Genomic DNA, 72089 nt, shown 5'->3' with positions numbered 1-72089 from the left:
CATCTTAATCAGGCAGTTACGGGGGACCACTGGAGGGCCTCCATGAAGGACGTACATTACAGACTTGCCCCAATTAATACTGTACCCTGAGTTCTTCCCGAAATTAGTAAAGATGTCCATGGCTACCATGAGGGACCTACGAGGTCTCGTTAGATATAGAAGGATGTCGTCCGCGTAAAGTGATATCTTGTCCTCCCACCCATCGGTCCACAGGAGCCCCTTCAGGGAGAGGTCTTGTCTGATCCAAGCCGCGAGTGGTTCCAGGGATATGGCGAAAAGCAGGGGCAAGAGGGGACACCCCTGTCATGTCCCTCTCTCTAGGGCAAAGGCCTCGGAGAGTTTGTTGTTAACCGTTACCTGGGCCAAAGGCTCAGCGTAGAGGAGATGCACCCACCTGATGAACTCGGGCTGAAACCCAGTTTCTGGAGGACTGCCATCATATACGGCCATCCTAAAGTATCAAATGCCATAGCGGCATCAAGTGATATCACTACTGCATCCTCCCTGAGGGTTTGACAGCGCCCCAGTACCCCATGTAAACGGTGAAGATTAAGCGTCGTATTGCGATGGAGCATAAAGCCTGACTGGTACGGATGGACCAGTGTCGGCAGGACTGGCTTAAGACTATTGGCCAGCACCTTGGCTAGTATCTTGGGCTCCGCGTTCAGTAAAGAGATCAGCCTATAAGAGGCGCACGGGGCTCTTGGTTTGCCGTCCTTGGGGATGGCCACAATGGTGGCTATATGTTGGTCTCGTGGCAACACACCCCTCTCCCTGCTTTCCTCGAACATCCGCTTCAAGTAAGGGGTTAGGCCGTCGGGTTTAAGCTTAAAAAGCTCAATCAGCAGCCCATTTGGTCCCAGGGCTTTCCCTGAACGGAGATTACTCATGGCTCGGCCCAACTCTTCAGCTGTGAGCGGCACCTCCAGGGTCTCTCGTTCTGCCTCCGAGAGGGTAGGCAGACGAATGTCAGCCAGCAAGTCCACCGAGTCCTCCTCCGGCCGATCAGACCCCCTACTATAGACCTTCTGGTAGTGGTGCTCAAACTCCCGGACAATATCACATGGGTCCGTAATAACGGTCCCCGCTTCAGTTCTGAGCTCCGTCACCACTTTTTGCAACTGTTGTTTTTTATCCAGCCAAGCTATCAGTTTGCCCGCCTTGTCTCCCTGGTCATAGATTCTCCCCTCCCGATCTCTAAATACTTGTTTGGGGCATCAGTGGCCAATGCCTTATATTCTGCCCTTTTGAGTTGCATCTGGTGTGTTGCTCTGAGTTTCCCTGGGTAATTGCCGCATCTTCCAACTTCTGGAGATCTCTCTCCAGTTGGCACAGTGGTTTTTTGATGATGTTTGTAGTTAGTTGAGTGCCTTTTGGAGTTTCTGTAGAGAAGATATAATTTAAAAAAATATACATTAATTATTTCATTATTGTAAAAAGGGCTTTACAATTATTTTATACAGTTGTTACATTAAATAGTTATTTTACTTACTTTGTGAAGTTGCAATCAGAGTTTCAATAAGGAAGTCCAATTTTGCAGAAGCAATCCGTCAGAGATTCCCCTTATTCATCTTTTTGTTGTTGGAGCATAAAATAATGTTACATTTTCTTTAGTTTAAATAGTGTTTGTTTAATTGTGCTTTCAATCTTACTGGGTTATTCAAGTTGTAGGTATTTTAATTGTTTGTTTCTAATGTTTTCAACTAATTTTGCAGTCTCTGGATATCTGATTAATCAGTAAAAAACGGAAATCATGGAATGGCATACCCAGTGCTTAATTTGTAAAAAAAAAGGTACCGGTGCTCAAAACTCAGTTCAGATTCCCGAGGCTGGTGCAATTAAATGTCAGCGCGCCAAATTCCAAGGCTGGTGGTCTTTAATACACCTCATGTCTTTTTAATTCACTATCAGCCACTCCCTGCCCCTTTATGTCATTCTTGAAGTCCCCTGCTTTCTCTGTTTGTTAATGTTTTCCTGTCTTTCTCTTCCTCCGTCATCTTTCTCTTCCTTAGTCTTTCAAAGCTGTGGTTTTCCCCTCTTGTGGTCGGTAAATATCTGATAGGAAAAAATAAGCGCAGCTACCCACTAATAAGGGCTGGTAGTCCCCACCAGGAGCCACTGGCTCAAATTAAATACTGCCCTTGCACCCTCGGCCGTGGTAACGCACATGATTTACAGTTTTTATTCCTCAGTGAAGTAAGTGACGATAACTATCGTTGGCTAGTGTTTTATCCCTTAGATTGAGCACGGAAAGGCCACCAGTGGACAGAGTATCTTAAAAATGTCCAAGGGGTCCCAGCTACAAGTGACTGCTAAGTGTTGCATCTGCCTTTGTGTACTCTATGCAGTAGCCTAACAGGATCGCTTTCCTGCCCCCGCCACAGGTCCCGGTTAAGTGGTAAAAAGCAGCTATTTAATTGTGATCATGGGAGCCTCATACTCCCGGGTCCTGGTGCCAATACACCTGCTGCACCATTGGAAGTTACCACCCTGACTCTACTACATTTTGTGCTCATTCTTGTTGCCTACTGCTCCAGCTGCACCAGCACGCAGACCTCGAAACTAATTACTCTTTACTTACTGTGAGGCGCTAATAAATAGGAATGTGATTGCACTCTCGTGGCGGCTGATGAGATGCACTAACCAAGGGTTGCAGATATTACATGTCCAAAACCTGGAAACGCAATTGGGAAACATCTCCATACCAAACTTAACAATGGCAACACGTTTTTTACACTTTACAGCATTAATGCTGTAAAGTATTAGCTGCTACCTATTTTCACATACCTAATGCAGATGACCCGTCTCCCATGAGACAGTCAATCCGGTCAATGTCGACGTGCTGTCTGGGGCTGCAGCCTGGCTCCAATCCACAAAGACGCGCCTCAGCTCCAAAGGAGTGGGCTTTTGGCAGCACTGGTAGTAGTGCAATCTATCCTGTGGCTTGAGACAGCAGTGTTGATAGAGCAATGCACTATGCACACCATGCCAATATTCAAACAAAATGATCTGGACTGCCCCTCCTCCAGCCCGTTACTTCTCTCACGTGCAAGGCGCCAACTGCCAGCCTAACACTGTGGGCCCCTCCTCCGGCTCCAGCCTCTGCTCTTTGAAGCATTCCAGGCCAGCATGGGGTGGGGGAGGGATTAACATGTTTATTGCAAACTAACCAACCCTGCCTCTCGTCTCGTCTCCTCCCGGACTGAGGCCGAGGCTAATAAAGATCGTTTCCCTTCTGTGTTTTTTTACAGAAGGCATGCTCTTAAAACAGGAAGGCGGGATGGTGAGAAAAGGAAACCTTACCTACCTGGGCCCACACAACGCGATATTTACGAGGGGGCCTGGGGGCAATTCCGGCTTTACTGGTAGAATCAGAAAAAAATACAATTCAAACATGCCATGCTCCTCTGCCTCGGTACCAATGTTGAGGCACACCCTCAGGGCGAGGATGTGCCCTAAGGGCAAGAGATGCCGACGTTGGAGCTGGGAAAACATGTTCGCACCTCGGTGTCGGCTCAGCATCCTGTAACTCTGGGCAAATCATTCATCTTTATTGGTGGTAGGCACGGCCCCGGGAAAAATGAATGTGTCCGTGTGTACTGTGTAACTGGTGCTTGTGTAAAGCGCTTCAATACCTTCGGGTCGATTTCGCGCTATATAAATCTGCAACAACAAAAAAAAGTCGCTTCTCTCTTGCTTCATCAATTATTCAGTGCTTCGTTTTCAGTTTTATACAGCGCAAGCTCTCCTGCTTAGTTTCAGGTTACATACAGCCTTAGACAGCGCCTGGGTTTTTCTTTTGTTTGCTATTCTTTGGCCAGTCTCTTAACAGCAGTCTTCCAGTGTAGACCCGGCCCTGAAAAATAAGTGCCGGTGCTTAGCACCGGAAAGCACCTGCACAAATTAAGCACTGGGCATACCCATAGCAAAAACCAACTTGTAAAGGAGAAAATAAGATATCTAGATCTGGAATTGGTTAGAGATACAGATAAAATAGCCCAGATACATTTTAATAAAATTTGTGTTGAGATAAGGAAACTACTTAGTATGGGGGTTCTCCCATTGACCTTCATGGGAAGATCAAATATAATAAAAATGTCAATCTTACCTAGATTTACCTACATGTTTAGTTCGATTCGATTCGAGTTCAAGAGGGAATCAATAAATAAACTACATTAGGAACTAAACAGCTTCATATGGTCATCAAAAGGGACAAGAATAGCTTGGAAAAAGCTAAGTAGGAAAAAAGAACAAGGTGGGATAGTAAGTCCAGAAATACTAGAATACTATAGAGCTTTCCAGTTCAAATACATGTGAATCTTTTATATGAGTATGAGCAGTATCCCACCTATTTGAAAGCTATGACTGGTGCAGAAGGACATTTTTTATACAAATTTGGACATCCTAAGTATTTTAAAAAGGTTAAACTGAAGGTTCTTAGGGCAGCAGCAAAATTATGGTACACATTAGATATACATTGAAGGTACCATATCACATTGAACTACCTCCTATATGGGACTCTTCTGGGACTCCTGAATGCCTTATGGATAGACTTGCAATCCCGTTAAGGTCAGCAGGAATACTCAAATGGGGTCAATTGCTAATAGATAAGAACATTATTGACTGGGACCAACTTGTAAATATAACGAATGGGGAGAGAATGTGGCCAAACGGCTAGGGCGGTCAACCTCGGAGCTGGGGAACCAGGTTCAAGTCTCGGCAGGGACGCTCAATATTCTGTGATTCTTGGCAAATCAGTTGATCTCCCCATGCCTAACAAAAATGAATGTGTGTCCGTATGTAACGTAACTGGTGCTCATGTGAAGCGCTCTAGATAGCGCTATATAAAACTCCCCCCCCCCCCAAAGAAAAAAAAACCGAATGGTACTCTATCAAAATGTTTATTTTATCAACTATCAAGTTGGGCAAAGACTTGAGTAGACTGTTAAAAAGGAAATAGAACATTGGAGAAGGAAACGCAGGAGAGTGTGTCTTTTAAAACAGCAGTTTCACGATGGTACTGGGCCCTCATATCAGCCGGTGAGGAGGACTTCACAATTCCAGAGGCAACCTGGGGGAAAGATCTGCCAATGCTGGATGTACAAAAAATATGACGAGTATCTATGGAAAAATGTTGGTTTATTGTAAAATCTGCTGCTTTAAGGAGAAACCATTTATTTACCACTCATAGAGCCTACTCGTCCCCGAAGAGGCTATCCAAGTTTAGCGGCATGAAAATGAAAAACTGCCCCAAATGTGGAAAGGAGAAAGCAGACGACTTGCATATGTTTCGGCAGTGCCCCCAAATCGAAAGATTCTGGCATGAAGTGGGTAAGATACTAGAGACTCTACTCGAAAGACTAATCGATGTAAGTATTGACATTGTTATATTTGGGCTGGGCCAAATAGAATGCATAGATAAGTTTGTAAATTATATTGCATTGAGTGTATAATAAAAACTATTTATTTTACATATTGTGTTTGTAAGGAGTAATTAATTTAGTGATTTTAAATATGTTAAAGGTATTTTTTTAAATTATAATTTATTTAAGTTTAATTTTAATTATTTAATATATTATGTGTGTATTGCTTAATTATTTTTTATGTATATTGTGTTATTGAAAATATGTTTAAGGTGTTAATATTTTGCTTTCGCAATAAACATGTGGTCTATATTTTTGTTATTGATACTTGTATAATTTTGTATGTTTATTTAATGTTTTCGATATTAGTTATGATATTTTTCCATCGATCCTAGTGATATCGATGTTTGTGATTGACGATATTTTTGTGACAATATTTGTGTATTTTTTTAAATAAGTATAGTATATAGAAATTTATGTTATCCATATTTGTGTGTCGATAATTTTGTAGGTCGATATTATGGGTATCGATGTTATGTCAGTTACCTACTCCACTCTACAACACTCTACTCTTCACCACTGTATTCTACTCCACGACATTCCACAACACTCCAGTCAAGAGATTCTATGACATCCCATGAGACTCCAGGAAACTCCGGAACACTCTACAACACTCTACGACACTCCATGACACTCTACTCCCCTTTATGCCATTACACTCCGCTCTTCAACACTCCCTCCACTCTATGCCACTTCAAACACTCTATCCCGCCCCACTCTACGCTATTCTATGCCACTCCATGCCACTCTATTGCACTAACATTTAGCCGTGCTGAACAGCAGCTAAGCTGGTGTACAACATGGCTAAAACAAATAGGCAAAACCAATGTTCTTGCACAGGAAAGACCAATTGACTTTGTTATTGGTTGTTCTTACTTGCGTTTCAGTTTGTGGTGCAATCTATGTAGTAATAGGAGCGACCTTTGACCCTGTTCTCAGGCATGTCGCCCCCCAGCCGCCGCACGGTCCTCCTGTGATGCTGCTCCAGTGCCCCCTTGTCGCCTGCCCCTGCCGCTGTATAGTGCGGCGTGTGCCTCCTGGTTCCGCCTTGGTTTGTGTCCATCGTTCTTACCTGTAATGTGTCCTTGCCGTATTGTTCTCTGTGCTTGATTGTGTACTTTTTGCCTTTTTTCACTCTGTGCCTTGATTGTGTCCCTTCGCCTTCCATGCCCCCGGTGCCCCGTAGTGCCCCAGGCCTCTCCCCGCCCTCCCCCCGGCATCCCTCACCACCCTCCCTGCCGCTGTTGTCCCTGCGCCCCCGCCCCCCGCTGCTCCCATTCACCAACCGCTCCCGCCTCTCAGCTGCTCCGCCCTCCCTCTTCCCCTCATATGGAGGCCGCGCAGCCGAAGGTGCGCCAAAGGCAAGCCCGTCTGCGCCCGTCCGTGCCTGGACCGCGCCCAGCGCAGAACCCCTGGACCCCGCCCCCTGCAACACCAGACTGCACTACGACCCCAGCACCCTCCACGCACTCAACACCGGACAAGTCCACCCCTGCTACCGGGCCACCCCAAAGCCCACCCAAGGCCCTTTCACCTGCCGGAACTGCAGATTCACCAGCATCCAGCCAACCAAACCACCAACCAGAGAACCCAACCACCTCCGCTGCATCCTCCTCAACACCCGCTCCGCTCGCAAGCACGCCATTGAACTCTGGGACCTCCTAGACTCCACTGCTCCCAACATCGCCTTCCTAATGGAAACCTGGCTGAATGCCACCTCAGCAACAGACATCGCCATAGCCATCCCACAGGGCTACAAGATCTCCCGCAGAGACCGCACCAACGGAGTTGGAGGGGGAATCGCCATCATCCAAAAGGAAACCCTCAGAGTCTCGACCAACACCGACGACACTCTCACGACCGCCGAGCACATGCACTTCCAGATCCACACCGACCCCAACACCACCGACAGAGGAACACTCGTCTACAGACCACCCGGACCACGACCACAGTTCAGCGACACCATCGCCGATCTCGTCAGCACCCACGACCTCGCCTCCACGGACTACATCCTCCTCAGGGACCTGAACTTCCACCTCGAGAACAACAACGATGCAAACTCCACCACCCTGATCGCCAACCTCGCCAACCTCGGACTCAAACAGCTCGTGACGACACCCACCCACGACGCTGGACACACGCTGGACCCCATATTCTCCACAAGCACACATGTCTCCTTCAACCACACCACCGAACCCCACTGGACCGACCACAGATGCGTCCACTTCACCTTCAGGAAACCCACCACACACCACCGCACCCAACAGCTGCCACGCCATTGCTGGGGCAAGGTCACCAAGGACCAACTGACTACCACCCTCGCCCTGAAACCACCATCCGACCCCACCGACCCCGACACGTCCGCGACCAACCTCAAACAGTGGATCAACGACAGCGCCAACACCCTCGCCCCTCTCAAGACCTCCACAACCAACCACACCAACAAGAAAGCTGCCTGGTTCACCGAAGACCTCCGGATCTCCATGAGCACCTGTCGGAAGCTAGAAAAGAAATGGCTCTACGACCGAACACCAGACAGCCACACAGCCCACAAGAGCGCCACTCGCAGACACCACCAACTCATCAGGATCGCCAAAAGGACCCCCCTAAAGGACGGCCTAGACAACAACGCACACAACACCAAAGAGCTCTTCAGCATCGTGAAAGAACTCTCCAACCCCAGCTCCAACACCAATGACATCCCACCATCACAGGACCTGTGCGACTCCCTGGCCACCTTCTTTCACCGCAAGATCACCGACATCCACGACAGCTTCAACTCCGACAACCCCGCACCCACCACCGAGTCCACCACCCCTGCGACCACCACCCGCACCAGTCGCCTGACCGCCTGGTCCAACATCACCGACGGAGACACCATCAAAACCATGAACTCCATCCAATCTGGATCCCCATCCGACCCCTGCCCTCACCACGTCTTCAATAAAGCCAGCACAACCATCGCGCCCCACCTCCGTAAAATAATCAACAGTTCCTTCGAGACAGCTACCTTCCCGGAAATCTGGAAACACGCCGAGATCAATGCCCATCTGAAGAAGCCCAAGGCGGACCCCAAGGAACTCAAGAACTTCCGGCCCATCTCCCTGCTCCCGTTCCCGGCAAAAGTGACAGAGAAGATCGTCAACAAACAGCTAACCCGTTACCTCGAAGACAACAACATCCTGGACTCCTCCCAATCCGGTTTCCGCAGCAACCACAGCACTGAGACCGCCCTCATCGTCGCCACTGACGACATCAGGATCCTGATGGACAAAGGAGAAACAGCCGCCCTCATCCTCCTAGACCTATCAGCAGACTTTGACATAGGTTGCCACCGCACCCTATCAGCACGCCTCCATGACGCCGGAATCCAAGAGAAGGCCCTGGCCTGGACCACTTCCTTCCTCTCCTGCAGAACCCAGAGCGTCCGCCTCCCACCCTTCTGCTCGAAAACCACAGAGATCATCTGTGGTGTCCCACAGGGATCCTCACTCAGCTCAACGCTGTTCAACATCTACATGGCACCGCTCGCCCACGTCGCACGACAACACAACCTCAACATCATCTCCTACGCCGACGACACCCAGCTGATCATATCCCTCAGCGAAGACCCCCACACCACCAAAGCCAACCTCCAAAGACGAATGAAGGCCGTAGCCGACTGGATGAAGGACAGCATACTGAAGCTGAATTCAGACAAGACAGAGGTCCTCATCCTCGGAACCACCCCATCAGCCTGGGACAACACCTGGTGGCCCACATCACTAGGCACAGCCCCGGAACCCACAGACCATGCCCGCAACCTGGGGGTCATCCTCAACTCCACCCTCTCCATGACCAGGCAAGTCAACGTAGTCTCCGCATCCTGCTTCAACACCCTCCGAATGCTCCGCAGAATCTTCAAATTGATCCCTCCCGACACGAGAAAAACCATCACCCAGGCCCTCGTCACCAGCAGACTCGACTACTGGAACGCCCTCTACTCGGGAACAACAACCAAGCTCCTGAGATGACTACAACGAATCCAGAATACCTCGGCACGACTGATCCTCGACATCCCCCGACGCAGCCACATCACACCCCACCTGAGAAGCCTGCACTGGCTCCCCGTCAACAAGAGGATCACCTTCAAGCTCCTCATCCACACGCACAAATCACTACACAACACCGGACCTACATACCTCAACAAACGGCTCAGCTTCCACACCCCCACCCGAAACCTCTGCTCAGCCAACCTCGCCCTCGCCACAGTCCCCCGTATCCGGAAGACCACCGCCGGCGGCAGATCATTCTCCTACCTTGCCGCCAAGACCTGGAACGCCCTCCATACTAGCCTACAACAGACTCAGGACCTGCTGGCCTTCAGAAGACTCCTCAAGACCTGGCTCTTCGACCAGTAGTGGCCCCCTCTCCCCCTCAGCGCCTTGAGACCCTCACGGGTATGTAGCGCGCTTTAGAAATTCAATGATTGATTGATAGGTTTTATTGCAAAATCCACTAGTAGGAGTCTCAGAAAGACCTGTCTAATGAGCACTATTTAGACAGATCGTCATTTACGCTCCTCTGACTAGTTTCAAATGCAAGGTGGTGGCCTGGAAGGAACAGCATACTGCATTCATTTTTCCCAACGGAACTATGGGGTATATTATCCAGAATGGCGTTAAAAATTATCGGCGGATTAGCGGCAGAAAACTGCCGCTAAAGCAGCGATAATGGGCTTGATAATATGCCCTTTAGAATTCCAGTAGAAGTCCATGTTCTGGTGTGAACATGGGCTTCTATTGGAATTCTCTAAGGCATATTATCAAGCCCTTTATCGCCGCTTTAGCTGCAGTTTTAATTTTAATGTCGTTCTTGATAATATGCCCTCATGTTTTTATACTAGCCGTGTTTCTTAAAGACACAGGTGTAGCTTAGAAAATAACATTTTCTCTTTTTAAGGAGAAATCAGGGTACAAGGGAGCCATACAATTGTCCCCATATACCACAGCCTGCTCCCATGACGTCCCCTGACACGATTCCCACACAGGAAGCTATCCGTATTGGGCCGTTTACCCTTTATTAATCAGTTACCACTTTCTTTGAGGATTCAGAAGTTTTAATCTGGTTTTTGACCCCATTTTTAGAAACAAACCATTGATACACTCTCACTGCAAACTACAAAAATGAGTGGATATCTCTTTCATGCCTCCTCCTAACTGCAATTTGGAATGAATCACGAAACCCATTTTGAGATTTGAAAACGCGTTCCGGACTGCAGAAGGTATTATGTACAGCAAGAAACATTATTCTGCAGTCACAAACACCGGTATTCCGTGAATCTCAGAGTTTGCTACTTCAAAATTCTGTCGTACATCTTGCTCCTATTTTCCCAGCGTGGACCACTTTGAATTGTAATGGTTTGTTACTACTTCTGCTACACAACGGTATCAGGAAGAAGGCCCAGTTTCAGTTCACTGGGCCGCTGTTTCTGGCATATAGAATAAGAGCCTATTTAAACCTAGTGTACACACAAATGCGTGTATAATCTCAGTTAAAAATAGTTACATTTGAAATGAACTGATTTTTTTTTCCACATCTGCTCTGTGCAATCTAATTTCCCTAATGGTTTAGCTTTCCCTCTCCTAACAAAACGCTTGGTGTTAGGGCCTATTATTTGGTCTAATAATTATCAGCGTTTGCCGGCAGCGGCTCAGATGTTTCAGCTCCCAGCACTGCACCTCGCCGGGATTTCATTCACATTTTTAACTGAGATTAATTCTGTGCTTGCCTTCTCAGCCAGTTTGCAGGTCTATTGCTTCAATCAATACCAATCATTTAAATTAATCCCTTGCTTTTTTTTCAACTCGGGGCTGGCGGTATGGGATTTGGTTCATGTTGAAGAGACTTCTCTCTGTATGCCCACTGCTGTTCTTTTAGATTTCATATTTATCAAATGTGGCCTGTAGAAACGAACAGACATGTTCTGGCACGAATGAAAACTGCTTTTGCAGAGGCAGTAGAAGTACCACGGACCCTGTATATTGACATTGAGTGATGCACTTGCAAAATAATATGTAGCGATTCAATTTGCTTGTTTCCTTGCTTGGAGATAATCACTCAAACATCTGCCTAAACTAGGTGTATGTGATGTTACCACTACACGAGTGAGCTCTTGGGTAGATCCGGATTACTGGCCGGTCTGTCATAGTTTTTCTCTACTGGCTGGTAATATTTCATCTCAAGGCCTAAAAGACGCTAAAAATGGATGTGCTGTGTTCTTGAGATCCAACTTCAAGCTGGTTCACGACTTTGAAGCTGGAGGTTGCCAATGCGGATGCAGCCACTGCTATTTTTCTCGAAACAAGGTAATATCTGTGTGAAAGTCAATATTGTAATGTGAAAACCCATTTGCAAAAACCCTTGCGAACTGCAGAAGGCAATTTTAGTATTTCTGACAATTACGGAAATGTTTCAGTCCAAAAACTTAGCAATTCCACATACTCCTACATAATATTTATGTCAAATGACCTGTGCCTCTGTAGTCACTCTGCAGCTTGGTTTAGGAGAAAAGAAGCATACAAATTAGGTCAGTCGTGGCTTGTGAATTTTTTAAGTGGTAGAGCGAAAACATCCATCATGAATTACACTGAAGGAGGAAACAACACGCGCCAGTCTATCTCTCCCAGGTGGGATTAGAGGATTCTGGTATGTATCAGCACAGTAGCACTAGCAGCAAAATGTGCTACACTCCTAATTTTAAGTCATTTTCAAATGTATCTATTTTCTCCTGTGCAGCTTCTGATACCTGTGGGGCCTCGTTTGCACTGGGCTTTGTGACAGTGTGAGGCCCAGAGATGCCAGACTCTAGAGCCTGAGTGATACGAGAGACAAGAAAACATTATTTCACAGAACGCGTCTTATCTGATCTGGCCGAAAAAAGCAACCAGAGAGGGCACAGGGCGATTGAAGAGACTGAAGAGCCATGACACAAGGGACAATTTAAAGAGCTTTTAAGGGCACCAATAACATTAGAGAGCACGTGCTCTGTCTGCTTCTGCATAGGGAAGAGAATGTGTTAGGTTTTCGCCAGGATAAGCACAGTGGTAGTAGTAAATCCTTTATTACTCACTTTATTGCACATTGCATTAAATGACGGCGCCACCCGCTCCTAGGGGCGTGGCGCCCTTAGAGGGCATCTGGGGCGGGAGGCCAGCAGGAATGTCCTCGTCCTCGAGGCAGCAGCAGGACAGGGGAGGGGTAGCCAGCAAAGCAGGTCCAAGTGAGCCTATCACGGGAGACCAGAGTCGCCAGGAAGGCAGGGTCGACCTTCCCTCCCCCGAGGGAATAAAACCTCGGGGGAGGCAGAATTAACCCTCTTTGTCTTCTCCCTGCAGCTCCGGCAGCAGACCAGCAAAAGAATTACAGCTGGGTCTCTGCACATGGAGGAACGGGGAGGGCCTCACAGCGTAGTCGCTAGGTGAGTCTTAGTGCCTACTGGTGTCACTGATTACCACAAGGCTCATCGAGTACAAGCGGCGCTACAAATGTAGTAGCACAAGATACGTAATCTAACCGTCTCTTCTTTTCTTTTCTTTACTCCGAGGTAATGCTTCGTGGAAATGGATGCAGTCGGGGAGAGTTCCAAACGGAAGCAGGAGCTTGTCCGGTAATATACAATCCTAAAAGTAATTACAACCGGGGCGAGGAGTTGGCTTAGCGGCCAGGGCAACATCGGACCTGGGGATCAGGGTTCGAGCCTCGGTAGCGATGCCTAACCTCCTCTGATTCTAGGCAAATCACTGGTCTCCCTGTGCCTAACAAACAAAAATGTACGTGTCCTCATGTAATGGAAATTGTGCTATACACGCAGCACACAATGATTTAATACTGTTAGAAAATATTGGCATGCAGCCTGCAGGGCTGGCACCTTTCCTCAAGCGATCTTCCCCTTCTAACAACAGATCTGCCTTTTTCCAAAATAGCCCAACAGGTCAATGAGTGTCGCAGCTATTATCAAGGGCAGTTCGTATCATAGAGGCATAGCGTTCCGGGCAATACATGCGTAATAGACGTCCCTTGTAGCGCTAGGAGTTTCCGCCGCGATATGCGGGCGACGTGCTCGGGGTGGAGTAGTGAATAAAATATACCGGAACACCGCTTTTACTCGCGTGCGTACAGCCTGGTCTTAAGGGATGCAGTCGTAGGGGTCAGGGCCAGGTGCGGCCATTTTGGGGGCTCGTTAGTCCACTTCAAGTGGGTCGGTGTCCCTACGCGGCCATCTTCTAGGATCCGAGCCCAAGAGGTCAGGCCTATTGAGAACGTTAATTTCCTAAAGTAATTTCGTTCGCGTGGGGTGTTTGTTCGGAAATGGTTCGGGACGGCCGGTTACTTTACAGCCCCTCCGATACTGGCGCATCCAGATGGTATGTTCCCTGGCAAGTCTTATGAACAGATGCGACTGTACTGCACCCACGGTAATTGTGTGGGGTGTGAGCCGTTGATTGAGCGGGTGCCCCGCAGAGCAGGGAGAAATGGTCCCAAGAACACGAATACCGCCGAGAAATGGCAATGTAAAAGACGCTACAAAGCACCATTGGTGGTCCGCTTGTGGTTGAAATGCAAATTATCGGGTACTTGCGCACACGATCACAGTCTGTGAGTCTAATAGACCTTAGAGAGGGCTGGTGGCATGGCAGGCGCCGAGTCGTTGTTTATTTAGTGGTGCTATGTATGTGATATGGAGCTGTCTTTACCCGAAGGTATCAGAGCACAAGAACAGGGTTGGCTTAACGGCTAGGGCGTTCGACCTCGGACCTGGGGATCTGGGTTCGAGCCTCGGTAACGCGCAAAATATCTAAAGTGTTCGGGGCAAATTTCTTATTCCCTCCGCTCCAAGAATGAATAATGTGTCCTCAGGTAGCGTAAGTAGTGCTATGTAAAACGCTCCGATACCTCTTTTTAAAGCAAACGTTACATTAAACAAAGGCGGATGACGCGCAAAAATGTTTTATGGTCATTCCAGTCACCCGAGACCAGCGGTAAACACCGCCCGGGGGTCTACCAGAGCACCTAACATTTTTAATAAACGTTTTGCGTGGCTGAGAGAATAACAATTATGGCAGCTAAGAATATCTTCCATGAAGCCTGTCTGGAGAAATACTTGCACTACCAAACCAGTGGATATGATTTGTTAACGGGCCTTCACCTCCTATTATATTGGCCTCATATGAAGAAACGGCACTCTGGGGTCACAATACAGATTACTTGTAGACTTATAAACATCAGAATGCGTTAACTTCGAGAATCACAGGAAAGATATGAGATAACGGCACTTTCAAAAGGCACCAGCCGTCACTGGTCTGGTCCAGCTTGTGGCTCTTTGCCGTCGGTAAACGTATTTCAATACCCCTTAAAGACACGGCTCGTCAAAACTGGATTATTTATTTATTAGTGACGATGACTTCTGAGAATGGAACACTAGAAGAAATAAAATCGAACGTGTAAAAGGTCCGTTACCGTAACGTTAAATTTCTTTTCCATATTTAGCAAATAAGGAGTCTCACACCTAATATAAACAGCACCGTCGCGTGCTGATGAATAAAATGTGAGGACAAGGGAAGCTGAACGTGCCCTGTAGAAAGAAGCCTTTATCCTAGACGGATGAATGGTCTGTTAATCTGGTTTGACAAATTAGCTCAATAACGAGGGCAAAAATAACTCGGGTATTGTGTGTTCCTACTGCCCTCTTGTGGTCACGGTGGTAATAGATTTTCATCCTTGCTTTCTGATTACGCTACATGCTTACATGCTACGTGCATTAATTGCCTGGAGAACATGCCACTTACATCGCATCTATATTACGCTCACTGCCCCATGACGAGGCATTAGCAGTTTATGAATGCATAGTAATAGCTGCATCGAACCTGTTCCAAAACATGCCCACTTGAAATATTGGTGAAATTTATACAAAAACATCTCGGTGATATTGGTACACATTTATCTTATGTAAATACATTATCAATCATAAAACTTAAGGTATCTAAGCATGACCCCGATGTGGTACTTTTATTAGCTACATATCTAATAACCATATAATGCTTATAAAACATTACAATGGATCTTGACGGACAGGGATGGACCGCGCTGCGGTGCCCTGGAAGTTAATAATAAATGTATACACTTGATTGATGGCGAGGGTGATGGCTAAGGTAAGGGGCCTGCTGGCACTTGCCATTAACCTTTTGTGATCTGGTGGATATTATGAACGGTTTTTTCTCATGACGATGTATGCGTTACTTTGACGAAGGTTGTCACTTATCACATAGCTCATATTACAATAATTACAGCTTTTAAAAGTACATCAATAAATAAAGTATTCTCGAAGCACAAGTGCCTTTCGTTAGGTTAAATTCATCTTGTACTGATAGCTTGTATAATGATATCAGTCCCTTCCTTCAGCAGAAAGATCGTCCCAGATATTGGGTATTATATATTTGGCTTAAAGACTTAAGGCTAGTGTTACAATGAATGCGCCAAAAATGCAAGGCCGGCTTCAGGGCGGTGCGACCGGTGCAGCCGCACTGGGCGCTGACCTGTGGAGGGGGCGACACATCTAAGGGGTGGCACTGTGTTTAGTAATAACTTACGACTGGAGTGATGAGGAGCACTTTGGCCCGGTGGTAATGAGAGAATCCGACAAGGCGGGCATGGGTTGTGGGGCGCCTGTAGGCAAAGTGTAATGTTAAGGCAACGTGATGTGATCTTCCTTAAAGAAGAGCATCTTCAACACTTACCTACATTACCTACATTGGAGCTGCACCGGGTGCCAACAATACAACACGGCCCTGTATGTATATGTTATTTTCAGAGGATAAATCTGTCCGAAAGGCAGGTACACGGTAGAGTGACAGCAAGGATCGTAAACTAGAGTTAAGAGAGGTGTCTGATCCGGTAAGCAAAAGTGTAATGTTAAAGCAACGTGATGTGATATTCGTTAAAGAAGAGCATCTTCAGCCCTTACCTGCATTGGAGCAGAGTTAGGGTGATCAGTATGGATACAGGGATAGGGTTCTAGATCCTGTGTGCATAGGTGGTTCAACACGAACCCAGGGCCTGTTAATTAAATGCTACAAGTGGGCTGCAGCCCTTATGGTAACAGTCCCCGAAATAGCATATTAAAACACACCTCAAGCCTGCACTGCAACTTGTTGTGCAGTCTTAACATGATAGTATCCCAGCGAATAAACCCTTTGTCAGTAGACATATTCCCTAGCAAATAGACCTTTGGTCGGCAGACCTATCCCTTTAACGCTGTTTGCGTCACCCTTAAGGCAGCCCCTAATCGCTAATGGGGCAGGGGCACTGGTATTTCAAACATGGGACATATCTGAATATGTTTATATGTCCTGACAGTGAAAAGCTCATATTCATTTTATCATTGTGTCATGGCTAGTTTCCAATATTAGTTTTAGGTTACTTTAGTCTACTTAATAACTGATAAGGGTATTGAACTGTATTGGTAAACTGCACCACTAATAGTATTGATGCAAATCCTACATTATGAAGATCAACATTGCCAGACAATATTGGTTGCTTCTAGCATATATCTGGACGCGTAAATTCTCCTTCTAAATCTATCTCATAACCGTCGAACTTGGCACACAAAAGAGAATAGGTGGGAACCTGGCATAGCTATGTCGTTCTCATGATATTGGGTGTTAATTAGCCATTTCATCAGAGCAGTCCGTGAATGTGTGCAGATATTGCCTGTAAGTCTATGTTCCAGATTGTAAAGTTTCATGCTTAATACGTTCGCTTTTCCCAATGTGGGGTTATGAAGTGTGAAAGCATTTTAAATATGAAGACGTCTTTAACGGAACCGCCTGCAGTGAAGGTGAGGGTAAAGTGCACATATTACGGCAAATACTTCACTAGCAAAAAAAATTGGGCCCCTTCAGCAGCGGTGAAATCTTCGCATAATTCATTCCATGCATAATATCCTCGAGCTTGGTGGGCCATGCATTATATTAGACAATGGGTGAAGTAGCCTCCAAGAACATTGATCTTGAGCCGCTTCACAGGCCCGCTATCTTGAACGTATAATTATTCTGAAGATAATACATGCCAGGTATTTTGTCAAGGATTGCAAGTCTCGACAGGTATTTGCAATCCGTCTAGAAGTTAAGTTAACTGTCTACCTCTTACAATGGGATTGGCAGTCACAGGTCGGCTGGATAAAGAGGGTGAAAAGCGGCAAGTGAGGAAAGCCACTAAGGTGCCTGATATGGGGTTTCTTGGCTTTACGCCAGTCAGCTCACTACAGTGCAGTTGTCCTGATCAGGCCTCCACATAAGCATTATGATAGATGGTGAGTTACCGTTGGGGGGCCCAGCGTGCCATCAGCTGTGAATTAGCTGGCAGTGGTAAGAGCGGAGGCTGATTCCCGGGCATACATGAACAGGGGACTGGTGCAGAGGTGGCTTCCGGCAGTGAAGTTTGTTCGGTCGGGGGGGGGGGGCGAGCGCGCCAGTAAGCTACTCGCCCTGTGGCGGGGTCCCAGGTAAGAAAAGGCGGTGGACTTCCTTTTTTGGTATGGACTGGATGACCCTTGGAAAGGGCAAGCAGTCATTGTGGGGCTCTGGGCTGGCGGGAGAGGGGGGACTGACCTGCTGGTGGTCCTTGACCTCTCCTACCCTACCCAAGATGCCTTGGTATATGTTTATAACATTGAAGGGGGTATGCCCCAGTATGGGTGTCTCATGGAGGCACATTATTTACCTGCGGCTCCGTTGACCGGAGGGCAATCAACTTAAGGAGAGCAGGCTATCTTGGTTGTGGCCTGCTGGCACAGCCCGAAGGGTAAGAAAAAGGCCCCTTGGAGAGTGGGTTGAAAATACAATGACAATGTACTACTTTGAGATTTATTTATATGCTGTGGCATTGATAAAGCAAAGTATTTGAAAGATTTACCTTAAGCAAGATGAATAAAGGATTAATAATCCAAGATGAATAAAGTATTAATGACACTGCTTAAAGATTCAATAAAAGACTATGCGGTGAACGACAACAACTTGTTTCGTGTCTTTTATGGGAGGGCGACTCGCACCCGGTATGCACACTATGACGGCGCCACCCGCTCCTAGGGGCGTGGCGCCCTTAGAGGGCATCTGGGGCGGAAGGCCAGCAGGAATGTCCTCGTCCTCGAGGCAGCAGCAGGACAGGGGAGGGGCAGCCAGCAAAGCAGGTCCAAGTGAGCCTATCACGGGAGACCAGAGTCGCCAGGAAGGCAGGGTCGACCTTCCCTCCCCGAGGGAATAAAACCTCGGGGGAGGCAGAATTAACCCTCTTTGTCTTCTCCCTGCAGCTCCGGCAGCAGACCAGCAAAAGAATTACCCACCCACCCATCCCTGCAACAAGGAAGAGCATGGCGGGGTCCCAGGCAAGAAAAGGCGGTGGACTTCCTTTTTTGGTATGGACTGGATGACCCTTGGAAAGGGCAAGCAGTCATTGTGGGGCTCTGGGCTGGCGGGAGAGGGGGGACTGACCTGCTGGTGGTCCTTGACCTCTCCTACCCTACCCAAGATGCCTTGGTATATGTTTATAACATTGAAGGGGGTATGCCCCAGTATGGGTGTCTCATGGAGGCACATTATTTACCTGCGGCTCCGTTGACCGGAGGGCGGTCAACTTAAGGAGAGCAGGCTATCTTGGTTGTGGACTGCTGGCACAGCCCGAAGGTTAAGAAAAAGGCCCCTTGGAGAGTGGGTTGAAAATACAATGACAATGTACTACTTTGAGATTTATTTATATGCTGTGGCATTGATAAAGCAAAGTATTTGAAAGATTTACCTTAAGCAAGATGAATAAAGGATTAATAATCCAAGATGAATAAAGGATTAATGACACTGCTTAAAGATTCAATAAAAGACTACGCGGTGAACGACAACAACTTGTTTCGTGTCTTTTATGGGAGGCCGACTCGCACCCGGTATGCACACTATAACGGTACGCCTTTAAATCAGCTCTGCAAATACAAGTCAATTCAAGTCACTAGGCAGTCAGCATGTCTTGAAATTAGAATTGAAGACGGACTGCTGCAAAAAGGAGTTTTAACTCTAACATGTACATGACAGAAGATGTATATTACAAGCCGCCCATACCCAGCTCTCTTTGAGAACAAATTCACTCAGTGCCTGTCTCGTCTCTGCTGCAGACCCTCTGCTATGATAACTAAGGGTTGTAAAAAGATAAACCCGTACTTGCCAAGTGGGCTACCTTTCAGACCCTGCCTGCACGATCATGCTAAGAACGAGGGTGTGGCAGCAAGTAACTGTTGACAGTTCTTGTAAGACCAAGGCAATATATTTGAACTTTGAACAAACTGGAGGGACAGGACCCCAATGCCCTAAAGTAGAAGCCACTCCTCAGTTAGGTGCAACTAGGCTCCACGTACAAAAGCACAACAATTTGGATCCCACAATGCTTAATAGCCCATATTTTGGTGTTTCACTTTGTCCAGGCACACTTCTATTATACCTGGTTCTCAACCTTTCCGTTTTACCAGACTTAATTATGGCTCTTGATTAAGGTTTGGAAAATCTCTTTGTCCCACAAATGCTCAGTTTGCTCCAAAATTGAAACTTACAGGTCATAGTCTTAAGCAATTTGTGCTCTCTAATGATTTAATAAACTTCTATTTTAACAATTAGTTATAACAAAATATTCAAGTCATGATGAATACGAAAGGAATGTATAGAACAGAGTGATTTTTTTAGGTCTGTCAAAGAAGTGCATTTAACTGTTTCCAGCTGAGACTTCTGTCCATGCAGATTCTTGGACAGAATATGCACACAAAACAATTCTGTTCCTTCAGATGCGGACAGAGAATGGGTCCACAATTCCCTCTTACCTCCGCAGATACTAGGACAGACTGTGACTATAGTACTCTTCTGTCCCTCTTGAGACATTGACAAATTGAGTTCCCACACTTCTGCTCCTTCAGATGCTGGTTCAACAGGTGCTGGGGCAGATTTGGCCCACGATGCACTTCTGTCCCACCAGATGCAGGGAAAGAGAAGGCCCGCAATTCATCTCTATTCCCCACACATGCTGGGAAAGATTAGGCCTATTGTTCACCAGAGATACTTGGAAAGATTTGATCTGCAGCAGACTTCTATCTCTGCAAACACTGGGATAGGCTGTGGCCACAAAACACTTCTGTCCCTTCAGATGCAGGGATAGATTGTGGTCTCAGCACACTACTGTACACGCACATGTTGGGGTGGATGGTAGCAGGTGGCAGAAAATACTTCTCCCACTGCAGATGCTGTTATAGACTTTGTCATTTGTACACGGAAAAAAGATAAAGATAAAGATATAGCAAGAACGAAAGAAAGAGAGGGACATGGAAAGACAGGAAAAGACCAGAAGCAAGATTAAGGGTATTTGGAAAAAAAATATCAAGTCGTTAATATCGGAATACAGAAATATCAGACCAAAAAATGTGAAACAAAAAAATTTGTGATGCAGAAATGTCAGAGTTAAAATATTTTTATTTTAAAATTCTTATAATCTGTTTTCGTTCATATATTAATTTTATGTTATTATTGTTTGTAACACTGTTAATAATACTTTTAAATATAGTTTGTAATTTTAAGTGATATAAAATGTTTAATTTAATTGCTAATATTATTTATAGTGTCATAGTAGGTTGCTAGATATGTAGGGGTATTGGATGGGAAGGGAAATAAGCATTAATTAATTGACAAATAATTATTTTATTGTTTTGTAAATATATAAATTGTGTACTAATTATAGCTTTTTAGTTACATTTTAGGTGTGGGATGCTAGGTTTGTAGGGGTCTGGGTGCAACGTTAACTAAGCAATAATATATTAACAATTATTTATTAGTTTATAATTCATTATTTAATGGATTAATAACTATGCAAATTGTGTAATAATTATATTTTTTAGTTATATGTTAGATGTGGGCTGCTGGGTTTTATAGAGGTGTAAGGTGGGAATTCATTTAGCAATAATGAATTAACCATTAATTATTAATTTATTTTTAATTGTTCAATTGAATATTAACACTATGGGTTGGGGTGCCCCTGTGATTGGCATAAACTCCCCTGTAAAGCCCTAGTACATAATAGGACAGGGGGGTTAAAACTATCTCTAAGTCAGAGGTGCAGAAAGAGGCAAGAGAAGTGCAGAAAGAAGCAACAGAGGTGCCGAAAGAGGAAAGAGATGTGCAGAAACAGAAAAGAAAGGTGCAGAAAGAGGGAACAGGGGAGCAGAAAGACGTAAGAGGGATAAATACATTTGCAAGAGGGGTACAGAAAGAAGCAATAGAAGTGCAAAAAGAGGCAAGAAAGGTAGAGAAATAGGGATGAGGGGTGCAGAAGGAGGAAAGAGGGATACATACATTTGCAAAAGAGGTGCAGAAAGAACCAAGAGCAGTGCAGCACAAACTAACAGAGATGCAAAAAGAGACAAGATGGGTGCAGAAAGAGGTAGGAGAGGTGCACAAAGAGGCAAGAGTGGAACAGAAAGAGGCTGCTGCAGGAGTTCAGAATGAAGGAAGAGAAATGCAGAAAGGAGCAATAAAGGTGTTGAAAGAGGATTGAGGTATGTAAAAAGAGGCAAGAGAGTTACAAAAACAGGCAGGAAAGGTGCAAAAAGAGGGAACAGGGGTGTAAAAAGAGGCAAGAGGGGTACAGAAAGAGGCAAGAGGCGTGCAGAAAGAAGCAAGTGAGGTGCAGAAAGAGGCAACAGAGGTGCAGAAAGATGTAAGAGAGGTGCAGAAGCAAGCAAGAGAAGTGCAGAATGAGGCAAGAGAATTGCTTAAAGAAGCAACAGAGGTGTAGAAAGAAGCAAGAGAAGTGCATAAAGAGGCAAGTGAGGTGCAGAAGGAAGCAAGAGCATTGCCGAAAGAACCAACAGAGGTGCAAAAAGAGGCCAGAGGGGTGCAGAAAAGGATAGGAGAGGTGCACAAAGAGGCAAGAAAGGTACAGAAAGAGGCAGGAGTGGTGCAGAAAGAAGACAGAGAAGTGCAGAAATAAGCAACAGAGGTGGTGAAAGAGGCACAAAGGGTGCAGAAAGAGCAAGAGAAGTGCAGACAGAAGCAACAGAGCTACAGAAAGAGGCAAGTGAGGTAAGGAAACAGACAGAAAAGGTGCAGAAAAAGGGAACAGGGGTGCAGAAAGAGGCAAGAGAGGTGCACAAAGAGAAAAGAGGGATGCAGAAAGAGGCCTGAGGGGAGCAGAAAGACACAAGAGAGGTGCAGAAACAAGCAAGAGAAGTTCGGAAAGAGGCCGGATTTGCAGAAAGAAGCAACAGAGGCGTGGAAAGAAGCAAGAGAAGTGCAGAAGGAGGCCAATGAGATGCAGAAAGAGGAAAGAGAGATACAGAAAGAGGCAAGAGAAGTACAGAAAGAAGCAACAGAGGTACAGAAAGATGCAAGAGTAGTGCAAAAACAGGGAAGAAAGGTGTAGAAAGAGGCAAAAAAGTTGCACAAAGAGGGAAGAGGGGTGCAGAAAGAGGCAGGAGAGGAGCCGAAAGAAGCAAGCGAGGTGCAGAAAGAGGCAAGAGAGGTGCAGTAACAGGCAAGAGGAGTGCAGAAAGATTCTAGAGAATTGTTGAAGGAAGCAACAGAGGTGTAGAAAGAAGCAAGGGAAGTGAAGAAAGAGGCAAGTAAGATGCCAAAAGAGTCAAGAGGGTTGCAGAAAGAGGGGAGATGAGTACACAAGGAGACAACAGGGGTGCACATTTACGTGCCATCAAGAATCATGATCATAACTATCCTGTGGCACGTCCCTATACGGAATTCAACAACAGTAATAACAGCAGTTTACAGATTTTTGGTGTGGACAGAATACCTAAGCATATAAGAGGTGGGGACCGGGAGAAACTACTCAGAATCCTCAAATCCAGGTTTATACTGGATCTGGATTTCAAAATGCCTCCAGTTGGGAGGAGCAACACACATAGGCCTATAATGAACTGCAACACTCTCATTAGTTGAATGACAAACACCAATAACCTCCTATCAGAATCATGTTAGGATTTTAGCAAAGATGAATTGTTAGTTGTTAAGTTTTTCTTATTTTCACTTTTAATCTAGACAGGGAAAATAATAAAAAACAGGGAAATATTGGCTGTAACGAGTTTTCCTATTTAGGAAAACACATGAGCGTTAACCACAATTGTGGAGTCTCATTAGGAAGCCGTGCAGGCTTCCATGTACACCTCATGTCCCCGTTACACACCCTGCCCTTTCACATATATGACACTCTAGCAATATTATTTACACACACATTCACAGTCCCATCACACCCCTTACACTCAGCACTTAAAGAAGGATACAACCTGCGTCTCATGGAGAATAGGGAAACGTTAGCCACGCATAATGGCATAGCCTCAGCCATAACATCAAGTGAGGACATAATATAGGGTGCTATATAAGCTGTTAAGAGCGTATTGTAAAATATTGAAAGCGTGAGAAATACAGGATTACACTGTAGTGGGACTCACTGACATCCGATTTATTGCCAATTCATTAAAATTAGGATGTGACATGGTGTTACATGATATGCAAGGTATGATAATTGCAATCCAAACGCATTACTGCCACAATTGATGTCTTTACAAATGTATTTTACAATTAACTGTCAGCATCATGCTGTAATAACGTCTAGGTGTATCCCGCTCACAATGCCCGTAATGCTGCTGCTGCTTTGCAAATTGTTTGATCATATGTTTTGGTCTACTAATTTATGACATTTCTGTTGTGGCAATCTAGGTCTCGATACAAAATGCAATATGTAGCCTTTTTTCGTTTCTATGAACCATTTAAACGTATTTCTACGGTGAGTAGAGGCACAGGATGTTACTTGATAAAGGCAAATGCCGAAATGCGTCGTCCTTGATAGCTAGTGCACAATAACATTTTGTGCCGCTTCCTGGTGTGCTGCCCTTTGATTCCTGAAAATAATTGTGGAGCAGGGGAAATTTTACAGAATGAGGTGGCTGCTGCTGCCACAGACGGCATCAACATCATAGGCAGGGTACTGCTCAAACAGCGAATCGACGAGTATATGTATATATATATATATATATGTATATATATATATGAAACATGAATATATGCATGTCTATATTTATATAGAAACATATGTGCATGTATATTTATATATATTCACTGAAAAAACCATAGGTTTGACACCAGTTATAGTTAGCTGGAAATTTTACTCGCATAAAACCAATGAAATTTCCACGTTATAGTTAGTTGGACTCACTATAACTTGCGCGTGCAATGCACTGCTGATGACGTCACATATTACATCACTCATGACATGGTCAGTGACATCAGTCATGACATCACTGATGACACCATCCAGTGAATGTGTGTCTTTTTAAAAATAAATATGTGTTATATATGTATATGTAAAAGTTGATGGAAAAATAAATGTTTAAATAAGTGTTTACTTGGATGTTTTTTTTTTAATTGATTGGTTAACTGGTTTATTAAGTGTATCTTAGTGAATACATATATTAGAGAGTAATGTTTAAATATTTAAATATATGTATTAGTGTTTCACTTTGTGTATCAGTGGTTGCATGGGTTGGTGAGTAGCTACATGTGTATGTATATGGGTTATTAGATGTTTTTGTTAGTATCAGTATGAGTGTTTGTATGGTTTGGTGGGGGTATTACTTAACACATAGTTGTATCAATGACTGACTCTCTCTTTGTATGTGTTTTGAAGACAGCATATGTACAGGACTGTATGGGTGGAAGAGTGTGTATATGTGTGTGTTAGTGAGTGAATGACTGTCTCACTAGTGTCTTTATCAGTAACTACATATGTTTTAATCTAATATATGTGAATATTGATGTATATAAGTGAGTATACGTGAGAGAAAGAGATTGTAAGAGTTCCTGTTTAGATAAGTATGTGTTTCTATAAGTGATTGTTTAAGAGAGTAAGTATGTGTAAGTTTCCATAGAAGTAAGGTGGTTGTGTGTGTATAGCGGTATATGCAAATAAATGGATGTTCAATAGTTTATTTGCATGTGTGAATATGTGTGAGAGTATCTTTTGGATGACTGTCGGTGTGTAACAGGATGTATAGGTGTATCACTACATATCATGAGTGAGTATATGTACGAGTGACTATATAGAACTGTTGATAAATGAGTGGATGTGTATATAGATGGTGGAATTATTGAATTGGTTGTTGTAACTGGTATGGGTATCTCCATTGTTTTGAAAATTTTAGTTTCTATTTTTGAATATGTGTTTCAAGGGTTACATTACAGTGAAAAGAGGTCTGTCACTCTGTCACAAGGATGGTGTCATCAGTGAAGTCATGACTGATGTCACTGACCATGTCATGAGTGATGTAATATGTGACGTCATCAGCAGTGCATTGCACGCGCAAGTTATAGTGAGGCCAACTAACTATAACGTGGGAATTTCATTGGTTTTATGCGAGTAAAATTTCCAGCTAACTATAACTGGTGTCAAACCTATGGTTTTTTCAGTGAATTTCATAGGTTTTGTAAATGCTATTTTCTTACTATAACGTGTGTAAAACCTATGTTTTTTTCAGTGAATTTCATAGGTTTTTTAAATGCTACTTCCTAACTATAACGTGTTTAAAACCTATGGTTTTTTCAGTGAATATATATATATATATATATAAAAATTTTATGGCAAAATGAAACCCCTCATTTTGTTCCTTTTCAAATTAAATGTATTAAGTGTTACCACTTTATTTCAATCAAGATGACTTCAAGTGTGCCATACTTTTGTCATAAGTAAGACTGTTAGCGTTCTAGTTGTTCTTTAGAACACTCTGGGACATTCTGTCATTGGGCTATAGTTGGGCTACATCTGGCTGATATTTGGGCTACATTTGTTTTTGTTTGTCTCTGGTGGCCATCTTTGGGCTACATTGGGCTACATTGGGCTACATTTGGGCTCTAACATATATATAGCCCAATGTAGCCCAATATATATTTTTTCAAAGTTAATTTTCTCAGCAACTACTGAACAGATTTACACCATTCAAAGAAAAGCGTAATCTGCGAGCCGGACTCTACCTTTCTATCAAATTTCTTATAAATCCATTCAGCCGTTCGAGCTGTAGCCGTGTCTAAACGTCCTATGGAAAATAACATGGGGAAAATACGTTTTGGGACCCCCCTTTTATCTCAGCCCCCACTTGACGAATCCCCCCCAAACTTTCAGGGAAGGAGCGAAGCGGAACAGGCCATCTTCTTTGAGAAATTTGCAAAGATTCGTCCACCCGCGTCAAAGTTATTCTCAATAGAATGTTGCGGATTTCCTATGGAAACTAGGTCCTAACTATAACTACCTACTGGCGACCGCCAGTAGGTAATGTTTTATAGTAGTAAATTAATAAAATAAATCCCAAAATTTAATAAAATGACAAATATATATTTTTGTAATAATAGTGTATATTATATATATGTTAGTTCCCAAAGAAGACGTTGAGCGCTTCAGGCTAATGATTTTTTCAATATTTTATTTCACAAGCAACCCATTGTGCAAGAAAAAGCTGATAGATGCGATTGGGCCCCCTGGCCTTCGTAGAAGTCAATTTACAATTGTGAACGACCCCTTGTATGTCAACACCCCATTGGTTAGAAGCACATTTGAGGAAACATTAAGAAGGGACTCATTTGGGCCAATTCTAATTCTAACAGATATAACAGTCATTTTTGAAGGTGCATAAAAAAATCACTAAATCATTGTCTGGCATTGCAATTCCCAAATTTATCTGGAAGAGTCGATAGTAATTGTATGATTATACTGCCCAATATGCCACAATTCATACATCCACATGTAGTATTGCATTATTACTAGTAATACATGTTTTCTCAAATAATTCTTAAAAACTGGTATATGCAATATTAGAGAGCGAATGCTGCTTTTCAAATTCAATTCGTTGCGTTGTTCTCGCACTCCAATGCTACAATTTTGTCACCAACCGTGGCATAGCCAATCGACATGGCGTAATGGTGTAATTTTGGGAATGTAGTGCAATGTGTGTAAAATGTCCGATTTACGCCGGAGTAATCTAAATTCCTCCTGTGCCTACTTTGTAGCAGAATGCATGTACTCTTTGTTAAGAGAAGAGTAGGGCAGGACAGTTTGAATTGTGCGATGAAGACGTATTTGTCTATTTAAAAGTGTGAATCGTGCACCCTTGTCCTCTTCATATATGACAGTAAACATGAGCGATACCAGCTGACATTCTCCTGGTTGCATCTGCTAGTCTGGGATCACAAAATGATCAGGTTTTGACCCCAGGGCCCAGACAAATGTGTAGGCCTGTAATGTAACAGCACCATCCCAGAACAATATTTATAGCTCGTGCCGAAGGGAAACATCTCACAAAGAGAATGGAATTGGTTTGGGGGCCTATATTTGAGGGAAATTATAGAGGTTAGCATGGAGTGGCAAAGGAAATTTCATCAATTCCTTTGCTTTCAGTCAATCGTTTGAGCACAGCGCATTAAAATGATTTAAGGTCTTTCTGGAGTGGCCGCATTCCTCTGGGAACTTGGCTCCTGATTGAAAAGTCTTGACAGCCACAGCTTGCCGCTGACGGCTTTCTTCAGCAACCTCATTTCAACAGTTTTTGATATTGTTGTGCACGCGTTAATAATACAGACAACACTGATGGCATTGAAGAGAGGGAGACATTTACTCTGCTCCGAATATTATGTGGTAAAAAAAGTATGTAAAATGAAGTGTGTTCAGTGATTTAATTGGCACAGGTGTTTTCGGTGTCTTGATGCTTATTCTGATGTCGGGAAAGGTCCCGGGACAGATTCTGTGTCTACAGCCCAGCACATTAACATCCATAAACCTTTACTCCCATCTGCTCAGGGTTATGAATTGAGGTCAGGCTGCACAATACCTTGAAAATGGAGGTATCATTTACTTGTCCATTTAGGTAGAAGCCATTTCACAAAGTGTAGCCACTTGTAGCTGGGACCTTTTCAGTCCAGAATGAAAAGCGATGTTGAGGAGCATAGGAATCTTAGGCTAACTCGTAACTGTGAGGCTGAAATCCATCTCATATGGCTGAATTCATCAAAGTTTTATTGCACTGGATATGCTAACAATAATGATAAGGATTATTTTTTTTTAATAATTTGACGTAATAAAGTAGGCAAATATGATTCTTTAACTTGTCAAGCCAATCCAGTTTTCTGGTCTCTCCTCGTACTCAATTTTACCAAATAACCATTGATAAGCAGGCACTGGTTACGTGTTTGGCATACCATGATTAGGAAAAGATGATATTATGAATACATAATGATCAGGTCAAACTGGACATAATGAATGCCTGCCTGCTGTCAGCAAATAGCAGAGAAAGGTTAAAATGTAGTACGTAAAGTGTTTATGTTTTTATAGTTGCATTTGTGGAAAAGTCACCCTCTTAAACACACGAGGAGAGAAAAACTGTTTGGTGCTTGGCACTTGAAACCCTGATAAAATTAATTAATAAAATAATGAATCACGTCAGACCTGTTATTTCCCAGTTGTGTTAACTTTGGTCTGCACTAAACTTCTCACGGGTAACTTCCTTGGTATTCCCTAACAATAATTTGTACTTAACACTTGCTAGTCGTAATACATTTTTGCCATTGTTAAAGAAGCTAAATATCTTCAACCACAATTATTTCCTGAGATTATTAAGCTGTGTTTGCCACGGGTTGATTATTAATACCACCTTATGTGGAGGGAAATGTTGGCGACACCGAAAATAAAATTGTTTTACTTTGCGATATAATCACCGCTAACAACAATGCAATGCTAAAACAAACAACAGGCTTGTTTTCATGTTTCCCCGACGGAGAGATGGTTCGACGCAGCGTATGAGTGGACGAGGAGAGAACAAATATTCTACAGCATTCTACAGCATGCCTATCCATGGACTACTACCCCTTTCCTCGTTGACTAGATGATGGAGTAGTGCTGGTCAGGGAGAACTCAAGCCGGAGACACGTAAGTTGAGATTCTTAACTCTTGCAGCCATAAACTGTTATGAACAACAATGGCATCGAGCCAGCCCATTCCGCGTGCCTCTCATACCACTGGTACCAGGCTTCCTGGAGTCACACAAAAGCACCAAGAAGTGCCAGGCACAAGTCAGTTAAGTTGGAATGAAGTAGGAGACAGAAGGGGGCATGTGTGAGTGATGTGGTCATTTTGGGTTTCCTTCATTACCCCCAGGTCCCTCCAGTCCTCATCACATTGATTACAAGTGGAGAAAACCACCTCCCAGACAGACAAACAAACAGAAGAATGCTGGGAAGCCTACCCCATCCCTCCCACTGGTAGTACTTAACCAGTACTTACCCAGCATTTCCCCTGTTCATTTTTCTGGTTGCCGATAGAACAAGACGAGGATTGTGCTGGATGCTGCTCCTGCTGGGTGGTAGTGTTGGTTTCCTGGATTACTCATCTGACAAGCTGGGCTGTCTCTGATGGGTTTCTTCGGGTGCCTCCTCGCCTGCCGGGCTTGCCGGGAGACACAGAGATGGCCATCTGGCCCTTTGCAGATGGTGCGCCAGTTCGACAAATGTTCTGGTTTATGGGGCCGGGCAGGAGGATGCGCTGGAACATGGATGGTGGCTCAGGGCTGACTTGGTGGTGCCCCTGGATTGCTTGGCATGCCGTGGTGCCGACCAGGCACTGTGGAGCTGAGCAGCCGTGGCCCTTGCAGGTACGATCGGTGAGGCTTGTTGGGGCCCAGTGGGGGGAGGTTTCGATGGACGATGATGAGGGAAAAATAATTATTTATTTAAGTTTCCCTCATCATCATCCATCGAAATCCTGCCCCCACTGCCCCACCGCTCTTACCTGCATGGGCTGCAGCTGAGGCGGATCTTGTGCCCTTTGTGTCACAAATCCCTCACATGCAATGGTTCAAGTCCCTCCACCTGGTGTCTAGGTTTGGCTTTTGCCCCATGCTGGAGTGTTGCAAGGTGCCTGGGCTGGCTGGTGGAGGCAGACAGTGGAATGTGGCATCTGTCTGCCGTGGGGTGAGTACCACATAGTGGTGTTTTACATCTCTTTTTTACCTTCTTGCTCATCTACACTTTGAGTATCACAGATGGTGTTGATGTGTTTGTTTCTGTCATTGAATCAGTCAGGCTGTTTGGTGTCAACAACGTCCCTGCTCCCGGTGTTCCAATCTCGTGTGGTGGACTGGCACACCTGTTTAACTGTGCTGGGGTTATGGTGGGTGCCTGGGCTGGCTAGTGGGGGTAGGCAGTGTTATGTGAGAGCTGCCTGCCATGATGGTTGCAGTGCTAGAGGCACTGTTGTGGTCGGACACCCTGTGATGACCTTTGACTACCATTATTTTAATTGACTTTGGTGTGTTGTTTTGCCCTAGCCTGAATGCACGATGTCCTGCATATGCCTCGCATCTTTTAAAGGTTTATTTCTTGTAATCTTGCAGTCTTTCAGTGTGAGCTGTTACAGAGTAGAACAGCCTTGCAAAGAACAGAACGTGCAGTATGTGCATTTGAAAGCATGAGAGAGAGAGAGAGAGTGAGGTGTGGAATGTACTTTTTGGTCTCGAAGTGCAGCGGTGCCCAAATGTGCAATGTGTTGTACCATGTGAGATGAAGTAGGTGATGCTATAAGCAGTGGTGTACAAATCTGCATTGTGTTGTACATTGATAAGTATTATGAAGTTCTTACTATTGGCTTTGACATGGCCTCATGTCATCCTGAATTCTGACTCTGCTTGGCTTGAGCTTTATCTGCGTGCACAGCCACGCTTGCAAGTTGTTTGGGTTAATCACGTTCAAGGATTGTTTTTGTGAGAGATTGTTTAATGTACCCTGAAAGGCTTTTGCGAGCTTCGTCATTTAAAGGCTGTAACATGCAAGATTGTAAAGGGGACGTGGGAACTCCTTCCTGTCATGGAATGCTTGCTTGGAAGCTGGCCAGTTCTGATAATATTCCTTTGACTCAGGGGGGAAGGTTTCTCTCGAACCTTCTGGTGTGTTTTGAGATTATGAAGCTGAGGGTTGTTGATTTAGGAATTGGGATTTTGGAATCCGAATGGGGACGGACACGTCTACTTTGGTACGGAACCCTGGTTGCTGAGGCTCTTAACTACGGCTGTTAATCCCCCAGTCAGGAGTGGGCTAAGATGCAGTGTTTGCACCAGGTGAAGTGTTGAGTTTTGACTAGTGCCATTGTGGCGCGTGGTTCCAGTGGCTGTGGTCATTTGAGGTGTTTAAGCTTTGATTATTGCCATTGTAGTGTTTGGTCAGTGGCTTTGATTATTTGAGGCGTTTTCTTGTGAAGTATGACTGAGTGAGGTGCACATCCAAAGTAATCATTTGATGTATTCAGTGTATATATATCTTTCTGATCTCTTGCAGGACGTCCTATATCAAGTGTTCACTACTATATGAGCGCCTATAAATTCTATAAAAACAAAAGTTTTGTATGCCCTTTATTATGTTTGCTTGAGTCTTATCTTATATTATTTACTGCTTGTTTCATCATCAGTATTATTCATGCATTTAACTGTTGCATTTACCAAGTGTGTTATTATTGGTTGCATATAAACATATCCATCTCTTTGTGTATTTGAGTTATTGTGCATTTGGCATGTGGAAAAACCTTTCTGTTTGAGAGCATTGTGTAAAATAAAACCCCAAGCCTTACTCTAAAGAGATAGTTGTGCATTTTGTAAAATAAAACCCTTTTCTGAAGGTGTTGTTTGTTTTGTGTTAAATGTCTCCTGCCTCGCCAGGTGTTGGGCCACCGTGTGGGAGCTGTATTATCTGAAAGGCAAAGCAAGACAATGGTGAGTACCGTGTGGCGGTTTTCTCCCCTTTTTTTTCCTTGGCCTTTCTGTGGGTCTGGCTCTTTTTCCCAAATGGGTCTGGCCATTGGTGTTCCTACATGCTTCTTGTGTGGCCTTTCCATCCATGGGGTCTTGGGGTTATTTTCTTTCCTGCTGGCCTGACATGGTCCAGCAGCCATTGGCCCTGATTCACCCTGTGCCTTTTGGATCCTTTCTAAGGTCGCAGCAGGTCTTGGGTGGATGGTGGCTTGGAGACAAAGCTGGTGGTGCCCCAGGTATGCCTGACAGCCTGTATGATGGTTTGGCTGTTGCCCTGCACTAGGCTTTTGGGGCACGCCTGGGCTGGTTGGTGGGGCCTGGTGGTGTGGGACCTCATCTGCCTTCCCTGGGGTGTTGCCGCTTTGTGGTTTTCGTCTCCTCTCTTTCATTTCTGCCTAGGTGCCCATTTGTTTTGGGGTCTGTGGCCTCCCTGCTGCAGGTTCTTCTGCCTCTGTCTCTTTGGCTCCTATGCTCCCCTTTTGCTTGTCGGTGTGATCTGGCATCTGCCAACCCTGAGTGTATGGGCCGTGTTGTGTCATTCCCCTGTTTTTAGCTGCTTTTCAGGTTACAGTTACACTTGGGAACCCTGCTGTTTCACTTCGCTGGACTTTGCCTCTTCTATGGACTTGCTTCTTTTGCCCTTGTGGGGTGAGCGGTTCAGGGGCTGTGCTCGGGGCGCTCCTGGTATGCATGGTTCCTGTTGGGCTGGTTTTTGTGGCTGGCCTGATGATCTGGCTTGGGGCCCACATAGACAGGCTGTTGGTGCCGTTCTTTTGGCAGCAGCGCTGTCTGGATCTGCCGGCCCCTGGTGGTGTTGAGGTGGCAGTTTTTCTTCCCCCTTCTTCTGCTGTTTTCTGCTTGACCCTGGGCTTTTGTGTTTGGTGTGTCATGAAATCCCTGGCCTCTGTTGAGCGGTCTCTGTCTGCAGTACCTCCTATGTGGGAGCAGTAGTTGGGTCCCTGTGGTGTTGGCTGGGTCCTGTCTATTTCCACTTGGGGCCTGGTCTGGCCATTTGGGTTTGGTCCTTTGGGATTCTGGTGTCTGCTTGGGTTCTGTTTCGGCCTGCTCCCTCTTGTGATTTCTGCCCCTTGAGGTGTTGGGTGCTGATGTGTCCTCCAACTTGTCACCACACCTGGTGGTAGGGCCTTTGCTTTTGCCTCTATCTGTCATGGTCTCGCTGTGACTTGTTCACCCCACTTGGACGTTCGCAGGTTGGGTTGGCGATGTCTTCTCCGCCCTAGGGCTCCTTGTTGGGGGCTTCATTATTGTCGAGATTGTCGGGTCGCCTTTGGGTGTCAGCATGTGGCCCTTTTTTTGGATTCCCTTTCTCTAGTTGCTTTGCACCTCATTTGGGAGTGGATATTTTGGGTCATTGGTGGGCAGTGGTTCTTTTTCTGGGCCTGGGGGGTCCTAGACAGCCACCTTGCCCCTCCCTCTGGACTCTTCTTGATGACTGCCTTCCCCTGGTGTGGTCTGGGGTATAGTGTGGGTGTGCTGTTGTGGGCTGATGCTCTTTTGCTCTGGCTTCCTGCTGCTGTGTGTTCCCTTTGTGGCCTGGTTGTGGCTGGTTCAATTGCTTTTCTCTCTGCCCTCTGTGGTTGGGAGTTTTGGGCTACTATTCCTGTGCTGCTCCTTCCTGGTCATTGGGGGGCACTGTGTTGGTGGCCTATTGTCGCCAATGGCATTTCTGTTATTCTGTCGGCTGACTTCTTGGGTTTCTGTGGGGCATCTGCCGGGTTGGGCAGTGGGCCATCCGGTTGGTGGCTCCTGCTATTCTGGCACTCCTGCAGCTGGTTTTGGACTCGCTTTGGGTGGTTGTCCTTTGTCCGGTCCTGTGTTTTACGCCTTTGTTTGACCCCTGGGGTGTGGTTGGAGGTATCATCCTGGGTGGATGTTGTTTGGGTCGGGGTCTTCCCTGTTGCCTCATTTTGGTCTTTGGGTTCCCCTGGTCTCAGAGGCCTTGGGGGTTTTTGCCTCTCCCCTCTCTTGGTTGCTGTGCCCTAGCATGGTTGCGGGACCTGCTGGTGTCCACCCCTTGCTTTTCCTTGCCCCGTGTCATGTTGTTGACCTCGTTCTTGGTTGTTGGTTGTGCTTCACTGGGTTCTGGCCTCTGGTTCTCCCCTGACATTTCATGTCGAGGTGGGGTCTATGGTTCTGGTAGCTGATCCTTCTGGTTGTTCTTCAGGAGTTGGGGTTTGGGTGCTCGCTGGTCCTGCTTCCTTCTGCCTGGGTCTTAGTGGGACAGTGTTCCGGGCTGTATTCCAGTGTCCCCTTTGTTCTGATGGATGCCTCAGTCCTGGCCTGTTGGCCTGTACCTGTGCCCCTGCTCTTTGTCCCAGTTTAGGGGTTTTGGTAGTTGTTCTGTGTTGCCACTGTTGGTTGGGGCTCGCCCTTCCAGCCCAGGGGCCTGATCCCTATTTCGTTCCTCTGGGCTCTGAGGTTGTTGGATCTTTTTGGTTGGGAGCCTGGCTCCTGGTTGGTGGTTCCTCCCTTACTGTTTTGGTCGGATCACTGACTAAATATCGAGGGACAAAATATCGACTACCCAAAATATAGATTCCAAAATATCGACAGACAAAATATCGAATTCCTATCTACAAACAGGTAAGTACCAAAGTATCGACCCCAAAATATCGTTTATATATATATACATTATAAAAATATCGAATTTCTTAAAATTAATGTAAAATTATAAAAATATTAAAAATAAATAGCTAAAATATACTTAAAAATACTTACATTATCTTAAAAGTATTAAATAACTAATTTAACTTATAAAAAAAATACAATCATATCTGTTACAACATATATATATATATATATTAACATAATATTAATAAAAAATACACAATATTATTACCGTAGGATAGCGGAGGTGTAAAAATTACTATTCCCACTCCTGGAAGTGCAACAGTAGGGAAAGCGTTGGATAGCATAGGGGTAAAAATTACTATTCCCACTCCAAAGATTGCAACAATAGGGAAAGCGTAGGATAGCGTAGGGGTAAAAATTACTATTCCCACTCCAGAGAGTGCAACAGTAGGGAAAGCGTTGGATAGCGTAGGGGTAAAAATTACTATTCCCACTCCTGGAAGTGCAACAGTAGGGAAAGCGTTGGATAGCGTAGGGGTAAAAATTACTGTTCCCACTCCAAAGAGTGCAACAGTAGGGAAAGTGTAGGATAGCGTAGGGGTAAAAATTACTATTCCCACTCCAGAGAGTGCAACAGTAGGGAAAGAGTTGGATAGCGTAGGGGTAAAAATTACTATTCCCACTCCAAAGAGTGCAACAGTAGGGAAAGCGTTGGATAGCATAGGAGTAAAAATTACTATTCCCACTCCAGAGAGTGGAACAGTAGGGAAAGCGTTGGATAGCGTAGGGGTAAAAATTACTATTCCCACTCCAGAGAGTGCAACAGTAGGGAAAGTGTTGGATAGCGCAGAGGTAAAAATTACTATTCCCACTCCAGAGAGTGCAACAGTAGGGAAAACGTTGGATAGCGTAGGGGTAAAAATTACTATTCCCACTCCAGAGAGTGCAACAGAAGGGAAAGCGTTGGATAGCGTAGGGGTAAAAATTACTATTCCCACTCCAGAGTGTGCAACAGTAGGGAAAGTGTTGGATAGGGCAGGGATAAAAATTACTATTCCCACTCCAGAGAGTGCAACAGTAGGGAAAACGTTGGATAGCTTAGGGGTAAAAATTACTATTCCCACTCCACAGAGTGCTACAGTAGGGAAAGCGTTGGATAGCATAGGGGTAAAAATTACTATTCCCACTCCAGAGAGTGCAACAGTAGGGAAAGCGTTAGATAGCGTAGGGGTAAAAATTACTATTCCCACTCCAGAGAGTGCAACAGTAGGGAAAGCGTTGGATAGCGTAGGGGTAAAAATTACTATTCCTACTCCAGAGAGTGCAACAGTAGGGAAAGCGTTGGATAGCATAGGGGTAAATTTTACTATTCCCACTGTAGTGAAAATAAATTAATATAATTCACATAATTATCAATTAATCAATTAAGAAAAATGAATGATCAATTAAGAATTAATTAATGATCAATTAAAAATTTTGTAACAATTTGTTCAAACTAAACACCAATAAATTAATTAACATATTTAACTAATTATAATTAATTCCTTCCCACCCAATTCCCCTATAAACCTACAACTCGCTACAGACAATAAGTTATTATTCACATAATTATCAATTACTCAATTAAAAAAAATAATCATTTAAGAATTAATTAATTACCAATTAAAAATTAATTAACAATGTAATCAAAATAAATACCAATTAATTAATTAACATATTTAATTAATTATAATTAAATTACTTCCCACCCTATTCCCCTATAAACCCACAACCCACTAGAGAACATAAATTAATTTAATTCACATAATTATCAATTAGTCAATTAATAAAAATTAATTATCAATTAAGAATTAATTAATTACCAATTAAAAATTAATTAACATTGTATTCTAAATAAATACCAATTAATTAATTAACATATTTAATTAATTATAATTAAATTACTTCCCACCGTATTCCCCTATAAACCCACAACCCGCTACAGAATTAAATTACACAATAATTAAATAACATAAAATTAATTACTTAAAATAAATTACAAAAATATATACACTTTTCACACATATACTAACATAAAAAACACTTAAAAAAAATTGATATTATTAAAAATTCGATATTTTTAATAAACTATATTATGTACTTCGATATTTTGACTGTCTATATTTTTAAAATCGATATTACATTACTTACCTTCAAAACGATATGTTTGATGTCTATATGCTGTCCATTCGATATTTTGTCCATTCTACATTTTGGACTCGACATTTTGTTTTTTCTATCTTTTGGAATCGATATTTTGACCATTTACCGTTTCGGTCAGTGTGACCCTGGCCTCATTGACTCCTCTGGATCTGTGCCTTGATCCTTTTGGCTGGCCCTGTTCTCTTTTTCTGGTTGAGCCTGCTGTAGGGCTCCACGGTGGTGTTCGAGATTTGTCCTGTTGTTTGTCCTGCTGCCCTTCATTTCCTATTTGTGGCAGGGCATGTTGGGACTTTCCTTGCTTCCCCCCATTGGGTGCACTTTGGGTCATTGCTGCTGCTGGGTATGGGGGGCTACCTAGGGGTGCTGGGCATGGCTAGCTTCTGGTCTGTTGGGAGTACTTTCAGGCTTTTCGTGCCATGGGGTGTGGCAGCAGTTCTGCTTCTCCTAGGCCTTTCTTGCGGGGTTGGGGTCACTGTGGTTTGCCTCCTCTCTGGCTCTCAGTCGGTTGGTCTTTGCATTGTCGCCTTCTTGGCTGTCTCCCTTTCTGTTCGGTGGTTTTTGAAGTTGGGGTCGGTGAGGCTTGAGTGCTCTGCTGGCCCTTTTATTCTGTGGGCAGCTTCCCCCTTGGTGCCACTTGTGGCTTCTGGTTCTGGGGTGCCGATTCTTGTGGCTCTTGGTTCTGTCCCTGTTGGTGCGGCCCTGGTTTCCTTTTGTGTCTGGTTGCCTTGGGCCTTCTTCCTTGTGGGGCCTCCTCACTGTCCTTCTGTTATGGGCAGTTTCGGGTGCTTCCTTGGCAGTGACTCCTCCTCTGTTGTTGGTTCAGGGGTGTTCTACGTGTGGTTGGCTGCCCACTGGTTAGCATCGCTGTTGTTTTGTTTTGTTTTTTTGGTCGCCTTGGTTGTCTTGTGCTTGTTCTGGGGGTTGGATCCCTGTTGTCTGGTTGGGGGTGGTTACCGTCTCTGTGACACTTTATGATGGACCCTCAGTGTAGCTCTTAGGAATGGTCTGCTCTGTCCTCCCCTTGTCTGGTGTGTTGTGCAGCTCCTCTGGTGACAGATATTCATCAATTTCTGGCACTTCCATCTCAGATGTTGGTGTTGCAGCCTTCACCTTGCCCCTTTAATCCATTTGGGGTGTCCGTTTACCATCTGTGGTTCAGTCCACCTAGAAGTAAGAGAAACAGCTTTTATTTTTCTCACCATGCCTATGTCTCCAAACCTGCTTTTGATGGATTTGCCTTTATGGTGTGCAGTGCTAAAGGCAGAGCATCAGGCCATTTCAGCCCTGTTGCATCAGTTGTCTCTACTAATGCTTTTTTAAAGTTTATTTTGGAGTTCATCCTCTCCCCTGGCCTGAACTTTGGGGGGTGGTATGGGAGATGCAGTTTCCACTCCATTTCCAAACCTGCCACCTTTGGTTTAACCGCAGCCAGAAAGTCACCCCTTCTGTCACTATTTTTAACCTGGTGAATCCCAAACCTAGTATGTTATCTTTCATTAAGCATAGATCAATCGTTGCTGCTTAGTCTTCCATGTTGGAAACACCTCCATCCATTTTGAAAACGTATCCACACATTCCAGCAATATTTAAAATCATTCACTGGGAAGCAAAATGTATCTGCGCCTTCATACCCCCTTGTGCAATATCAGAGGGTCCCTGCTCAAGATTTGTAAGGGAAAGGAACATACTGCATGGGACCACAGGCCTCTCATCCAAGTAGATCCACAATCCCCCATCATTCTGTTCACATCCCGCATCAATCCACACTCTCTATGCTTCTGGTGTTGCAGACCATTGTTCTTACTTCACATCAACTAGCAACAATTGTCTCTGAATGAGCAGAATTTTTGGAATGCTTTTTATTCCATTAAATGTATCATGCTTTCTCTTGCAGGAGTGTAAGCCATGCAGATACACTTTTCGTCCTAAGTGGGATGGGCATGCCCAGACGTGGGTCCCTTACTCACTGTGCCACTGCATTCAAGCTGGCCTGGCGGATGAAGGGTGACATACCCTGAAACCTGTCCCAGGATGCTTGTTTCCGGTAAAGGGAGGACCTGGCTTGGCATTTCGGTCTGGACTGTTCCCATGAGGCACAGTGTGAAGACTGATTTGCATATGGCTGGGTCCAAACTGGGGTGGCGTAGTGGGCCTGAATAATTCAGATCCAAACGTGCATGGCGTAGGGGGCAAAAGAACAATGGATTTAACCCAGATCTCCTGATGGGGGGAGAATGGCTGACTCATTCATCATTCCGTCTATCATTTGTTGCAGATACACTGTATAAGCCATGACATTACCTCTGGCTATCATAGTATCAGCTCCTGTGTCGGCTTATTATCGCTATGCTGTTATGTAGTAGTATTGCTTTCAACAATTTCCTTACTAAAGGGTCATTTTGAACAGGGTGCCCAGTTGCTATTATGTAACCATCATCCTGACACCGCTGGACAAATCATGGACAACTCCAGAGGCATAACTCAAGTCATTGTAAATGTTAACAGTTTTCCCCTCAGCTAGGATGTATGCTCTTGGTAGAGCATACAGCTCAACTTACAGGGCAGATGTGCCAAGTGGCAGAGCAGCACTTTAAACTATGGTGTCTGCTATTGTTATAGCCTACCCTGCTCTTTTATTTAAGTCCATCAGTCTGCTGGAGGAACCATCCGTTTACTACTCACATTCTGCCTTTTCTAATGGTGTCTGGTTTTTTTTTTGGTGAATGTTTTCACAATCTCAACACCAACATACTTAGGGGTCTCATCAGAATGACCTATTGCAGGTAAAACGGTTGCCAAATTAGCAGGTGCGCATCTTATTAATATGATATTAGAGTTGGACAACAAGGTGACAGCAAGAGCTGTACCAAATGTGGCACCAAGTCAATGCAAGTATAGTCCAACACAATGAGACCATCACAGCTGCTGACACCCAGTCACTGTTGTAATCAAAGTCACATAGTAGTATCCCGTAGGTCTTTTTTAGGTTTTGCCTGCACAGTGTTTGCGCTGTGCTTTTGAAATCTCTTGTATTTAATATATCTTAAAAGGGGGCTTTTGACTATCTGCCTGTTCAATGTGACTTGACTTGTAGTATAGAATGTTCCTCTATAACGCTGACTTGTATTTCCGACCACAAATGCATCACACTGGTCATTAATTTGCAAACACCAACCAATAATCAAAAACACTGGAGACTTAGTTCTGACTTATTATGCAATAAGAACAATAATAAAATAATATAATATTTTGATGTGCAATATTTTGACAGTAATTTTCAAGAAAAGGAAAATGTTTGTGGGGTTGATTAGCAAAAACATTTTTTGTTATGAAGGTAACAATGCTACTAGGTTACTGGCAAAAGTGCCTTAACATAAAAAAATCAAGATCCTTTATAAATGTAATGAGAATTAAAGATGGCGAGATCTCCAACACTGAAAAGATTATTGTGCATATTCTAAAAGATCTTTATGAGTCTCAATATAATCCAGAAAGGAAATGCGAAGAATTGACTATCAATTTTCTCCTCGATGGGTTAAGTCTTTTCCCGCAAAAAGCGCAGTCTGGGAGTACAAACTCACATTTGAGTGAAAAAGTGATTAATAAAGCAATTGACTTCCTTCCCCTCAGCATGGCCCATGAACCAAAGAGTGTTTCTATACTATTCTGCAAAAAGTTAAAAAAACAATTAGCGATTTACAAGTGCTAATGAAAAAGGAACTGCTTTCAATATTTGTAGTGATGCATCTACTTTCCTAGTTCCTAAAGATAGTGTAAGAAAGTCAATTAATTATTGGGGGGATGGTTGTCCACCACAGGTAATAAAGTCACTAACCTGCCAGGTCCAGGAAATGGTTTCAATAATTAAAGCCTGTGCTCAACCCCTGTTAGCTATGGCACAGAGGAGATAGTCTTAACTTATAGAAAATACAAAGTACCAAAGGAGTTAAAACCTCAAAAACACAAAAAGTTTCACTCCAAGTTATAAAAATAGAGATACAGTTAATGAACAAAATGTCACCAAATTACAAAAATACCATAAGAGGAATCAGAGATACAACATTTTAAAGATTTCAGAAAGAAAGCCCCAAAAAAGTAAAGCAGAAATTAGTAGTTACTGTTCACAGTTGTTAAGGACCAAGGCACTATTTCAAGCTGACTGCAATGGATCACAGGGCAGAGACACTAAGCAGGCTCGCCCCTGTCAAAGATTTTACGTTCTGACATAGTCTCTGAAATGAAAGTTGAAATCCTGCAGTGGAGCAAGGTTGCAAGCTGAATCTACCAAAGTCCCCTCAAAGTTGTATAGCTGATTCATGAAGTCTCGATAAAGCTGTTGATTTTGACATAAAAGCTCAGAATTAAAAAATTCAAATTTTGTAGCGGATGAAGTTTTTACATTAGGTGGATACTTTTCAAGCATTTCACTGGTCAAGGTTTCAACCTTCAGACTTAGGGCTTGATTGAAAGTTTGGAAGGCTAGATACACCATCAAAAACCTGATGAAGATCCGTTCAGTGTGTTACAAATGCCACTGAATATAATGCATTTGCAATACAGTGCACAGGAAATCCATCTCATTTGTGAGACAGTAACCCATTGGTTGCATTCTATCAAAACTACCTTTCATTATTTCTTCTACATAAACTGGGTTCGTAAAGGGTCTTAAGCCAGAAGCTAAGTGAGCCAGAGTAGCCTTGTTGCTTAATTAATCACTCCAAGATAAGAGCTTGGGTTTGCCCCAGATAAGAATTTCGTGCTCACACTCCAAAGAACCAATGTGACATATAGCACATTTCGTCCAACAATTAACACAGTGGTAAAAAATTTGAAAAAATATAGGACCATGCTACAGTCTGCGGCCTCATGACAGATCTATCTGGAAAATGTAAGGAGGTGGGAACATAGATGAGTTAATTGATGAGGGTTTTTTTTTTGGTGAAGCAGCAAGTCTAAAATTGTTTTGACAGATTATGATGAAAGATAATTATTAGGGGCGGAGCTTGGTGGCAAACTAAGATGACCTTGGGATAAAGCTCGTGTATACAGCCTGAGCAGCACGACATAAATCAGTTGCTAATTGTGCTTCCGGCCACACGTATTTTTATTCTTACGAGATACATGGCTGCTGTTTTTAAAACAATCTACTTGAGGCAGTGTAGGTATCTGCTATTTTGAGCTTCAACTATGGAGAACATTGATGATTTGGCATGGCTCCATGCACTCACCGTCTTTTTCAAGTAAGAAGTAAGTGTTGCCTTCTCTGACACCTTACCAAGCCTACTTTGAATGGCCTCTTTCCTCATGTTCCCATCTTACCTTTGTCTCAGTAATCACACAAGCAACTGGCCATACTTTTTTGTGCCCCTCCTCAGCACAACTGCATCTTTTTGGAATTGTTTTTTTTTACCCTTGCATTATTGATTAATGGGATCAGTTCACATTTCTTTTCATTTATCTATATGACTACTAGAGACCTGTCTCAGTAATCGTAAGTAGCTTGTTTTGTAGTTTTCACATTATTTTGCACCTTTACCTGTTTGCCTCCCAATGAGGAAACATTTTGTTTTCACGTTAACAGATATTTGGTATTAGTTGACCTGCTTTTGTTCTCCTTCATCCTCTAGCTAAGTTTTAATCACCCTTTATTTTTGTACCAATTGCTCTTCCATTGTTTGCTCCTATTTTAATGTAATTTTCAACTAAATACTCTTTCGCTTGGTTCTGATGATGACCATGGAATTATAAGTGGGTAGAAGCATCATCTACTATCCTGCCAACCAGGACTATGAAGATTAGTGCACCAGGAATTGACGGTATCCCTGCTGATCTATTCCTACAAGATAGAGAATCGTGGGGAGCATATATATTATTATTGGCAAATGCAGTGGCAAGGGGACTACCGGTCCCTAAATCATGGAAAGGGGCTGGAATAATCCCTGTTTACAAGAAGGGGGACAGATCCCTGCCTGGAAATTATCGACCAATTAGTTTGATCGACACTACCCAGAAGATCATAGGTGGGCTTATTTTAAATAAGGTCCAGGTTTGGGAAAGGGAGTACAGCATTTTGTCCCACTTGCAGGCTGGCTTCAGAAGTTGCATTAGCACAGTCGACCAAATTATGCATTTCACTATGCTATATTGGAAGACCGTTCTAATTTGCAAAGGCAGCCTTTATGCCGCCTTTATAGATTTAAGGGCGGCATTTGATTTGGTCCCTCGCCAGACATTATGGAAAGTACTCACTGAGATGGGAATGCCAGGGGATATTTTGTCTTTGATAGTTAGGCTCCACCAGGAGAACTTTGCCCAGATTAGGTGGGGTAGTCCTGGCAATGTTACACCACAGTTCCCTGTAGAAACAGGAGTCCGTCAGGGATGTGTCCTGGCGCCAACATTATTTTCTTTATATATAAACGACGTTGCAAACATTTTAATTGATTCTAATGTTGACGCTCCTATTCTTGCTGGAGGTAAAATCCCCAGATTAATGTTTGCGGACGATTGTCTTATAGTTTCGAAGACCCCGAGCGGGTTACAGAAGGCTCTGACAATTTTCGAGGACTTCTGTGCCGCCCGTGGCCTGGAAGTTAATGTATTTAAATCTAAGTACATGTCTTTTAATGCACCCAAAGTAAGTAGGGGTACTGTACATATGAGTTCCGGCCCTCTTGAGAAGGTTGAGGCATTCAGCTACCTGGGTATCTGTATTCAACAGGATCTCTCCTGGAGACAACAGACAGTAGAGCATTCTAGGTCTCCTACTAGACCAGTAAGTCCGATGCTAGAGGTTTACAATGGCAAAGTAGTTAGCTCTACTTTGTATGGTGTGGAAATGTGGGGAAGTGAAAAGACTGCTCGTCATTGACACCTGAGGCGTGAGCCGGGAGGTTTACTTTTAAAAATTTACCTTGATTTTAAAACTGCTGAATATTTTCCCCGTGTGTCCTTCCCTCCTCCCCCTGGCATTAGCGCTTGATACTCAGTGCTTGACTTAGGGGTACAAACATCGCAGGAATTTATCTCGCACCGATTTAGGGTGCTAGACAAGGCAAGGCAAGGCGTGTTCAGACCTTACCTGCATTTTCCCAGATAGCTTGGCAGACTACTTGCCTACCCCCCTCAGTGAGTGGCCGATTGTAGGGCCGTCATCTGCGGGGACTGGCAGGGAAAAGAGTAGCGGCCATCTTAGTGAGGGCTCGCCTCTCCGTCGCACGGACGAAGGCATAAAAACAGAAGAAGCACTGCGAGAGAGATACTGCTCGTCATTGACTCCTGAGGCGTGAGCCGGGAGGTTTACTTTTAAAAATTTACCTTGATTTTAAAACTGCTGAATATTTTCCCCGTGTGTCCGTCCCCCCTCCCCCTGGCATTAGCGCTTGATACTTAGTGCTTGACTTAGTGGCACAAACATCGCAGGAATTTATCTCGCACCGATTTAGGGTGCTAGACAAGGCAAGGCAAGGCGTGTTCAGACCTTAACTGCATTTTCCCTGATAGCTTGGCAGACTACTTGCCTACCCCCCTCAGTGAGTGGCCGATTGTAGGGCCGTCATCTGCGGGGACCAGCAGGGAAAAGAGTAGCGGCCATCTTAGTGATGGCTCACCTCTCCGTCGCACGGACGACGGCATAAAAACAGAAGAAGCACTGCGAGAGAGAGACTGCTCGTCATTGACTCCTGAGGCGTGAGCCGGGAGGTTTACTTTTAAAAATGTACCTTGATTTTAAAGCTGCTGAATATTTTCCCCGTGTGTCCTTCCCCCCTCCCCCTGGCATTAGCGCTTGATACTCAGTGCTTGACTTAGTGGCACAAACATCGCAGGAATTTATCTCGCACCGATTTAGGGTGCTAGACAAGGCAAGGCAAGGCGTGTTCAGACCTTACCTGCATTTTCCCTGATAGCTTGGCAGACTACTTGCCTACCCCCCTCAGTGAGTGGCCGATTGTAGGGCCGTCATCTGCGGGGACCGGCAGGGAAAAGAGTAGCGGCCATCTTAGTGAGGGCTCGCATCTCCGTCGCACGGACGACGGCATAAAAACATACAGTCATGGCTCGGCGCAGCGGATGCGCATTGCGGGCGCGCCGATCGCGCGCCGGAGTCAAGCCAGAGTCCTGCCCGTCTGCGCCCGTCCGCGATCGACCGGGGTGCGGGGCAGGACCCCATAGACCCACTATTCCTACGGATGTCCTAAGCAGCAGCAGCCCCCGAATACATTACTCCAAAGCTGATCTCCTGAAAATTGGTAAGAGGCCGACTCAAAGCTGCCTACATACTTTAGGACCTGAACATATGCCTTCCCTCTGTAAAATATGTAACCAAGAACTTCCCACGATAAGCAAAATACCTAGAAAGGTAGCCAACCTTAAGATGATACTGTTGAACTGTAGGTCTCTAAGTAAACATAAAACGGAGATCTACGACCTACTGGAAAATAAAGATTTGGATGCCATGTTTCTAACTGAGACATGGCTGGAAGAAAAGTCCTCTCCTGATATTCTGGACGCAATACTTCCTAGCTATAGCTTACTGAGAATTGACAGACAAAAACAACGTGGAGGAGGGCTAGCATTAATCTACAAATCAGAGCTAGAATGCACTCTTATGAAATCCACTATAACCAATAGTGAATGTGGCATATTTACTATAAAAATTGATCCGACTAATGCGATCACTGGCTTACTGATATATCGCCCCCTGGGCGCAGCGGCACATTTTTGCAGCCAACTCATTGAGTCGGCTACCCAGCTAGCAGTTAGATATAATAAACTAATTATTTTAGGTGACCTAAATCTTCATTTTGAAGACACTAACTCCAGGGAGGCACAAATGGTGGCTGCCACACTAAACTCTGTGGATATAAAACTTCTCTCCACAGCCCCCACTCACCAGCAAGGTCATCTTCTGGACCCCATTTTTGCGAATTGGGATGGCATTAAGATCCTACCCCCGATCCCATTGATCTGGTCAGACCACAATATTGTGCCATTTGAGATACAAATAGAACCCATAGGTACCATACCTATAAAGCATCCCCCTCAGAAACGTCGTAACTGGAAAAAATTCACTCCTGAACTCTTTAATAGCATTTTAGCAGTGCATCCCCCAATAATAGGTAGCACGTTACAGGAGGTTTGGGACAACTATGAATTATGGATGTCAAAAGCATTAGATAAAATTGCCCCCTGGACATGCAAACCTCCAGTGAGACAATCCAGAACTGCTCCATGGTTTTCAGAGAAACTCAGAAGAGCCAAAGCTCAATGCAAAACCATGGAACGGAGATGGAGAAAGAGCTACGCACCTGAACTCAAAGGGAGTTATAAAACTAAACTAAAAAAAATCAGAAACTGGTTAGATCGGAGAAAAGTATTCATTTTAAATACAGAATTGAGCAAGCAGACAATCCCATGAGAGAACTGTTCAGTATCTACAAAGAACTCACAATCCCCTCAAGACTCGACACTCAAGACACATACTCTGCTGAGATATGTGATCTGATTGCTGACTTCTTTGTAGAGAAGGTGGATAAAATCCATGCCACCTTTGTAAACAATAAAACTATCTTAAACACCAACGTAGACACCAGTTCCACCCTAACATACAAATCCCCACTAACTAGTTTTAAAGTCCCTGACAAACATGAATTGTTGGGTATCATTAATGGCATACAGTCCGGCTCCTCCACTGATGCCTGCCCACCGGACCGATGTAAGGGAGTTATGGAAAGTACATTAATTGACCACATCAGTCACATGATCACTCTATCGTTCCAGGAATGCCATGTTCCGGAAGTATGGAAAACTGCCCAAGTTATGCCATTAAAGAAAAAGTCCAACATTCATATCTCCCAGCTCCAAAATCTCCGCCCAATCTCCCTTCTCCCATTCTGTGCTAAAATCATAGAAAAAATCACTAACAAACAACTTATGGAGCACTTGGAGAGAGAAGCTCTCCTTCACCCCTCTCAGTCGGGATTTAGATCAGGCTACTCGACTGAGTCGGCAGTCCTATACTCGACTGAGTGTCTCCGGCAGATAGTGGACGAAGGCGAGACAGCGGCGTTGGTCCTGCTGGACCTTAGTGCAGCATTTGACACCGTGCTGCACTCAACGCTGCTGTCTCGTCTTTCGGACATGGGAGTAATGGGCCCAGCACTTGCTTGGCTGCGCTCCTTTCTGGCCGACAGAAGTTTTCAGCTACAATGCCCACCCTTTAGATCATCTCCTCGGAAGGTGAGCCATGGGGTTCCACAGGGCTCAAGCCTAAGCCCGACGTTATTTAACATCTATATGGAACCCCTGGCACACATCGTAGAGGACTTTGGGGTGGGCATTGTCAGCTATGCTGACGACACCCAGCTGATGTTTAAGCTAACTCCTGACCGAAGAGAATATGCCACCAACTTCTCGGACTGTATGTCGGCAGTAGCGGCTTGGATGAATAACAACTGTCTCCGTCTGAATGGCGATAAGACTGAACTACTGGTGGTCGGGAGAGCAACTTCTGTGTGGTCTCATTCATGGTGGCCTAGCAAGCTGGGCAACCTGCCTACCCCTGCAGAGGCGGTTAGAAACCTAGGAGTCATGCTAGACTCAGACCTTTCTGGCAAGACCCAAGTCAACAGGATAACGGGAAGGTGCTTTAGCATATTAAAAGTTCTTCGAAAGGTGTTGGATCTTCTTCCTACCGAAGCCAGAAAAACCATAGTCCATGCACTGGTAACTCCCCATTTGGACTATGGGAATGCCCTTCTGATTGGGCTCAGTCAGAAGGGCCTACATCAACTACAATGCGTGCAGAACGCTGCCGCACGCCTGGTGCTCGGACTCCCAAGAAGAACTTCTGCTAAGGCTGCCCTGACCAGACTCCATTGGCTGCCAGTGAAGGAGAGGATTAAGTTTAAGACTCTTTGCTATGCCCACCGCATTGCTCAGGACAAAGGTCCTGAGTACTTAAAAAATCTCCTCACTATACACCGTCCGACCCGAAACCTAAGATCATCTGGCATGATGCTATTTAAACTCACCCGAATCGTCAGGGCCAAAATGGGAGGAAGATCTTTTAGGTATTTAGCCTCTAAACACTGGAATGCGCTCCCGCTCCACCTGCGGATGGAGCCATCTGAACTGAGATTTCGGACAAAACTGAAAACGTATTTGTTCCCCAACATGTAATCCTCCCTTAAGTTTCCATTTCCACAGCTCCTCTGGATCTCTGTATTGTATCAGCAGTTAGCGCGGGGACACACAGTTCTGTGCAGCCAGGCGCTTTATAAATGTTTTATTATTATTATTATTATTATTAAGGGGGATGACTGTCTCTGAAAACACATTTCTTAGAAAACTTATAAGGCTACCTCAAAGCACCCCATTGTATCCTCTGCTCTATGATTTGGGTATAACACCTATAGCCTTAATTGCATCTTTGCGCCCAATACTATACTGGCGGCGAATTTGGACCACACCGGAACTGGAAACATACACTAGAGGGCTGATGGATGTGATTAAAAGTGATGGCTCCCGGAAAGTCAAATGGTTGGGTCATATTCAAAATCTTCTGAAGGAATTAGGATTAGGAGAATTGTGGAAGGATCCATTGCATGCCAGGTTCCCACCGAAGAAGACACTTAAGGCATTGTACTGGAACATGGTGGCTACAAAGATTTTTAGTTCCACACCTTCACAATCCCTTGCTGGTTCATTTTTGGAAATCAAAGATTGTCCCAAACTTGAGGAATTCTGGGATGTCATTACAAAGCCCCTTGACCGCAAGCTCTATTTTCAGTTAAGAGTGGGAAGCCTACCTGTAAGGTCGTTCTCAAATAGATGGTCTAGTGGAGGCATGGTGGACTGTCCAACTTGCCCAAGTGTTCCTGAAACCGTAGGTCATTTTCTCTTGAGTGCCCAATGTATGTAGCACCAAGGCGGAAGTGGCTAAAGCCGATGTGTAGGTTATTGGGAACAAGGGAAGTAATGACTGCAGTTAGACTTATCCGTACCAGTCCTAATATGTCTGTGTATATTGCGGTGGCAAAATACCTAGGTTGGGCATGGACGATTAGAGCCCGACTCCTGAAGGAATAATACAGTACTTAACGCTGTCGGCCGGATACCTCTTGTAAGAACAATATTTTGCTCATTTGTACAGTTCTTAAATGATCTTTTTTTTAACTATGTATTCATGAAATTGATATCTTGTTCTTAATATGGTTTTATTATTAGAAGTTTATACATGTTCTTTTCTATGTGGAACATGCTTTTATGACGATTGTCGAAATAAAGCTTACTTGACTTGACTTGATGAAGATTAGTGTTCTATAATTTTGATTGTTGATTAAGTCTCATCTATCTTTGTCAACTTGATTGGTCTAATGGTAGTTTACATCTATATATGGCCCTCTATTTCAGCGTAATAGTACTCACTGTGTGATCATGAACTGCACTGAGCACATTTTCATTTGTCTTTATACAAATTGCAGTTAAACTTCATATTGTAGCATTTTAATCATTCTACAACACATTGATATTTTGATTATATTGTGTTCCTTACCAATTATTTCTAAGCGTAATTAGATTGCTCTTAAAGTTGATTTCGGTTTATAAATGTGGAATATTGACTATACCTCCCCAAATCCTAAAAACCTTTAACCTTGAAAGCTTTATTAAGAGCATAAAATGGTAAACAACAATAGACATCAGCAAGAAGTAAATAATGCAAGAACAAAATCTGAAGCAATGTCATTGCTAATGTCATAACAGAAAAATAAAAGCATTTTATGGGATTTTAAGGCTATAAAGAGTAGCAGCAATTCCAACTATGAGAAGAAATATTCGATCAAAAAGAAAAAAAAACAGTATACATATGTAAAAGGTGGTATGAAATAGGAAAATGTCAAAGAAACAACAAGTAAACAAGAAGGAGAGAGTAAAGGAGGTTTGAAATTCTCTGAGGTGGTATGGGTGGATAATGTACGAGCTAATTGATCTAGATATTTGGTAAGAGGTAACCAATAAAGGTCCACATTACGTCGTGGTTTACAAGAAGCAGCAAAGGCAACATCAAGTCTATGAAAAAGGGTTTTATGACATTACAACGCATACTTCTACAACGCACACCTTTACAGCGCATTTTTTACAACGCAACATCCATTACAACGCATTCCATTACAACGCATGCCATTACAACGTATTTTTAAAAACTACCTTTACAACGCATTCCATTACAACGCATACTACCTTTACAACGCATACCATTACAACGCATAACATTACATTGCATGTATGGTAAGTATTGGATAGTGTAGGGGTAAAAATTACTATTCTAACTCCAGGGGGTGCAACAGTAGGGTAAGTGTTGGATAGTAATGGTATGTGTTGTAATGGTATACGTTGTAATGACTGTGTTGTAATGACAAGCGTTGTAATGGTATGCGTTGTAGTGTCATGCGTTGTAATGGTTGCGTTGTAATGGCATGCTATGTAATGGATGTTGCGTTGCAAAAGTTTTGTTGTAATGGTAGTGCGTTGTAAAAGTTGCGTTGTAAAGGTTGTTTCCCATGAAAATGACATAAGGAGTTCCACTATTGTTGTATTGAAATGTTTGAGAGGGTTTTCCAGTTGGAAGAAATGTGTTGGGAGGCGAGTGCTAGCATGAGATCATAAAGTCTATGTGAATGTGGAGGAAGATCTAAAGAGTCTGATAGACTGCCCAGAAAGAGATGAATGTTTGAACAAGGAAGAGAGAGTGTGAAAATGCGAGAAAGATAAGACCATATTTTATTCCAAAAGGAAGATACAGGAGGACAGAGAAAAAATAGATGGGAGAGATCAGCATTTAAAGAACCACAGGTTCAACATTTAGAATCAGAAGAGGAAGAGAACCGAGATAGAGAGAGAGGAGAGAGATAAAGCCTATGGTATAGAAAAAATAAGGATTGAGTGAGAGAAGCAGAGTGAGAAATCGTCAAAGATCTAGACCAAAGTTTGTCTCAAAGGGTGACAGACCAAGTACAATCAAAATCATGTTCCCAAGAAAGTTCCACTTTGGTTTTAGTACGTTTAGGGTTGGGCGAGGAAAAGAACTTATAAATTAAAGATGCTTTAGGAAGGGTAGAAAGAATAACAAGAAGAGGAGATTGAGGAGGTAATGAAGCCACAGAAGGAAGGGAGTAATAACGATCTAGAATTATCTCCATGAGAATAGTACATTTATGTAAGAAAGAATGAGGACAGCGGAACTAAAGTTGAAATTGAGGGAAAGAACGGGGCGAAATACCATCAAAAAGATGATTGACCCACATAATACCTTTTAATCTCCAAGATGTCCAGCAAATGGTTCTGTTGCGAAAGAGGATGAGAGAGTTATACCAAATCGGAGTATTTAGAAAGGATTCCCGCGAAATGTCATGCGAAAAGAGCAAAGGTTTTAAGAGAGAAGAAGTATGTTTAACCCCTTCGGTGCTCATGACGGAGTGGTTCCGTCATGAGCGCCGGTTGAGCTGTGCTAATGATGGAACCACTCCATCATGGCTCCGCCCGCTCAATAGAACCTTCAGCACCGCGCGAAAATTCGCGCCGCGCTGAAGAGGTTAAACAGAGGGAGTGAGGTGGAAGGAGTTTTTGTAGAGAATACCAATATTTCTTTGAAAGAAAAGGGTAGCAACAAAGTACGTTCAATATCGAACCAAAGAGGAGAAAAGGAGGAAGTGTCGGAAGAAAGCCAACGGGAAGCTTGTCGTAGAGAAAAAGATTTATGATAGAGACGAAAATCTGGAAAATTAACACCACCATTCAATTTGGATCAACAAAGGGTAACCAAAGAAATTCTACATTTTTTACCTTTCCAGAGAAATCTGGAAAGAGAAGAATCAATGAGTTTAAAATAAAGAGTCGGGATATGAATAGGTAACATAGAAAGAATATAAATAAGAATAGGGGCAATCGTCATTTTTATAGAGTCGAGTCAACCCCACCAAGAACGGAAAAAGGGGGTTCCATGAGGAAAATAATTTCTCAATTTGGGATAAAACTGCAGACATATTTAATGTGATAGAGGAAGAAATAGATTTGGAAAACAAAATTCCAAGATATTTGATCTTTGTGCTATTCCAAGCAAAGCCAGTCAAGGAAAACATATGTGGGAGACAACTATTGGTCAGGGGAAGAATTTCGGTTTTGTCGGAATTGATCTTATAGCCTGAGACGGAGGAAAAGTCATCAAATTCGGATAGTAAGGGAGGAAGAGACGATTCCGGTTTGGAGATAAACAGAAGGATATCATCTGCATATGCCGAGAGCTTTAATTGATCAGCACCGTAGGGGAAGCTAGAAATAGACTTATTATTACGAATGGAGGTGAGAAACGGATCAAGGGCTAAAATAAAAAGAAGTGGAGAGAGAGGACAACCCTGACGAACACCTTTTTGGAGGGTGAGGGAGGAAGAAAGCTGACCATTCACAAGGACTGAAGCTTTGGGGGCAGAATATAACAAAGAAATAAGAGAAATAAATTTAGGACCAAAACCATTCCAGCGTAACGAAGCAAACAAAAAGGATCAATCTACTCTATCAAAGGCCTTTTCTGCATCAACAGAAATAGCAGCTAAGGGAATTGAAAGGGAAGAAGCTTTATTCACAACATTGAGAAAGAGACGGGAATTGTCAGAGGTAAGTCTACCCTTAACAAAACCGCATTGTTTCTTACCAATAAGATGAGGCATAAGGGGATCTAAATGCAAGGCAAGTAATTTAGCAAAAAGTTTATAATCAACGTTAACTAATGAGATTGGACGGTAATTCTTACAATATTTAGGGTCACGATTATCTTTCGGAATCAAGCAAATGGTAGCATCTTGAAAAGAACCTTCAGCTCTTCCAGAAGAATAGAATGATTGGAAAAGTGACAGAAGTTTGGGTAATAAAAGATCAGTGAAGTGTAAATAAAACTCCACAGGAAAACCATCAGGGCCGGTGTTTTACCTTTAGTAAGGGAAGATAAAGCAGTAGAAAGTTCTTGTAATGAGAGATCAAGTTCAAGAGCAGGAAAATTGAGATGGAAAGTAGTACGTTGGGGGAGTTTCTCAAAGTAAGATTGAAAAAGGGAGGAGGAAGGAGGAGATTCTGGAGTATAGAGCTGTTGATAAAACAATTGTTATTGATCAAGTATGTCTTTATCTTCATGAAGAAGAATATTGTCAGAAGAGTAAATGGAGTCTATGAGAGTGCGTTCTTGACAGGATTTAAGGTAGTTAACGAAAAGTTTACCCGATTTATTACGTCCACCATAATAAAGGGCGCTACTGCGGAGAAGAATAGAAGATGCATTATCAGTCGTGAGTTTATTAAAGTCAATTTTAGCACGGAGAAGATCTGGTGACATACATTTATCTGAAGAGGTGTAAAATTGATGTTCTAGTTGTTTTATGTGTGTTAGGGAAAGTTTACGTTTCTGAAGAAACTGTTTCTTCTTCCTGGAAACAAAATCAATAATAAAACCCCTTGCAGTAGCTTTATAGGAATCCCAAAGGATATAAGGAGGTGTAGTAGGGTCAGAATTCAGTTGAAAGAAATCAGTAGTAAAGGAGCGAAATGAGGAGGAGAAGTTAGGATCCGAAAAAAGAGCACAATTGAAACGCCAACGAGATGATTTGGGATGAGGCGAGAGTAAATCAAGGTCTGTCACAATGGGGGAATGGTCAGAAATAACAATAGGTTCAAATTGAGGAAAAAAGTAAATTCTGAGATAAGGATTGAGAGAGAAAAATATAGTCCAGTCGAGAAAAAGACGCGTGAGGAGGAGAAAAGAAAGAGTAGTCCAAGGTGTCTGTAAGTAAGAGTCTCCAAGAATCAGTGAGATGTGTTTGCGAAATGGTATTAAGAAATTGTCTATGAGACTTGTGAGGAGTAAATCGTTCTGTGGACTTGCGATCAAGAAAAGGGTCCATAATTTCGTTACATCTCCACCTAACAGGAATAAATCATTTTTATGTTGAATACATTTACTCATGACAGAAGGCCAAAATGTACAATCGGTTTGGGTAGGACCATAGACATTAAAAACAGTTAAAGGAATTGAAATAATTAGTAGATTAGCAAGGATCCATTTGACATCAGTGTCCTTTTCTTCCGACAAAACTTTACATTTCAACTTTTTATGAAATAGGATGGCAACTCCATTCTCCTTGTTATTAGAGTGGGAGAATGAACTGTACTGACCCAGTTCCGTTTTAATTTAGGGATTCAAGTTCATTAAGTTGAGTCTCTAGTAGAAGGACAATATCAGGGGTATAGGAAGCTAAGTGAGAGAGAACTCTCTGCCGTTTAATGGGATTAACAAAACCTTTTACATTCCAAGAAATAACTCTAAATGTTAAAAGGGAAGAGGACAATTATAACAAAAATGCTAAGCAATATGTACACATCATACATTCGAAAAAAGAAACAAGCAGGGGAAATAAATGTAAGAACATTGAAAAGTGCAAAAAAGAACATAAACAACATATAGCCGAAAAGAAAAAAGAATAAGAGAGGAGAGAAAAAGTAGTAAAAAACTACAAATAAAAGGAAGTAATGAAAGAGGAGGGCAAGAGATCCAGTAAATAGGGAGAGGGGAAAGGAAGGAAAAAAAGGAGAGGAAGAAGGAAGCAGAAGAGAAGACAGTACATATCCAATGGATGACTGAAATAACGTAGCTGAAGGAGACAAACACAAGGAGAGTGGGGAAATGGCGACACTCTACAAGATGAACCTGACAAAGGGCAGGAATCCAGACTGCACCAGGACAAAAACAAAATTGGAGAATTGACACGTGCGGACTCAGGGAGGATCATCTGGAACCTATGAAAGGAAAGAAATCAGCAAATAACCATTGGGAAGAGACAACAAAAGAAGTGCACAAAACAGGAAATGCAGCAGGACAAATAAAACAATGAATAAAAAGAGGAAGCAGGAGAAGAATAAGTATTAAGAAAAGAGGTTAAAATACATTAAAATAGCAAAAGATAAGGTAAAAAAGAACAACATCAAAAACTCCATAAGAAGAAGAACAAGCACAGGTCAGTCGGGAAGATGAGACGATCAGCCACTAGAAGAGGACAAAGTATCCATGGCACCACTTAAGTGAAGATGAATGAAGTTCTTAAGTTCTCCAGGATCTTGAAAGGTCTATGTTTTATTTTGGTAAGTAACCCTGAAGATACAAGGGTGAAACAAGCCATATCTAGCACCAAGAGATCGTAAAGGTACACGAAGAGACAGAAACTCCTTCCTTCTAGACGCTGTGACGTTGGAAACATCCTGGGACAGAAACACTTGTTGGCCCAACCAGGAAACCTGTCGCTTGGATCTAGCCGCAGAAAGAACTGAAAGGAGATCCGTGAATTGTTGTAATACTTTATTCGATAGCAAGGTATCATAAAAGTAAATACAATTTCATCATAAAAAGTAGAATTAGATAAGAACAAATTTCAAAATACAAAAGTAAAGGAACAAGTTAAAAAACGAATTAAAATACACATCAGTAGTACAAACAAGTCCAGTCTGGTTTCTTCCAGGGCTAGAAGGTGCTAATTAATAAAGTGCTAGGTAATATAATGACACAGTTATACAGCTTGGTATCCTACCCCATTCTCAGTTGAGCAAGCTTTGTTCGTATTTGCCATGCTTTCCCCAGGAATTTTGCAACTCCGCAAATTACCATCATGGATGTAGTATCTGTTGTTAGAATGCGGAGAGCCACTGAATATTGCCTTGTTCCCAGTTCTCTACAAACTGGTCTTAACCATCTTCTCCTGGGCCCCCCGTACGCCCTACAGGCAAACAAGAAGTGAGCTCGGGACTCAATGGGATTAGCACACCCCGGGCAGGTAGCTTGATGGTGAGAGAAGTCTCTCCAGCTTCTAGTAAAGACATTCAGGGGTAGGGTTCCATAATTCAATTTCAAAAACAATGGTCTGTCTCTCGGGTATCTAATGAAATCAATAAAGGGTTCTAGCTTCCTCTCTGGCTTATGGTCCAAGAACTGGTCGGTTCAAAGACCCCCTTTAGATTTCTCCTAGTCTCTTGCTTGAATCCACTCCCAATAGAGTTTCTTGATGGTTTCTTTCGGGGGTGGTGACTGTGAGCACCACTCTTCACTTAGCCCCAAATTGATCAGCAGATCCCTCAATTTTTTCAGCCAGCCAATCTTCATTGTAGAGTTCAGGGTAATGAGATCATCAAGGACAGCAGCATAGTTGGCAAGCTCCGGGGTCCTTCTAAGGCGCACCCAATAAAGTAAAGGCCGAGGCCAACTATGTCTTTAAGATAGCGGCGACCCACGTCATGGAGTAATGGTTTTAAGGGAGTGGAGATCGGGAGACCCACTAGCTCTCTCAGAAACATATTCTCTGCTTTAACTAGATCTGGGACTCTATCGAAACCCCACAGTTCTGACCCATAAGTTGCACCAGCCAAGGCCTTGCCATCGTAGACTGCTAAAGCAGGGCTAATGGGTCTGCTAGAGGTCGCACGATGATCTCTAGAGATAGCTCCCACCACTCTTTTGAGGCTTAAAAGCATTTTAGCTACGTGGGAGTCCCACTTCATTTTACGGTTTATCCTGACTCCCAGGTAGTCAAAGGCATCCACTTCCTCTAGCAAGATGCCATTGAGAGAACATTAATCCTCCTAACTTTCTTGCTGCTAGACAGCACCATCAGTTTGGTTTTGGTGGTGTTGATTGTGAGCCCACGTTCCTCACAAAAGGCACTGAACCTATTTAGGAGTTTCTGGAGACCAGAGGGGGTTTTGGACATTAGGAGAGTGTCATCTGCGAAGAGGAGGGTTGGTATCTTTTCACCCACCAGGGTGGGGGTATCCACTGGGTCCTCCCTCAAATGGTCTGCCACCCCATTTATAAAGAGGGAGAACAGGGTGGGAGCCATCACACATCCCTGGTGGATCCCCCTCTGCACTGGTATTCTCTCATTCAATTGTCCTGCATTCCTCCATCTGATTCTCGCATAAGTGCCATCGTGCAATCTTTTGATTAACTCTAGGAGATATCGCGGTAGGCCCATGTCATGCAACACCTGCCACAATTTGGCACGGGGTACAAGGTCGAAAGCAGTTTTAAGGTCAGTGAAGACCAAATACAACGACCCCTTACCAATGGACACAGTCTTCCAATATGTAGCTGTAAATCTGAATACTTGGTTCATTGTGCCTATTTTCTGCCTGAATCCTGCTTGTAGGTGCGTTAATATATCTCCCTCCTCTAGCCAAGCCACCATTCTGGAGATGAGAACCCTGCCAACCACCTTTTGGATTACATCAATTAAACTTATTGGTCTGTAGTTGGCAGGGTCCTCTCTCGCCCCCTTCTTGTGTATTGCTACCACCTCCGCTCCTTTCCAGGAATCTGGGACTGAATGGCCCTGTAACAGGAGATTCATCAAGTGTAAAATAAGATTGGCCCAAGCAATGGCGTCATGGAGAATTAAATCGCCAGGCAAGCCATCCGGGCCAGCAGCCTTTCCAGGGGCTATGCTATTAATGGCTGCCTGAACCTCAGGGAGTGTAATGGGGTCAACTGGTTCAGGATTCGTGCTCACTGGCTCGGGGTCTAGTTGGACAGCCGGTGTTTGCTCCAAACCATCCTCACAACTGTAAAGATTTAAAAAGTGGGAAAACCATTGTTGTTCGGTTATGTTATTTGGGACGGAGTCTGTTCCCCTTCTAGTTAGTTTGTTTATTAAATCCCAGAAGAGAGTTGAGTCTTTTAATAAGGCCGCCTTCCTGAGTTCCTGCCAGTGATCCTCCTCCGATGCCCGTTTTGCAGATACCGTGATATTTCTGTATTCCTGTCTCGCTAACCTTACGGCCACAGGATCTTTTTTCCGTAGGGCTATAGAGATGGCTTTTCTCCTTTCTCTACATTCTGCGGTGAACCAGGGGTTGCCACTTTTATATACAAGATTTTTCCTACCTCTAGTCCCCTCAATTTTAAAATGGGAGCCTATTGTATCTATAAAATCCTTGTAGGATTCACTAAGATCAAACCTAGGCATAGGATTAAGCATGGAATTAAAAAGGGATGACACCTGGAGACCTATACTAGACAGTGTTTCCTCCTGACATGCCACCTTGTACCATTTAACCTGCGATTGCAGTTGGATGGAACTACTGCTTTTGAGGAGAGGTGAGGGTTTATGGGCTTCCCTTTATCTTCCCGTCTAATGTCAGCGCAAAGTGGGTTGTGGTCACTATCGGGCATCTGTTTGACCTCCATATCTACCACGTTCCCCCATAATCTTACAGCTAAGATGATATACTCAATGCGTGAGGGGCCATTCAGCCTGTTAAATGTCATGGACCCATTGGGGTCCGAAGTAGTTCTCCCGTTTAGTGCCCACAGATTGTATTCCAGTGTCAGGGCATTGATCTGTAAGGCCCTGACCGTCCATCTCTTAATGGGACTCAGATTTAATACAGGGATGGAGTATTTCGTGTCTTTCTCACTAGTCCCCAGTAGATCTATCTTACTTAGGGGTTCGTACGTGCAATTTAAATCTCCTCCTAGGATGATATTAGATCGTGGGGGGATACCTTCTAAAGCCATTTCCAGGGATAAGACTGTGGCCGAGTTTTGATTGCTTGGGCTTCCTCTGGCGTATACATTAAAAAGGTCAACTCTGTTGCCATTCAGGGGTCCTTTAAAGGATAAGTGTAAGATATCCTCTGAACTTGCATTATGGACAGAAATATCCAAATTCAGTGTTACCTTAACCCATATGTGTAGGCCCCCCGATGGGCGACCCAAGCCTTGAGTTACGGCAGGGACAAAAAAGTTGGAGTAGCCAGACTTGTACAAGGGTACCAAGGCGGGGAAAACATGGCGGCCGGCTAGGAAGCAGGTCGCGGATGTCCGGAGCAGTGGTGATGTTGATGTGAAGTGAGAGGCGGTCGGTTCTTGGTGATTTGTAAAGGGAACACGTACCTGGATGGGAGCGGTGGCCGTGTAGTGCCTGTGTGGACACCACGGCGAGCTATCGGTTGATTTTGGAGGCCGTTTGTCGGCTGGGCTCGGGAGACCTGCAGCGGATGGCGGAGAACTCTGCTTCGCAAACCACCGAGAGTGAGGGGGCGGAGTCGCGTCATTCGCCGGCTGGGAGCTGGGAGCGAGCAGCGCAAGGAGTGAGCAGAGGACGCCGAGTGCTGGCAAAAATCGGGACTCCAACAAGCGGAGGTAGGGGGCGAGGAGCAGAGGCTCTCACGAATATTCTCCCCAGTACATTGCAGAGGGGCAGTAATATCCGTACCGAGGGAACTGTACAGCAAGTTAAGGGCACCGGCACTGAGCAAGCAAGCAAGGGGCTGAAAGAGGGCGGTAAAACAAGATACCAATTGAGGAGTAGCAGACCAGAGGAACAGGTTATTTTGGCGGGGGCGAATATTTTTGACAAAACACAAGGGGGCTTGATCTCTTATTCTGCTGAGATTAAGAAGGGTGCTAAAAACGATGTGACAAAGGAGGAAGCATTTTCTAAGCCCATTTCCTGTAGACCTAAGGTCTCACCCTCAAAGAAAGAAAGAAAAAAAAGGCAAAGGAAAGAAAAAGCTGGATTTAAGGCCCCAATAACCCCTTCACTCAACTCATACTTTAAGTCAGTTCCTAAAGTATTGGTGTTGAAACCTCACTCTATCCCCCAATCTCAACTTAGGGCGGGGAAGGCAGCAGAGTTGGATGAGAAAGCTGATCGTTTATTGGGTATTATTGAAGAGGAACGCGAACAGGATTGGTCAACCCTCTTAACACCAAACCCCTTCCAAGTTCTAGACACAGAGATGGAGATGGAGGCAGATAAGGTCACTACTTTAGATGCAGAGGCGTCCACTGAGCAGAAATTCCAAACTAATACATCAGACCCATTAGCGGAAGGCTTAACTGGGGTCTCTGTGGTCTCTGCGGACCTGCTAGAGATTGCGGGAGAAGACATATTTACAAGGCATGATGAATCTCGAAGTAATGAAAAAATGTTGACTCCCTCTGAAGAATTTGGCCTAAGCCAGCAAGAGAGATCTGCCTCAATAGATATGTCTGTTATGGAACTGTTAAGGAAATTGGAACAGGACATACATCTAGGTTTTGAAGCCTCTAAAAAGAATCAGGAGCGCATAAGTGCCACTTGTACATTGTTAGAAGACAAGATCGATAAATTAACTACGCGTGCAGGAGAGATGGAATCCGAAATGAAAGTTGTACAGGGAAGAGTTGTGGAGAACCGCAAAGAGATAGAGACATAGTATGCTAAAGATAGAGAACTGGATGAAAGAGTAGAAAGACTGGAAAACATGCAAAGGCGCAATAACCTAAAAATTCTTAAACTTCCAGAAGGAAAAGAGGGGACGGATATAAAGACTTTTGTTGTACAGTTGCTGAAAAAAGAATTATCATTAGTTGAAACTGAGGAAATATTGGCCCGAGATATTCAACGAATACATCGTGATCCTTTTAGGTTAAATCCAGACCGTGCAAAGCCAAGGAAAATCCTGATTAATTTTGCGACTTATTCGCTAAAAGAAAAAATCCTGTCACTTGCTCTAAAGAAAAAGTCCATTACGATAGACGGAGTATCAGTAGATATTAGGTCGGATTTGTCACCAGTCACAGCAAATAGGCAATGGGAGATGGGAAAACGATTGATACCTTTAAGAGAGATTGGAGCCACGGCCCAGCTAAAATTTCCCGCTTTTCTAAAGGTTATGTGGCACAATAAGATGCATACATTTCGTACAGTTGACGAGGTAGATGCCTTTTTGGATGTTATCCAAGATGTATAGATATAGAATACTGACCAAAATATATATAAAGTAATAATAAGAGACATCACCACTGAGACATCCACAGGCCTAGGCCATGGGAGTAATGGTTGGGTTTTCCGGGGAGGGAGTCAAGTGTGAGGGGAGGGGAGGGAGAGGGTCAAGGGAGAAAATAAAAAAAAATATTCCTCATGAGCTGTCTTGCTGTGCCTTAATTAGAAGGAAAATTTGGTCAATACATGATAAGCATGATGAGCAGGGTTAAAAATAAGGAGCTAAGGTTCCTTACATGGAATGTCAATGGGCTTCGGGTTAAATCAAGGAGATTATTAATTTTGAAATATTTAGAAGTTTCACCAGCGCAGGTTATTATTTTGCAAGAAACACATCTAACACAAAAGGAAAGTAAAGAGATATTTAGTACTCAAAAGTGGATTGCAAATGTTGTTTTTTCATCCCAAGACTTGGTTACAAAGGGAGTGGCTATTCTGATTAGAAGTGGTTCCGATATAGTAGTTGAAAAAAGTTCAGTAGACAGTAGAGGAAGATGGGTGATTTGTAAGTTACGATTGTCTAGTGAAGCACTGGTAGTAGTCGGGTATTATGGCCCAAATATAGACGATCCCACAATTTTGGAAAAGATTGAATTGGAGTTACTTGAATTTTCAGGTAAAATTATCATGGCAGGAGACTTCAATACAGTATTAGACGGCAAGCTGGATAGAACTGGTAATACTAGGGCCATAACGAACAGCAAAATGACTGCTAAAGTAAAGTCTGTGATGGTTCAGTTAGGACTCTGTGACATTTGGAGACTTAGGGCAGCACAGCAGCTAGGATTTACTTTTTATAACAAAAAATATAAACATAATTCACGGATAGATTTTTTCCTGTTAGACATTAGGTTGAAAGAACGAGTTATAAGTGTTGATCACATAGGGGCACACTTATCAGATCATTCTGCAGTGAGTTTAAATCTAAGGTTGGAGGTAGAAGAGATGAGCTCTGTTTGGAGACTAGACCGTACAATCTTGGCTGATGTAGAAGTTTTAGAATCTCCCAAAGAGGAGATACAAGTTTTTTTAGATGTAAATGTAGGTTCAGCTAAGGAGGAGATAGTGTGGGAAACGTGCAAAGCATTTATGAGGGGAAGAATGGGAGCTCAAGGCGCAAAAAAACGAAGACTGTATTACAGCAGAGTTTCAAATTTAGAAAAAGAGATCCGAGAGTGTGAAATTAGTCGAACCCTACAGGGAGCTATTAGTCCAGATGGTCCATGGGAGAAAAAACTTTTAGATTTAAAGGTTCAACTCACTGCAACACTTACTCAAAGAGTTAAAGAGAGATGGGAAGCTAGTCAGTTGGCACACTTTTCATATGGAGAGGGATGTGGCAAGTTATTAGCATGGAAAGCTAAGAAAGATGTTATACGGAATCAGATTAAAGAGATTAAGAAACCGGGCACAGGACAAGTTATAGCAGACAACAAACAGATTGTAGAAGCGTTTCAGGAATACTTTGCGAATGTCTACACTGAGGACCTTTGTCCTGAAAAGGCTGAGATTGAGACTTGGTTACCTTTAATAAAACCACTTGCAGTTGAGGATATGCTGGAGTTAAATAAGGAAATCACTCAAGAAGAAGTGATGAAGGTGATTAAGGAAAGTAAAAGAGGGAAAGCCCCTGGGCCAGACGGCTTACCTGCAGAAGTGTACAAAGCCCTAGGAAATATAATGGTCCCTACTCTGTGTCATCTGTATAATAAAATTTTTAAAGGAGAAGTGACAATCCCGAGCTCATGGAACGAGGCAACTATTGTCCTAATACTTAAACCAGGGAAATCTCCAAAAAACATGGACGCGTATAGGCCGATTTCACTTTTAAATTGTGACTACAAATTCTTCTCCAAAATTTTAGCGGATAGGCTCGGTAAAATCATCCACAAATTGATTCATGAAGATCAAAGAGGTTTTATTAAGATGAGGCATTTAAAAGAACTCACTTACTCTTTGATAGGAATGATAGATTTGGCCTCTAAATATGAATACTCCTTGGCAGTAATTGCGTTAGACGCTGCCAAGGCCTTTGATCGAGTTAATTTTGTATACTTAAAAGCTCTCCTGCACTATCTCAATCTAGGAGATAAATTTACGCAATCTATTTTTTCTTTGTATTGTGCACCGACATCACGAGTACTTGTAAATGGTATTCTTACGCTTCCTATTAGTATAATGCGGGGCACCCGACAAGGATGCCCCTTGTCACCTCTACTTTTTAATATATATATAGAGCCTCTTGCATGTAAAATTAGAGCCTCAGAAGAGATACCCCCCTTTGTTGTGATGGACTGGTCAAAGAAACTCGGTTTATATGCGGATGATATTATTGTTTATTCTTCTAATTTAGTTAGATCATTGGAAAATTTAGTAAAGACAACAAAGGAGTTTGGTAGGATTTCTGGATATCAGTTAAACCATGAAAAAACTGAAATAATGACTTGGAATCTTAATACGGGAGGGATAAAAACTACAACAGAAATGAGGTACCTTGGAGTTAGGATCACTCAAAAAATTGAAGATTTGGCAAAAACTAATTTTGAGAGAGTAAAAAAGGAGGTTGGCGACACGTTAAAAGGCTGGATGAATTTACCCCTGTCAATATATGGAAGATCTAATCTTGTAAAAATGGTGATTGTACCAAAAATTACTTTTTTGTTTGAGACTATTCCGTTGGGTTTTAAAAAAGAATGGCTAGCGAAGTTACAGAGTATGATTATAACATTTATTTGGGCGTCAAAGGCCTCTCGAATTTCATGGAAGAAAATAAGGAGGAGAGTAAACAAAGGAGGGTTGGCGGCTCCAGATATACGAATTTATGCATGGGCTTTTTGTTTAAAAAATTGCAGGATGTTGTTGGGTACCCTTTTTAGTTCTCAGATTGGCGGACTATTTGGGATAATGCTGAAGAGATCAGGATATCATGAGTTTGGTTTTTTATATAAATTTGGAGACCCTAAATTTTTCAAAAAGGTGAGACTTAGAACTTTGAGAGACATTGCCGAGACATGGTGCAAAATTAGAAAAACATTTAAGCTTCCTTATTTCAGCTATATGGCTCCAATATGGGAATCTCCTGGAGCTCCCTCCTGGACAAGAGATGCGCTAGCATTAAATTTGAAAAAGGAACCTGCCTTGCAGAGGTGGAAAGACTTGTTTCAAGATGGCAATTTAATTTCTTGGGGTTTTTGTCAGCAAATGTGGGGCCCAGTTTTTTCAAAGTACAAATATATACAGATTCAAAGCTGGGCAAACCATTTGGAATTGGAGATCGGAATGGAAAATGATTTTGAGTCAAAGTTGGATTCACAGGCTTTCAAGAAGGAAGTAGCTTTCTGGTATTGGCGAATACTAGAAATGGAGGATGGATCTTTCGACCTACCAGAGATGCTGTGGAAGGATACCTTGCCAAGGATCGCGACAGAAGACCAATGGCAAGTAACTATGTGCATGCTATATAGAATTGTTAAACCTGCAAACCTAAGGCGAAATCTTTTATTTACCATTCACAGGGCATACTGGTCTCCGTATAGACTCTCTAAATTTAAGGACGGAGGGATTGTTGGATGTCCAAAATGTAAAGCTCCAAATGTTGATGACTTGCACATGTTTGTATCCTGCCCAAATATCAAGCAATTTTGGATTGACGTGAGTAATTCTCTCTCCAAATCCTTGAATCAATGCATTGAGGTAAGCCCCGAACTAATTATTACTGGGAGATATGATTTACAAAATAGATTTTTGAATAACAATGTTAGACTTATTTTTTATGCGATGTTGCTAGCACGTCGAGAGATATGTAAACTATGGGTCTCACCACTTAGTCCCATCTTAATGGATTGGATTTTAGCCATGAGGTACATGGCTAAGCTGGATATGTTAGACCGCTCTAAAAGAAATAGAGGTTTTTGGGTACCCTTCCTGTTAAATTTTGGTTAAATTATATTTATGTTAAAGTCCGATGATTAAGCCCGTGCCTGTTTCGCTGGTATATGGTCTATCCTAGGACGATAAATAGAGAGATGGTGGAGGACTCACATGTTGGGTCAGGTGGTCAAGAAGGATAGTCTACAGCAAGACCAGACTCAAATTATGTGTTGTCTACGCCCCATTCTCTAACCCAGCCTTAAGAGACAAAAATAGCCCAGAGGTGGATTAGAAAGAAGTTATGGGCGGCAAGACGGCAAATGAGGATAAAAAAAAAAAAAAAAAAAAAAAAAAAGGGTACCAAGCTCCACGTCTCCTGGAACATGCAAATCTCATATTTATCAATAAATTCATGCCAGTCTGGGATATCCAGTTTCTTTTTAAGGCCTGCAATGTTCCAGGAGAGGATACAAATTATTCCTGGTTTGCCCTCCCCAGCCCCATTTGGTTTAGTTTTACTCTGATTTGAAAGATCCCAACTAGATGGGAGATCCGTGAATTTCAAAAAGAGAATAATAACGCCTCGTGGTTTCGGGGATTCAGATGACCGCGGGCCAAGCCTGTGAGCACTCTGGATCCTGATGGACGTAGAAGGAGGCATGTCGAGCAATTTTGGAATGAAGGATGTAAAAAACTTCACAGAATCATCCCCTTCCAAAGATTCTGGTAATCCATAAATGCGGAGGTTGTTCCGTCTGTTTCTATTTTCCAAATCCTCAGTATGCTGCTGAAGAGCCAGGACTGATTTCTCCAGAGAGGAAATGCGTTGAGAATTGGATTGTACCGTTGAGACTTGTTGTTCCACAGAAGAAATCCTGGCATCAATAGACACCCAATTGTCTTTTAAAATGTGCATATCTTTGTTGGTTTCCTCCATAAAAGGGCGAAGGGTGCGTATCTCCTCTAGAATTAACTCCATAGAAATGGCAGAGGGTTGTTTATCCGGAGATGGAGGGTCTTCTTTCAGGCGTTTAGATGAAACATTAAAAGGAGAAGCCTTAGGGGACGTCGACTGTGCTGAGGAAGACCGATTTGGAGCAAGACCAGCCACTTGCGCCACAGTTGTAGAGATACCTGAAATAGTTGAAGAAGGTGCCTCTTGAGAAGACTTAGTAGAGACAAAAACAAACTGATTATTACGCAATTTGCCCAATTTGCCCATATATAGAAAATATATCTTGTTTGAGGTGAAGTACACAAGGTAGGAGAAGTCAAATGACAGAAAAAGGGCAATAACACCAAAAAAACAATTGGTGCCTATAGAGCAGGTAAACTAAAAAAAAGTACGGAGACACAGCTTCCCAAAGTGATGACATAAAAATTACTGTGGAGCTGAGAGGAAAGTTGCAAACACCAGGAATGTCTCAAAGGGTTAAAGATAAATAGCTGTTCATATTAGAGTACTGCTTGGTAAAAAAGGCATATTGTGGAGGAAAACATGTGGAAAAAAGCAGCAGAAAAACATGCTCTGCAAGAGAACCCTTGTTGTATAATGAAACGTGAGGTGAAAAAATACAGGAAATTGGAAGATTGTTCAGAAAATTGGATTCCCCCCAAATCTACAGCGCACTTGCATGATTTAGAGGTCGACATAGCACCATGATTCCGGAACTGGAACCTCAGCTGGCTCAGCAGCCAGAAATTATTGAGAGTTAGCCTGACCACCAAAGGAACCATCTGTCAGTGCGTCAGAAAGCTTGCCCTTTTTAAGACAGTCGGTCTAACATGCATTTTTCCAGTTTGGGACTGCAAGAAAAAGCCTGGTGGTCCTAAACATGCAATAACAAAAATGAGCCCCATGTGCTGGCCAAAAATTCCCAATGTGTCAGGGGCATTTGTTTTCTCATTTTCAGAAGCAACCCACCACTTCGGAGGTTTATATCTGATGAGCCAAGTCAATATTGTGCCCAGTCTGCAAATGTATCTCCCTTCTATGTAGTAGCAGATATACTTTCAGTGCGAGATTAACTAAAGGCATTGTACAATACCATAATATGATGAACTTTGCACCGCTAAGCAAGTAGATGCCATGGTCAGGAGGGAAAACATACAATCCTAGATCATTTAATGCATGCATGTGTTTCAATGGTACTATGTAGCTTGAGTCTCCTGGCACAATAAGCATGGCACGGACACCTATTCATGCCCACTGCACTTATGGTGTGTATTGCAACAAAACACAAGATGATGACAGGACTGCTTGAATTAGCTACGGCAACTTGTGGGCCTTGTGCCCTATTGTAGTTCATATGTTTTTACCCTCTGTGCTCACACTAATTCTTAGACCTGCTCCAATAGGAACGCCCCAGCCTGAATAACTAGTGTAGGTCCACATCAGATGGAAAAACACGGAACCCCAAACCAGTTTGGCCTGCTTGGGCTTAAGCAGAGAACATGGGACACCTGGGCATTTTACAGATTTAGCAAAAAAGTGCAAATATGGGGTACTATTGAGGAAACAATGTGAACTATGTAGTGGACTATTCAAGGAGTGAAACCTGATTCACCCATTTTAATAAGTCTAAAAAGTGTTTAAAATGTGTTGCTCATGTTTTCATTTGATACAACATTTCCTCAGTGTCATTTAGAGTGTGGCAGAAAAGCAGCACTTATACATTTGTAATGATTCCACCATTCCAAACTTGCAGTTCTCACGCTAATCCATTGGGGAGACCATGCTGTTACAGTGGCAGAGCCTCTGCTTTTCTTGAAAACTAAATGATATTCATACAGCAGGAACCTTATCCTTTTTGCCCACTAAGCAAAGCTTTGGTGTTCCCAGCGCAGACGACCCAACACAGCAGCAGCTTCACTGAATGCAAACGGATCCCTGGGTGCCTGGTCGAGATCTCTAAATATGGAGGCCAAAGTCTGACTCCCCCAACTGTCTAAAGACCCGTCTTCATAATTTTGCAGTGTTAGTGGTGTTTCTGTACCCCATGGCTGTTAAAATTGTACTTACCCAATAGGGTAAAAAGTGTGAAGGCTGGATTTGGGGTCTGACTTTCAGTGCAGATGTAGGTGCATACGTTCTTGGAAGTCCTCAACGGCGTACTACAGTTGGTGTGGCTTAGAAAGAGTAAGGGCATCGTTGAATCCTGTGCATCTCAGAGACTTTTCTAAAGTATGTGTGCTAGAAATCGGGCTATTAACTGAGGGCAGTAAGTACCTACCTAAAGTAATAATCGTAATACTTATCAGGCTGAATCCTCATAGTCACCTAATTAACCTGAGCTTAACGCCCTGGAAGCTATTGCACAGACCAGACCTGCTCAACTTAGAGGCGATGTGTAAAGTATGTATGTAGTACTCAAACAATTTCAAAGTCAAAACACAACAAAATAAAATTGCCAAAACAAATAGGAAAAGTTGAACTACATTTTAATAAATAAAATGACAATTACAAAAAAATCCAATAAGGGAAAACAGAGTTATCAATTAGTAAAGCTTAATTGTGAAAATAGTATCAAAAAGCATTCAGTGTTGTGTTACGGTCGAGATGTGTGGTATGCTCTTCACATACCACATTGTCTAGTCTGACCCTTACTACCCCTTCACTTGAGGGGTCTGGTTCCAGGAATCTGACCTCCAGGCCCTTATGTAATGAGTCTGTTTTCTTGAAATGTTGACCCCCTCACTCTTATGTAATATGTCTGTTTCTCAAATATATTGGCCTCCTCTGGCTCAGCTAATGAAGGCCTCAAGTCAGGAGGATAGACTTTTGTAGAAGGCACTCCCTTCCCGAAATCCTCACCCAAGCAACAAAGTTGCTTGAATTAAACATTTACTGAGAGATAAGAGCTCCTGTTGACTGCCCCGACTACTTGCTGCCTGTAATCTGGCTTGAACTCAACATCCTCCACCCTGTCACAAATCTTCTTGAATCCCTCTGAAGAGAAATCTGCAAAACAAAAGAAAAGAGCAAATTAGTGACTTCTGGACATAGTGGTAAGATGCATTATAGCGACCGTGAAAGGAACCTGTAGCATAAAGGACATAAGGTTAGTTCACTGAAAATCGATTTGACAAAAAAGAAAGAGGAGTTGTATTGAAACAACTCAGAACTGTTAAAATGCAAAGACCACAAGAACTAAAATAATGCTGAAGCAAAATCGGTAAGAATAACAGAAAGCCATACGGGTAAATTCCTTGAAATAAATAAGGAAAAAAATTCTATTTATCAGTCTCTTGTGGGGGGATGAGAGGGTTATGAGGAAATTGTGACAGAATGAGTCAATATGCATATGTAATCAGGTTGTTTTGTATCACCTCGCTTAAGGTCAATCCAAGGTGACAAAGAACCTCAAAAAGTGGTTTTAGAAAAAAATAGAACAAGTCAGAAAGGTCTATACAAGAACCATCCTGACCTCAGAGCTAATGCCTCAGGTAAAGATGAGTCTAGTCAAACAAAACAACGGGTGTTGTGATAATCATGAAATATATGTTTGAACATTTTCTAATGCTTTTGCTTTAATTCTATAGGTGCACTTAACCAAGCACCACATCCAGAAACAGCTCCAGGGAATCAAACAGGCAGATAATTTGCCAGTTCCTTGACAGACACAGTATCCAAAGTGTAGAAGGCTCTCTCTATCTCTTTCTCTATATATTTTTTTTTCTTTCTCTCTCTCTCTCTCTCTCTCTCTCTCTCTCCCTCCCTAGACCCCCCCCCTTCTCTTCTAAAACCTCTTCTTCTCAAGGCTTTTCCTCAAGGGCAGTGGTTCAGGTCCTGTGTTGAACAATCAGCTTTGAGTGTCATTGTTAGACAATCTTCGCTTCTACAGAGTCCTGAAGTTCAAGTGAGTGATTTCATCTTGACATTAAGCACCAAACATGGTCATCTAGTTGACTTACCAAGGCGTAAGTTAAGGCTGAACATAATGGAGCATGGGTAGGGAACAGAAAACCCGGTTCAACCCAGTTGGAAGTTTCACCTTCAGTCTCTGAAATGAAAGTCAACAATTCTCAATGGGGCAAGGAATTAGGGCTGTGGTTGAAGAGCACTCCACATTGTTAGATAGCCACTGGACTAGGTCTAGTTGAAGCCATTGACTTTTAACGAAAACATTCCAAGCAGGAGAAATTTTAGATTTTTGTCCAGACAAGGTCAACTGCTGGCTGAATACTTTTCACATCTTCACTCTGTGCAGATTTTTACTTTTGTATTTAAGGCCTGATGTACAAAGTGCTTGTATGGCTGCAATGGTGAAAAAGATGGCCATTTCCAACAATGTGCCTAAGCTGAATCTGATATGTTTGACACTATCGGCAGGTACTTGCTTGGTTAAGCGCTAGCCAAGAGGTGCTTGCATTTGATTAAAATGAATATATTTTCAGAATTGTATCCGTTTGTTGTGTGAAAGCTGCAGAGGTACCACAAGCAGCATACATGTATGTGGTCTCTTTATTTAGCAACTGAGGTGGCCTCTCCCGGAGGGCTTTTGAATAGTGCTCACCCTGCCAAATAATGTATCGACTGGATCCAATAACTAGATTAGACTAGTTCTGTGCTAGGTCAAACGAGTAATCCCAAACCATCTCAGTATCTGAGAGTGAGACTGGAGATGGGGAGGGCCGACTGGGAGTATTGATAATTAGAATTCTGCAAGTAGTAAGTGGGTAAAGCATGACTGGTCACTACTAAACAGCTTTTAAACTATTTCGGTGAGACACACCTGTTACAAGTTCTGATTCCACACACGGATCACAGGCTTGATAGGAACATATGCTGGAATCATGAAGGACAGAAATGGTTAGTCCTTCACTCAGACTCACACTCCCTACCAATTTGCTGAACACAATTCAGTTAGGTCACAAAACCTCGAAGAGAATCTCTCCTCAATTCTTATAGCACATCATCATCAAAGACTTTATCATTGATCACTAGAACCATAAAAGTACATCACATAGAGCATTTAAAATCATAGATACATATATATTACCTTTAAATAATCCAATAAAATATCAAAGTACGATATCAAGAAGGTTACACAAAACAGCCTAAGACCATTGAAAATAGAAAAATAGGATTTTGCACCAAATACATCATAATAGCAGCAAGGAATGCATGAGTCCAAAACAAGAGGAAGATTGGTAGCTTACTAAACTCAAAAAGCCATACCAATGAATAAACATCCTGCAACAGGGTTCATCAACATAGCAGTGATGAAGTGACCAGTGCATAGGTACATTGTAGTATCAGAATAGCAATGTGCAGTATGGAGAAAACCATGTCGACCACAGATAGTACAGTACTGATGTATTACTACCAGTTTAAAAACCCACGCCATACTGAGCCTTCATGAACCACTAAATACTAGTGCTCCTTTGTGTGCTGGCAGACCAGTGGTTTCCATTTATATACCTTTTATGGCTTACTCATAGGGAAAATTGGTATTTGGCTATGTCAAAGACCTCTACTCTGCTAGCATCATTTTTCAGTAGTCTGTATGCTTCCATGTACTTTCGGATGCCCGGATTCTTACAAAGTGGCACAATCCACTTCACCAAAGCTGGAGATAGAATGGACAAAAGAAAAGTAAATGGGTAGGTGAATCCAAACCTCCTTTGCAAGCAGGAACAAGACCATCTGTTATGTCCTTTTCATACCAATTTTTACTAAAGGCTTTCGTTGGGTAAAGTTTTGTACCAGAATTGCAGGTACAGCTTACTTTCCGGGGGGGGGCATTTTGTCAATTGTGTTATCATACTGTGCACTAGGTTTAAAATCAATAAAGTTTAATGATAGGGACCCCTTGCAGTTCAGCACGTTTTCCACAGCAACACATTCCCAGTAATTTGCTTTTATACTGGCTCTGGATGTCACACACTGTTATGTATCATTGTGGGACCCTATTGTAATTTTCCTGATTCATGCCCTTATATAGGTATAAATCACCATATCCTTATATAGGCATAGAAATCATAACCATATTTAGCCATAGCTCATGCAGTCCAAATACGGCAGGGCTACTTTCACTTGTTCCCGAAAATCTACAACAATTTCTTTGAAAACTCGGCTTCAGCAGCTAGGGACTTTCCCTTGCTCGAGAACTGACTTGTCCAAGAACTCATGGAGTTTTCAACGAACTGAGGCTCTTTGATGACATTATTATTTCCACCTTTATGTCAAAGTCGGCAACTTCAAGGTCTAAATATGCCCACACTTGCCGTAGCAAATAC

Source organism: Lissotriton helveticus, chromosome 9 (assembly GCF_964261635.1).
Source record: "Lissotriton helveticus chromosome 9, aLisHel1.1, whole genome shotgun sequence".
NCBI classification, from domain to species: Eukaryota; Metazoa; Chordata; class Amphibia; order Caudata; family Salamandridae; genus Lissotriton; species Lissotriton helveticus.
Note: the sequence above shows the minus strand (reverse complement) of the source record.